Source organism: Spermophilus citellus, assembly GCF_964194105.1.
Source record: "Spermophilus citellus genome assembly, chromosome: 5".
Lineage (NCBI taxonomy): Eukaryota > Metazoa > Chordata > Mammalia > Rodentia > Sciuridae > Spermophilus > Spermophilus citellus.
In genome coordinates, this window is record NC_138186.1 from 65,277,201 (window position 1) to 65,349,289 (window position 72,089).

Below are 72,089 nucleotides of genomic sequence, written 5' to 3' on the forward strand. Positions count from 1 at the left end.
TCTAATAGCAACTGAAATCCAATAAGATGGAATTTTTAGAAGGTGGAAGGTATCAACTTAAAAATTATTTTTTAATAGCAGAGTTTTTCAAAATGAAAATAAAATAAGTGCCATTTACCCATCAGATATAAAAATAAACACCAGGCCTAATTAATAAAATTATTGAGGCATAGACAAGGGACAAGCTGAACAGAGCAGCGGGGCAGAAAAAAAAATGTTATGAATGATACAAGTGTATTTAGAGACTTGAGTTATGATAGAATTGGCAACACAAATCAACAAGGAAAGAGTTTATTTAGTAGACAGTATTTTGATAATATGATTTACTCTAAGTAAAATTACATTAAATTTTACTTTATCTAAGTATAAAAGAATTATTTTAAGAAGTTCATGATGTGGAAATATTTTATTGAAAACTTAGTATCAGTTGAGTCTAGTGGTCCTGAATTTCTTTCAGCCCATTATTGTAAGGAGTTTCAGGGAAGATTTTAAAAATTCTAACAAGTAGATGGTACCTGCTAATGGAGATGAAGATTATTATGCAACTAATGGTAGTAAATGGACATTTTTTTCACAATAGAAATATTCAAAATTATCTAAGTGTGGTCCTGTCAATGTGATTCAGTTATGATTACGTATTGTTTGTTATTCTATTTTTTATAGAAAATAATACCTTGGTGTTATTTTTAAGGAAGAAATCCCTTGTTGTTATGTGGTGTTGTGTCACTTTGTGCCTTATGTTTTCCAATTCTGTCTGTCTGTGTTTATGCTATGGGTACCATCAATGAAAATCTATTTAGCTTTGGTGTTTAGAATTTTTTCTAAAGTTACTACAAAGGGGAAAATAGATTAATTTATAAATGATCACATACTGTAAGAACTTCCTCTTAGAATATCTGCAATTTAGAATATCTGGAATATAACCTTCCATGCCAGATATATGCAAATATATTATGCAAGGTATTAATATTGTTTTAAAAAGTTAACAATCACAATAAATGAAAGTAGGTAAAACCAATAAAGTTTTCAGACAATTCATATTTTATTGTTCAGAAGAAAACAACTGCTTGCTAAAATTCTTTCCACTGGAAGATTTTATGCATATCACATGCCATCATGGTTTGTTCCTTCATAAACATGTTTAAATCATCTCCAAATATATAAGATGTATTATAACATGAAGGATATCACACACACCCAAAGAGAAGATATTCTCTACTTAAATATTCAGTCTTAATCAACTAATGAGATTTGGAGATTTTTTAAAAAATCATATAAACAGAAGATTAGCAAACATCTATCCTTTTTCGTGAGCAGATAAATGACCCATTTCCAGAGTGAATTCAGTCAAAAATCTCTATTCATGTCTACAGATAATTTTAAAAAAGTTGACTTATTTGCATAATAGTGAGCAAAGATGGGTCCATTTCTTCCAGGTTCTCTCTCTTAAAACAGAAAATGCCAAATATAACTCAAATACAATTACAGAAGACTCCTGAAGGTAGAAGGAGAGGTGCCTGTGAATACTGAAACTCAAGGAAGAACATAACAATTGAATCCTGTATCTGTCCACAACTGGCATAGCAGAAGCCTCCACCAATAGTGTAAAAAACAAACAAACAAACAAACAAACAAGCAAAATCACCAAGCATAGTACACTCTCTGAAGTAGAGTAGAAAAAGCATGGAATTATAGAATGAGAAACGTTTTGGTCAACACTTGCCCAAACCTAGTTCTACACAGAGAGAAAACCTCCCCACTTACTTATGGTTTCTCTGGGGTCCAATTGAGAGCCCCCAGCACATCAAAATTAAATTTCTAGAAAACAATGGCAAAGAGGAGCTTTGAAAGCATCAAAAGTGAGACATTAATTATATGGAAACATTAATTCAATGAAGGAGACTTACAAAGGCAAGGGAGAAGAAACAACCCAAATCATTATCCTATTCTATACGCAATGAAAATATCCTTCAGAAATAAGGATAAAAAAAGACATTCTCAGATGAAGGGAAACTACTATAGTATGCTGATAGCAAACCTGCCCTAAAATAATGGCTAAAGAAAGTTCTCTATAAAGAAAAAATAATTCTAACAGAAGGTGGCTTAGAATCCCACAAAAGAAAGAACAGCAAAAAAAAAAAAAAAGATTTTAAAATAAGGTAAAGTATACTAGAGTATACTTCTCATGAGTTTCTTAAATTTGGGTGGTTGAAAGAAAACTTGTAAGAATTTTTAGAGAGGTGTTTAGTGTCAATAGAGCAAATAATGATCCTTTTTAGAATTCCAAGAAAGGGAATTTTCTATACTACATTTAAGTATTAAAACCGCATTACCGCTAGATTGATGAATGATTTTCTATTTCATATATGTTACATGCCTATGTATAGAAAGAAGGGGAGAAACTACTAAGAAAATTACACCAGGGTATATATTCATAAACTTTAGAAAATAAATTAAAAAGAGATCATCAAAAATATTCAACTACTTCAGAGGAAAGCAAGGATAAAGAGCAGAGGAACATGAAACTGATGATACAAATAAAAAACAAATATAACAGCACACTTAGGTTTAAATATTAATAGTTTTAGAACGAGGAAGGGGAAGATTAATGCCATAGTTCAGTAAATTGAGTTTGAATTTTGGACAATATCACAGGGATACATTTTCAAGATATTTTCATTAAAAAAAAAAAAGAGTAGCATGGATCCTGGGACTCTGTGCACATACTGATAGTTTCTCTACTGAAACAGAAGCAGCACTAGAGACAAGTAACTACAAGCCAGTGGACAGCTCTGTGTGTTCACCATTTTTAAAAGTGCATAACAATAGCCTAGCCTAATCAGTAAGCACCATATAGACTATAAGATATCAATAAGATAAGGTAGAATTATAGGATAAGTAGTGTTAAGCTATTCTAGTTATAAGTTACTTAAGATAAGTTAAAAGTAGTTGTTAAGAACTTAGTCTCAGTGACTCCATCTTAAAAGAAACTATCTTAATTAGAATGAGCAGTTAACACAATTAAGAATCTTTAATTGTTACAACCTCTACCCAACCACAAACGTCAACACCACTGCCAACAAAAAATCCCCAGTGACTGCAGACAGACCCTTGCAACCTTGTAGCTGCCCGCATAACTGTTAACTTTAGCCTCTGTAACCAACTCTGCTTTGCAGATCCCTGCACAGGGGGGAAGTGTTTTTTATCTTTAAAAGGCTTATGTGCACTGAGTGGGGCACTGCACCCTGAACAGCATCTTGCTGAGGAGCAATGCCAGCTGGCTAATAAAGACTCCAATTTGGACAAAATATGGACTGAGAGTGTTTTCTGAGCGATCGGCCCACAACAAATCCTGCTTGTAGAATGATAAGGAGAAATGAAAAAGAAAATAACTACAGGCTAGTGTCAGAATATTTTAAACATGTAATTATTACTCCCTCTAGTGGCCCATTATTTCATTGCCACTGAATTTCAGAAGTAGAGGCGTTGGTGAAAAATCTATTTCATTCTGTGTGGCAATGAGGAAGTCATCTGAAATTGTTGGGTGTCAGTGTCCCCACCTCAGATACTGAAAATGTCTGAACACCTAAAGGCAGCAAGTATTTGAAACAGTAATTTTCACCATGCACAATTTCAAGCCAGAAACTTAAATATAGTTGATATTTGCTGGTGTTAAATAATTTTCATACCTTTCAGAGATTATTGGGCTTTATTTAAAGTATATACATTTTTAAAAGACATTCCCCACTGGATAATATCCAAGATTTTCGTTCATTTTGCATTTAGGGAAGCTTCAGTATTTGTAAAATTTTACAAATAAATGTAGAGTTATTAATACACAAAAGGCAATTATGTAAATGACTCATCAACGTTTCATGGGCTAAACCAGGCACAGTGGCTCATGCCAGTAATCCTAGTGTCTGGGGAGGAGCATTTCAACTTTGAGGCCAGTCTCAGATATTTAGAGAGATTTTCAGCAACTTGTGTCAAATCTGTCTCAATAAATAAAAAGGAGTGGGGATGTTACTCAGTGGTAAAGATACCTTAGGTTCAATCTCCTGTACAAAACAAAACAAAACAAAACAAATAAATCACCATACCGATTAAGTAAACCACCAAATAATTCTGTTGAGCCTTACTAAATGCAGTGTGTATATCCTGCCATCTTGTGGTCTAGTGGAGTCACTTTTCCAGAAGGTGTCTGTGTTTAAGGGGTAATGAATTCTGATTTTTAAATTCAAGAAAATACGAATGAAAATTTATCCCATTTCTATGTGAGACTGTTGGCTCCACAGTAGTAGAATTTCTATGCTGCTTTGTCACTTTCTTCCCATAAAAATAAGCAGATATAAATGTAGGAGAGACCCTTGGTGAAAACTCTATTTCATTTTGTGTGGCAATGAGGAAGCCAGTGTTTAGACCTCTGGGCTGATCTAAATGTAGGGGTTGCACCACATCCTCACTGTTTTTCAACACTCTGGCATGTATGAGCCCAGAAATGATCTGATACCTCCATTCCCTTGGCAATGAGGGGACAGTTGTGCCATTTTACATTAAGGGAAATAAAGTGCTTTCGATGATGCCCCAAATATTTAGGCTTTGAGTATATTTTGAAAATTCATTATTAACCCTACTATAGGCACTTGTCAGTGTGGACATCTTGGAAGATCCCATTATTTTGTCTCCGTATGAATCTACATAGATTATAAAATACCAATATATAGTAGTGTATCATAGGTTATAAAATATAGCACTATATGATAGTGCTCTTAGAACAGAGTTAAAAGTGTATTGTCTTCTCAGGGCATCATGTTGGCATTCATTCACCATTCTTTGTGATATAGGTCCATTTTCATGTCTTGCTGCTACCTACTGTGACCCAACAACCTAATCAATTTTTGATCCCAACTGCTGTTTTTTTCTATGTTTTCTCCACAGGTCTTGTTGACCTTGATTAATACATGTATACACATCACACACACACACACACACACACACACACACACACACACCAGTTTGGGGGCACCTGTCCCATGATCACATTATCTCCACCCAACAGTGACCCTGAGATATGTTATAGGCTTTTCCATGCTATGAATAAATGTGCTGCTGATCTATAAACACTCATGATAAGCTGTGGTCACAGGAGTGGTATTGGGGAATATTAAAATAATTGCATCATCTGTCTCATCTTTTCTTGAAGATCTTTAGTCAATAAAGCACATTTAAGGTCACTCAATTTTCATCTTTGAAGCAAACTGTAGTTTCTGTTTCATGTTATTTCCAAGGGAAGGACATTACAGAAACCTAAAGAACTTTCTTTTATATATACTTTCAGAAGGAAAGGGTGTATTTATCGAAGAAAAACAATCCCACTGACACAACAAAGATCATGAGATCATGTATTTGGCTTTATTGTACCCACACTAATTACAATGTTTCACTAATGTTCACATTCATAAATATTTATGTCCTCATTTGAAAAAGGCAAGAGTTTGGGCTTCTTGATCACTGAATATATTGATACTTTACAGCACTAAAAACTCATAATTTTAAATTTTTCTTCTACTGCCCTTTTTTCTCATATAAAGTTACAAAACTTGATATTATTAAATTGTATTTATGCAAGTTTTTTAAAAATTATAGGTCCACCAGTGGTGTATGCAAATGGTTGTTTCTCTGTACTTCTCTGATGGTGGGTCTTAACCATTTATTTAACTAATTACTAGCTGGACAAAAACAGCACCTTTTAAACACCAGATATTTTCTTAAGCACTATACATTTTAATTCACTTACCCATTACCATAAATCTATACAGTAGATTCTATAATTATATCTGGATTACAGATGAGAACAATGAAGAATTGTCTTGCTTATAGTCATGGGTAATTCTCAAGAGATGAACGGGTTCTTTGGTTCTTGTTTTGGGTGACAGTTTGGTGTGAGATGTCCCCTATGAGCTCCTGTGCTCTTTGTTCCCTTCCTCCCCTCTGCTTCTTGGCTGCCAAGAATTGAGCAGTTTTCTTCTTCTGGTCACTTTGGCCATGATGTACTGCACCTCCTTGGACCCTGAACAATGGAGTTGATCATCTATGGACTGATACCTGTAAAACTGTGAGACAAAATAAACTTTTCCTCCTATAAGTTGTTCTGGTCAGGTATTTTGGCCACAGGGATGCAAAGCTGACTGACACATCTTACCCTGAATATATTTCAGTCTGGAGACAACAAAAACATGAGGGGTTTATTTAGTGAAATATAAATGACACTATGAAGTGTGTGGAGTGGGCTGTGTCCAAGAAAGAATGAGGTTTCCAGCCAAGACTTACTGTACCTGCACCAATTTTGCCTTGTTGGAAATTTTCCCATTTAGAATTTGCCCATTTTTTTCCAGATTGACAGGGAGCTCTCTGGCCACAAGAAAGGTAGGATCTGAGCAGTGAAATGGCCAGTTGTGTGCTGCTCAGGAGCAGACCCTGAATTTTCTTTTCCTATCTCTCCTGCTCATGTCTACTTAGCTACCTCCTCTAACAGAAGTACATGCTGTCCCCTGATTTCACACCACTAGGTGACATTACTGCTCAGCCACGAACTTCTTCATTATAAACCTAGAATCAGTTTACTACTGTGAAATAACAGACTCCAACATTGTTCAAAGCAGTATTGTTTCTGCTTCAAAATCATTCATTAATACTTTTTTTTCTTGTCTTGTAACTAAATAGAATCTATGCATCTGGGATAGACACTATTGTATGATACAGAAGGAGTCACAGGCATGGCTTGCTTTCATAAAGTGCCTAAATTGTACTTTTTTTCCAAAATATTGAACTGAAATGGGTAAAGAAACCCAAAAATATAGTTTCATACTAATTTAAACTCAAATTATTAAAATTTTAGCAAATATATTTAGCTTTCACTTACCACATCAAACCTTAAAGGATAACACTAAAAGGAAAATACTAAATAATACTAAAAGGAATATTTATAGAATTAAGTACCTACATTTAAAAAAGAAAGATCCCAAATAATTTTTCTACTGCAATACCTCAAGTTCCTAGAAAAGGAAGGGTAAACTAATTCCCAAATAAGTAGAACGCAGAAAATAATTAACTTCAGAACCAAAATTAAGAAATAGAGAACAACAACAAAAAAAATACAAAAGATCAATGCAACAAAGACTCCTTACTTTGAAACCTTTGGACATGCTAAATAAAAGAAGAGAGAAGAACCAAACCAACAAAACAATAGATGGAAAAGGAGTTATCACCACAAAAACATTCATATATGAAATCAGAGGATCATTAGAAACTATTTTGAAAATTTATTTTTCAATGAATTAGAAATCTAGAAGACATTGACAAACATGTAGACACATATGAATTGTCCAAGTTGAAACAGGAAGATATAGAAAACCTAAACAGACCAATATTAAGCAATGAGATTGAAGAAGCAATTAAAATTCTTCCACCACCACCACCAACAACAACAAAATCCCAGTACCAGATAGATTCTCATCCAACTTCTACCAGACCTTTAAAGAAGAGTTAATGTCAGATTTTCTCAAATCATTTCATGAAATAGAAGGGGAGGAACACTTGCAGTAAATTTTATGAATGCAGTATAACCCTGATATCAAAAACAGACAAAGATGCCTCAAAGAAAGAAAATAACAGACAAATATCCCTGATGAACTTAGATTAAAAAAAAATTCTTAATAAAATAGTAGCAAACCACATTCAAAACACATTAAGAAGATAGTGCACTATGATCAAGGGGGCTCATCCAGGGAGGCAAATTTGGTCCAACAACTGCAAATCAATAAATATAATTCACCATGTAAGTAGAATAAAGCACAAAAATTATGATTTATCTCAATAGATGCAGAAAATGCCTTTGACAAAATCTAGTATAATTCATGTTTAAAATGCTGGAGAAACTAAGGAACTTACCTCAACATGTGAAGACTATATATGACAAACCCAAGGACAATGATATACTGAATGGAGATAAACTGAAAGCATTTCCTCTAGAAACAAGGACACCACAAGGATGCCCATTCTCACTACTCCTATTCAACATAGCCCCAGAAACTCTAGCATGAAATCAAAGGGATACAACACGGAAAATAAGAAGTCAAATTATCTTTTGGCAGATAACATGATCCTATCTATATCTAGAAAACTGATAAACCTCCACCAGAAGACTTCTAGAGCTAATAAACAAATTCAATAAAATAACAAAATATAATATCAATATACAAAGTCAACAACTTTCCTATATTTCAATAGTGAACCTGTTGAAAAGAAATCATGAAAACTATTTTCTTCACAATAGCCTCAACAAAACAAATACAAGCCAGATGCATTGGTTCATGCCTGTAATCCCAGAGGTTTGGAAGGCTGAGGCAGAAGGATTGCCAGTTCAAAGCCAGCCTCAGCAACTTAGCAAGGCCCTAAACAATGTAGCTTGCCTCTATCTCTAAATAAATAAATAAATAAATAAATAAATAAATAAATAAATAAATAAATAAATGGATATGGCTTGGTGGTCAAGCACCCCAGATTCAATCCCTTGTACAAAAAAAAAAAAAAAAAAAAAAAAGAAGAAGAAAGAAACAAACAAACAATAACTTGAGAATTAATATAATTAAGGAGGTGAAAGACTATGGAACAAGGAAAACTATAGAACACTGAAGAAAAAATGACAAAAACTTTGGAAAATGAAAAGACCATCTATATTCTTGAATAAGCAGAATTAATAGTGTCAAAATGGCCATCTTATCAAAAGTGCTATACAGACTCAGTGGTATCCACATCAAAACACCAGTGACATTTTTCACAAAACTAGGATAAAGAGTCTTAAATATGTATTTGGAAAAATGTAAGACCCAGAATAGCAAATGCAATCCTAAACAAGAAAAATTACACTGAAGATATCACAATATGTGAACTCAAAATGCACTACAGGTTATACTAACAAAAACAGCATCAAAATAGACATGAGGACCTAAAGAACAGAGTACAAGACACAGAGACAAACCCACATATTTATAATCATCTGACCCTTGACAGAGGTGACAAAGATATATGTTGGAGAAAAAATAATCTTTTTAACAACTGCGCTGTGAAAACTAGATATCCATACGTAGACTAACAAATCTTGATCCCAACTCTCACCCTGCACAAAAGTTAACTCAAAGTGGATTAGAGACCTAGGAATGAGACCAGAAATTTTTCAACTGCTAGAAGAAAATAGATCAAAACTCCAACATATTGATATAGGCACAAACTATCTTAACAATACCCTTAAAGCTCAAGAAATAAAGCAAGTATCAATAAGAGGAATGGCATCAAATAAAAAAGCTTCTGCCCAACAAAAGAAACAAAAGCATAATTTTTTTTTCCAGCTACTCCTGCTCTAGGGGATTAATATCCAGAATACATAAAGAACTCATAAAATTTAACAATAACAAAAAATATTTCAAACAATACATAGGTAAAATAATTTAGTTACTTCTCAAAAAAATATGTACAAATGACCAACAAATATATGAAAAAAATGTTCATTATCCCTGGGAATCAGGGAAATGCAAATCAAAACAGTACTGAGATTTCATTTCATTCTAGTCAGCATGGCAATTATCAAGAATACAAATAACAATAAATGTTGGAGAGGATGTTGGGAACAAGCTATACTCATACATTGTTGGTATGAGTTGGACTTAAAATCAGTACAACACTGGAAAGAAAGATGGAAATTCTCCAGGAGACTAGGAATTGACCTACCATATTACCCAGTTATCCCACTCCTTACTATTTGTCCAGAATAACTAAAATCAGCGTACTACAGTGATGCAGGCCCATCGATATTTATAGCAACACAATTCATAATAGCCAAGCTATAGAACCAGTCCATGTGCCTGTCAACAGATGAAGGGGATAAGAAAATGTGGGATATATACATAATGGAGTCTTACTTAACCATTAAGGGCATTTGCTAGTAAATGGATGAAACTGGAGAACATTGTGTTAAGTAAAACAAGCTAGACTCAGAAAGTCAAATGTCAAATGTTTTATATGAGGAAGCTAATACAAAGTAAAAAAAAAAAAGGAGAGGTGGATATCATGAAAATAGAAGGAATATCAATGAAACAAAGAAAGGATATTGAGGAAGGGGGGAAGGAATGAGAAAAGGGAAGAAATACAGGATGAATTTTATAAAATCATACTATGTACATATACAAATATACCAGCTGAATTTCACATTTAGATATATCCATAAAGTGCCAATTAAAAAATAAATAAATAGAAGAAACAGCAGTATAGTAGACAAAGGAGTAATATGGGGATTGGGGAGGGGAGGGAAAGTATAACATTGGAGATTGAAATGGGACAATTTAAATGCCAAACATTAGGTCAAAACGAATGCCCCCTATTATATGTAACTACAGGCAGTAATAAAAGCATTAAAAAAAAACAACTTTAAACCTTCAACATAGTTTTACAACTTTGTTTAGTCAACAATAATTCATCACTCTAACCCTAGTCTTCCCTAAATTTACAAATAGAAATTGCTCGGGTTCATCTGGCACTAACAATATATTATTCATGTTTCTTTAGGGACTTATTTATTTCTAGTACTTTTCTGGAGGGGTCATGCACATCTGAAGCAACCACAATGGTCCACAGTGATTGGTCCTTCTGATCTTACAGGAAGGCTTTGAAGTGAGTTGCACAGAGTAAGAGGCAGGGGTTTATTGGAAAAGGTGAAGGTGAGTTCCCACAGCATATGCACTGAGTAAATTGTCTCCGGGGAGAAGGGCATAGGTCTCACACAGTCTGGGTTTTTAAGCAGTTTGAGTCCCTTCCTAAGGGAAGTAAATTGTCTTACTTCTCATACACGCTTTTGATTAATTAGTGGCTTATTACCCTTTGTTTGAGTGTTTGTATAACCCTTAGCAAATTTTTTCTATATGGGTCATGAACACTGATCATATGATTTAGCTATGACTTGACATTTGAAACAAATATTTTCTTTAAAGGGATATAATAAACTATGGAAGAGATTTGACAAACCAATCTCCACTTTCCAGATGCTTGTCTTCATTGATAAAGTTCCTGTTATTCAGAGTTCCATAACATATAGATTCACTTTGATGTACATGTTTAATGTCCTCTCTGTAAATTACCTCTCTTCATTGTCCTCACTCTACACACCTGTTCATGGATGACTATCTACCTGAAAATACTACATAATGTTTTGCATATCTTTTCCAATTTTTTGAAATGTGGAAAATATTATCCCCTATATATGTAGTACACCTTGTAATTAATCATTGCCAAATACATATGTTGTTAAATTTATGGCCCATAAACCTTTATTCCCCCATGCTTCACAAATGTTTACCCAGGAATGGCAATGAAACATTTAATACACTTCCAGGTAAGCAATTGTTTTAGTCAGTTTTGCTTTGCTGTGACCCAAAGACCTGACCAGAACAGCATAGAGGAGGAAAAGTTTATTTTTGTTTCATGGTTTTAGAGTCCCAGCTCATGGTTCACTGACTGTATAGCTTGGGGACACAGGCTAGGCAAAATCATGATGGAAGGTAATGGAGGAAAAGAGGGAATCAGGCCAAGCACCAGGAAGCAGAGAAAAATTCTGATCACCTGGGACAAAATCTAAATCACAAAGCATGACCCCACTGATCTGTCTTCTCCAGACACATCCTATCTGCCTAGAACTACCACTCAATTAATGCATATTAGTGGATCAATCCATTGATAGTTTACAACTCGAATAATCTAATAATTTCCCTTCTGAACATGTTTGTTATTATCTCACACATGAATTTTCAGTGGACACCTCATATTTAAACCATAACAGTGATGTTTTCCCTGCAATTTGAGACTTAACTCTTTTTACTTTGTAGAATTTGTTTTAATGATTGATTTAAAATAGAGGTAAAATTTAAAAGTAAAGAATTAAGTTAATTCTGTAAGGAAGACAAGCATCAGGTTTGTTGATATCAGTTGAGAAAACAGAAGGATGCTCAAAAAGTAATTCACAACTTTAACACAGATAATTGTTAAGAGATGAAGTTATGTCATTAGTTGAATTATGTCAATGAAGAAATGTAAATCACATTTTAAAATTTGAGAAACATGTTATACCTGACCTTTCACTTAAGTAATAAGAAATTTTAAACTAGCTTTGTTTCCCCATGTATCAGAATAGGAGTGTGGCATTCATGAAAATATACTAATATCTATAAACAAATCTTAAAAATTAGGACCTTGAGTGCAATTAAAAACAAATTAAATTCAGCAGGCATCACTGGAGTAAATAGGGTAAAAATGTATGATGGTGCAACTTTGGAGGTTGAGGTATGACTATTACTTGACTCCAGGGATTTGAGGCTTTGAGATCAGCTCGGGCCACATATTAAGATATCTATCTCAAAAAGAAAAAGAGAGAGAGAGAGAGAGAGAGAGAGAGAGAGAGAGAGAGAGAGAGAGAGAGAGAGAGAGAAAGAGAAGAGAGGAGAGGAGAGAGAGAGATATGATCCAGAAGACATCTCATTTTCACAACACAGAATAGTTGCACATAACAAAGGGTTATTTTATCTCAGTCTTACACAGACAAGTAGCTTTGCAGAATAATTTAACAGATGGGTGTTTACATCCAAGGATTTTTACTTTTGTCTCGCAATTGTTGTATTCATCATAGTAGAGGCAGGGATTAGCTGAAAGAAAATAGTATTGTCTTTAAAAAATCACACTCACTGAAGAAAGAGATCATTCTTTTAAAGACGTAGATAAATTTTATTAATAGTAACTAATTAAATTTGATAAGCAAGAATAATTAATTCTGAATAGAAAACAAGCAATGACTTAAATGAGATCTCCATGAAGGAAAATATAAAATTCTTGTCTTAATCTAAATCGAGTTTTTTCCATGACAGATTTTTTGATACATTTACCTTTAAAGACATCAGAGATGAGTAATTTTCCAGTTACCTTGTCATTTTGAAAGTACCAATAGTATTAACAATATAAAATAAATGATAAAATTTTAATTCATCCTTATTAATTTACACTATATTTCTTAACGATTATGGATTTGCTTTGTATTATTAAAGATAACATACAATGTATCTAAAAACTGAATAAAGATCGATAAAGGAAGATGGCAACTTAGATAAATCCACAGTGCTGGAGCAGCTCGGCAAGTATGAATTTAATCAACAGTTCTGCAGTGGCAAACTTAGAAGCATTGGAAGTTAAAAATTTAATACTTGTACTATACTGAACCTATGCATTGAAACTAAGATATACTGAAAGAGGAAGAGGACTCTATCTAAACAGATATGCAAATCCCAAACCTCTGAAAACATGAGCAATCAGGCAAACAAGTCTTCCCAAATGTTTCAGTCCTCAAAGGACCCCACAGATGTGGAACTGGATGAAATTTCAGAGAAAGACTATAGAATATTAAAATGATTAATAAATTTAAAGAATATCTCAGAAATGAATTGAAGCAAACACAGAAGATGAAAGATGATTCCAATAAAGAGATAGGGATTCAAAAAACAAACCAATCAGAACTCCTGGAAATAAGTGAGATACAATAAATTAAATAAAAAGTTCACTTGGAAGTATCACTAACTGTTTAGTTAGATAAAAAAAAAAAAAAACAAAAACAGAACTTCAGGCTCTGAAGACAGGGTACAAGAATTTGAACACTCAGTGAAGAGTAAAGAGAAATAAAATACAATAAAAGACCATGATCAGAATATACAAAAATTCAGGGACAACAGTAATGGGTCAAACTTAAAAGTTAATTGGAATTGAAGAGAGCATGGAGATATAGGATAGTGTTTTTCAGAAACTTTTCAATAAAATAATAGCAGAAAAATTTCTAAGGTTTAAGAATTAGATGGGCATCCACATATAGGAAACGTATAAAACCTCAAGTAGAATCAGAAAAGAACTTCTCCAAGACACATATAATCAAAATATTTAATATAGATATGCTCTCTATATAGATATAATTATATATATTATATATATAATATTTTTATGCTCTGCATAAAAAATGGCGGAGCACATTTAAAGGTAAATATTTAAAGGCTCATTTCTGAATTCTCAACTCAGACTTTAAAATCCAGGAAGGCCTACAAAAAGATAGCCAAAGCTCTGAAAGAAAACAATTGCCAACCAAAATTTTTATATCCAGAAGAGCAGTCATTAAAAATTAAAGGACAACTGAAGATTTTCCAAGATAACTAATAGAGAGCATGACCACTGAGCTAACACTATAGAAAATACTGAAAGTATTTCTACCCAAAGAAGAACTTAAAAATAAACCTAAGATCTCTCAAATGAATGAAACCGCTAGAAGAGGTATCAAGAAAATAAAAATTAGGACTTAATTAAAAATACAAAACAAATTAAAATGGCAGAAAATAATAGACCTCTATCCATAGTATAAATATTACAAACCAAAATGAACATAAGACGTTTATAGAATATTTCACTTAACAAAATTTGAATTCATTTTTCTTTCAGTAGCACATAGAACCTTCTCCAAAATAGATAATATCTGAGCTGACAGTATAAATCTTAGAAAATTTAAAAAAATAGAATCATTCTTTGTATCTTACCAGAATATAATAAAATGAAATTAGCAATCAACAGCAAGAAATAATAGAAGCCATATAAACATATGAAAACTGAATAATAATCCTTTGAATGAGGGATTGATAATAGAAGAAATGAGAGGAGAAATTTTTTTAAAAATCCTAGAATCAAGTGACAATAGTGATACAACACACCAAAATTTCTGAGACACTCTGAAGGCAGATTTTAGGAGGAATGTTTATTGCATTAAGTGCCCACACTTAAAAAAAATAAAAAGCCAGATCTTCTCTGTTGAGTTTTTTATCTTTTTTTTTTTTTTTTTGAGCCAGAACACAATGGAGGACCACCCTGTGGCTAAAACAAAGAAAACAAAAAGATTTCCACTGTTTTCTAAAAAAATAAAAAATAAAAAGCCACCAAAAAAACCAATCTAATGATATATCCTAAATACCTAGAAAAGTAGAAACAAACTAATATCAAAACAAACAGAAGATAGGAAATCATTAAAATCAGAGCCAAAATTAAAGAAATAGAAAATCTTACAAATTACAAAAAAAAAAAAAATCAATGCAATAACCACTTGGTTCTTTTCAAAGATATACAGGATTGAAAAATCCATAGCCAAACTAACCAAAACTAAAAAAAAAAAAAAAAAAAAATAGATGAGTAAAATCAACAAAATTAGAGATGAAAAGAAGATACCACCACAGATATTTCTGAAATCCAGTGGATTATTAGGGAATATTTTGAAAAGTTATATTCCAATGAATTTGAAAATCTAGATGATATTGATAAATTTCAAGACACATATGACCTACCCATTTGATTTAATAGGATGTAGAAAACCTAAATATATCAATATTGAAGCACTAAAAAAGTCTACCAAAAATCTACCAATGCCCAGGATGAGATATATACTCAGCTGAGTTATACCAGACGTTTAAAGAACAAATGCCAGTCCTCTCCAAATTATTCAATGAAGTAGAAAGGGAGGAGACACTGCCAAATATATTCTATTAAGCCCATATCACCCTGCTACCAAAACCAAATAAAGACACATTAAGAAAAGAAAATCTCAGAACAATATCCCTGTTGAACAGAGATGCAAAAATCCCTCCGTAAAATACTAGTGATCTGCGTTCAAAAATATATTAAGAAGATTGTACAACATGATCAAATTGGTTTCATCCCAGGGCTACAACATTAGATCAACATACACAAATCAGTAAAGGTAATTCATTGCATAAATAGAACTAAGGAAAGAAATCACTTGATCATCTAAATAGATGCAGAAAATGCCTTCATCAAAATCCATCCCTCATTCTTGTTAAAAATACTGATTTTATGTCTCTTTCAAAGATGAGATTGTTGCATTAAGATTATAAAAATATTGTAAAATGTTTTGCTTACTTTTATGTGTCATATGCTTTCTCACATAAGTCACATAATTGATTCACCTTTCAGTGTCTTGGAGAAGGACTACAGTAGACTTATGGAAGTGCCACAGGGAGATGTAGATGTCATTTTATAGCCCAAACCATTGTGTATTTGGCAGTATATTTCTGCTTCTTTTTCTTACGGCCGACCAATAATTTGCCAAGATTATCACTAATTACCCTTTAAATTAGCTACTTTTCATTATTCTAGTGTGTTCTATATGTAATACACTTCAGAAAATATAGTATCAATGATTTTTTAAAAACTTATAAGTAACATGTTTCTATTAGGGTCTGTAAACAAGTCAAGATGGCGCCTGGCATTTTGCCAGAGGGAGTGGTTTGTGAAGTAACGACAGCGAGCTATTAAGTGTGGAGATTCCTTATTGGTTGACTGCTGTATCTAGTTTATGTTAGTTTATGTTAATTAAGATAAGTTGTGTGGAATATATATATATATATATATATATATATATATACCCCTCCTGTCCTACAATAAACGGCTCCCACTCGTGCTGTATCAATGTACACAAGTTGCTCATCACCCCCCGGTTATTTTGCTGTAGCTGGACTGCGTCAGTTTCTTGCTTAGTTTGTAAGGTGTTTTAATGCATCTTTTTCTTTAATTTTTAATTTATATAATCCTCCCAATTTAGTAAATAGAAACTTCTATTTTCATAAATTTTATTGGTAAAAAATTAAATAATATGTCTGCATATCCAGGTCTTAAATTCTTAGCATTGTTTTTGACAAATAATGCCTATTGGTATATGCATATATTTCTTTAATTTTATGCTTACTTTTATGTGTCATGTTTTTTTCTTTTCTAAGTCACTGTGGGAGACCAACCTCGCACATGACTGAGTTAACTCCCCTGCTGGGTGATGTGGCATCAGGCACCCATGCTGCTAGACTGCCCCGCTCTTCTAGGGTTTGAGTGACTGTGTCTTTGTGCCTGAGCCTGTCTTCCTACAGCCCCATGGGTAGAGCTATGCTCACCTGTTCCTTTGTAATATTACCCCTTGCCCTGTTTAGGATAGAATGTTCCATGGAAATACCTTGTGTGTCCCCTTCTCTTACTGTGCCCTTGGGTGTGGCTACCTAGATGTCAGTCAACCTGCTGACAATGGACATCATGAAGATAGACTCAGCCCCCTGAAACCTGACCCCTTGCCTCATTTGAATAGCTTCTCCTCAATAAAAGTCAGCATGTGCTCTTTCTCTCTCTCTTTCTGCGGACCCTTAAGGTCACAGGAGCCGCCACAGTGACCTCAAAGAAAAAGGTACTTGTGTCTCTTGCGTGGTTATTTTGCGCAGCTCAGATAGCCCAGTTCAACTGGAGTAACCCCTGAGCCTTTTAGTGGTGAGAACAAAAACCCGGCAAGTCACATAATTGATTCATCTTTCAGTGACTTGGAGAAGGACTATACTAGGCTTTTGTTTGAGAAAAGACAGGAAATATAGGAACCAAGTCATGACTCAGGAGCCTGTGGCCAGTGCCTCCATGATGAGGTCAAGTGACAAGCAGCCTCCCATGACACTTGAGGGCCAGTAACTGTGAAGTAGGCATCTGAGCCTACCTTAGACAGGGAGATGCCTGTGGGGACTGACTGCTTTTGTAGGTACTCCCCAGACTGGTTCAGAACAACACATAGATTTGGGACAAACCCTCTAGCACTGAAACAGTTATCATGTAGCAGTAGCAGAATCTTGGCAACCTGAATCTGTGTACTACCCAGTGCTGAAGTAACAGAAACTATAGCAAAAATGAACAGTTTGCTTAGACTTCCTGGAAGGACAAGCATAAAGTCAGATTAGAAAGATGGATAGATATCCACTCCTTCAATGTCAAAAATATGTCATATAGTAAGCATGAAGGACTTTTAGGAAACCAATCTTACCTAACAGTTAAAAATAAGGTACCAGAAACTGAACAGGCAGTAATCAGTATGGAAAACTTTTGGATAAAGAAGTTAAAACAGCTATTTTAAAGAAACTGAATGAATGTGAAGAAAATGCAGAAAAACTGTTTGATGCTCCAACAGCAAAAAGAGTGCTGATAAGGATGTGGAGAAAGGGGAAACTTTATGCACTGGAAAGAATGTAAATTAAGGTAACCATTAATCAAAAGAGTATGGAGGTTCCTCATTTCTTTTTATTTTTTAAAAGTACTTTATAATGCAGCAATTCCACTATTGGGTACATATCCAATAGAAATGAAACGAGTGAGTTGAAGAGACACTTGGACTTCCATGTTCATTGCAGTATTATTCACAATAGCCAAGAAAGGGAAACAATCTATGTGTCAATCAACTGATCAATGAATAAAGGAAATATCTACTTAGCCATAAAAGAGAGTGAAATCCTGTTCTTTGCAACATGATGTGGATGGAATTGAGTTCTCTATGCTAAGTGAAACATGCCAGGAACAGAAAGGCAAATCCTATATGATCTTCCTCATATATAGAATAAAAAGATTGTTCTTAAAGTAATTGAGAGTAGAGTGGTTTTACCAGAGACTAGGGAAAGAAAAAGGAGAGATAAGTGGGAAAAGTTCATCACTGCGAACAAAACAGATACTCTTAGATGTTTCAGAGCAGGTGCAGAACAAGAATTATTCAGTAAAACTCTGCCTGCCATAATAAGCAGTCAAGAAAATAAAAAAGTCAGAAAGCAGGTACCTTTTCTAGGATTTTGGTAAACTAAGAGCAATATGATAATTTATGGGCTTCAGGAAGGGAGCTCAGGAGCTTTTTAGAGAACTGGGAACATTCTACACTTAATGTTAATATTTTATGCACATTGGCTCTACTTAAGAATTTTAAACTTTTAATGAGGACTCAAATTATCATACTCAGACATTCTAATTTTCATAGGAATATATTAAATCAATGGTCTTTGGTCACTCTGAGCATGATGGAAGGGTAAGGAGAAATAATGCTGATGTATCCTGTCGTTAGGTTGAATCCAAAGTTGTACAAAAGTGGAGCACATGGTTCCTGAACCCATGGGTCAACTTTAAGCAATCAGCATTTGCAAAACTTACTGCAAAGTCTGTCTTCACAGTTATTTGGACAATCTTCACATGGGCTGCCCTTCTTATAAGGTACATTAATTGTGTTAGGATCGTTTCCCCTGAAAGAAGAGAAAGTAAATATTGTTTAGTAAAATACATCATTGTACAATGTACATAAAATTTTACTAAGTGAATACAACCAATTTTAGAAACAAATTTTGTAAACATTCTTTTAAGCAATGGGCAATAATTTTTAAGGTGGGTATGAGATTTCTAGACTTACAGATAGGAGTATGTTTTTAGCATATACGACTTAGCAATTCTGAGGATCACAAGAATATTTTTCAGGCAATGTGCATCTCTCTTTTGATATTCTAGTCCTAACAGTACTTGGGACCTGTGAATGGTTAAATCCTAACAAACAGTATGACTTTGGAGTTAATTACAATAAAATACTATTTTTTATTAATAACCATGAGAAAGTAGGAACTCATCATGGAAAAGGGCATGGTCCTTAATCCTATTAAGAAAAAAAAAGAAAGCTTACTTAATTTGAATGAGAGGTGTTTGAATTTTAGCTTGCACTATATTATTATAAATATGAAACATGTTAGTGACTTTGGTAGAAATGCCTGGGATATTAAAGGAGGAAAGTACACTAGCACATATTATATTGTTATATTCTGTGTATGTATGAATATGTAACAACAAACCCCATCATTATGTACAATTATAATGCACCAATAAAAATGTGTGTGGGTGTTAATAAAGTGTTTAGGTAAGGAAAGAAAAAGGAGACAAAATCCTCCAGTTCTGAGATATTTGAAATTTCAAAAAAACGCAACTCTTACCTGTAGATGTCTAAAAACTTAAAATGTAGATAATGTCTGGTTCTTAATTAATACAACTTTAAAAAAAATTTGTGTGCTCTGGTTTAAAAACCTTATTGAATTTATAATTATTTCTTTAATATCTTAACTATTAAACTTCCACTTTATTAAAGAAAGTTATTACTAAATTTAATAAAGGATTTAGTCAGCAATATGGACTAATGTTTTATAGAGAAAATTTCCCCATGATAGCTATTCACATATTATACTTTTCTCTTTTACATTGTTGGAAATTCATCATAGACCACTAACTCCTGCAAAGAAGTAGTGCAAATGATATGTTGTAGGTATAAATAGATCTTACGGTCTTCAGATCAAATTATTGGAAAAAAATCCCAATAAATTTTAACTAATGAAATCAAGACATGGAAGACACAGTAATTCATATAGGCCTATTATATGAGTATATTTTATCTTGTTATATATTACATTCTGGTGAATATACAATGATATTAGAGGTCCCATTTGAATTTAAGTATGGAACATGTTATCAGCCAACTCACATTCATTGATTCACATGGAACAATCCTTTGTTGTGGTCCACATGTGGGAGATAGTGATTAAAGGTTACGTTTGAGCTCACAGTATCAAGTGTGTTGACCCGGAAAATGCAAGTGGCTGAAGGAATCTTGCAGATTTGTTTTCAACTCCATCAACAGAAGTGATATAAAGTGTTATTTATGGTCAAGTATCAGAGGGCTATATGCTTCTGTGAGTAACGTCCCCTATTCTGATAGCTGTCCCTGGAGTCACTCAGGTGAGCCCCTACAGTCATTCTTTTCTTACCAGATTGAACTCCATAACCAAAGTTGATAAGGCAAAGAAGTACACCTGCCTCTCGCTGAAGCAATCAGATTAACTTTTCTAGGAATTGTGCTTAGTACCTGTGATTCTATGATATACAAACTTAATTTCTGAAGAGAAAACATACAGTATTACTCAATTAAGAACACAGAATAACACTCGGCTTTTTTCTTTGTTACTTTATTGAGATTCTACTGCCATTTCTGCCCTTGAATTCTAAAACTATCTGAGCTACTTCAAATCTGTTTCCCTAACATAATACTTACCCTATGTGTCACTGACACATAGGGAGACTACTGCTCAATTGTTTTTAATTTTTATATTCTCTTAATGAAATATAAACTTATTTAGTAAAATATGATGTAAAATATAGATATGTTTGTGAGTTTTTTGGCTGTGTCTGTGAAGGTCTAACTGGAAAAAAATAGGTTTTCTTTCATAATGTTTGAAAAACTCAGTTATATTTTGTAAAGAAAGATACATTTTTAAAAGTGGTGGGAAGCAGTAATACATACTCATGGCAATAATGACAAGTGTAGAGATACTGAGGTACACCTTGTTTTCGGCATAATGAGACAGCACAACCAATGACGTAAGAAGAGGCCCAAATTACCTGCAAAATTAGAGTATTTTATTACAAATTTGACATTCAGCTAAATGACTACAATAGCAGTGCTATTATCCATGGTTAAAAGTGAACAAGTGCTGGATGCCACAGCCCATGCCTATAATACCAGCCGTTGGGGAGGCTGAGGCAGGAGGATTACCATTTTGAGACCAGCCTCAGCAGTTTAGCAAAGCCCTAAATAACTTACTAAGATCCTGTCTCAAAATTAAAAAAAATAATAATAAAATAAAAAGGGCTGGGGATGTGGCTCAGTAGTAAATTGCTCTTGGGTTTAATCTTCAATATCATAAAACAAAAACAAATACAACAACAAACAAACAAACAAAAATCAACATGCTTGCTTTAGGTTTGCTCTGAGCATGGCTTATTCAGAAGCCATAGAAACGTGGTCCCTTGTTTCTATTAACACATACACAGGCACATGCATGGTTATAGACAATGGAAACCAGGCAGAGGAAATCACATCTGATAGGCAAGCAAGGGTAACTTGATTGTTGGTGTTTTCTCTCTTTTTTGGCAGTTTTCTTCAGAAGTATTCTGCACTTCTGAATATTCTTTCTAATTAAAAAAAAGCTCTTGATATTCATTTTCTCTGAGAAAAGAAATGGGTAGAGCAGGGGTATAGGTAAAAGGAGAAGTGATGTTACTCATTTTGCAGTGAATAGGTTGTTCTTCAAAAGGGACATAGATGTCATTGTGTGCATGGGCTGTATATGGCTGAGCATGACACTCATCATATTATCCAGTATATTCCAGTGCATGACTGACTCTAGGTCAGCCCTCCCTCATCTATTTTTGTTGAAACTGAAGAGTCCATGACTGGACTATCATCAACATGAGTGGCTACCATCAACTATGGTTCATTCTTCTTGGTGGTTATATAAATAATCATCAAGGGAAGGACATTTTCTTATTGGTCAGAGAGCAGGAATAATGTAGAATACTGACTTAGCTTTTTAAGGCAAAGTGACTAGGTTTAAATTCCATCCCTATCACTTCTTGGCTGGGTGATATTTGGCAGTTTGCTTTGTCTCAAAGTGTCTTCTCATAATTTTTTAAAAAGTGTATATTAATGCTATCCTTGGGGGGAAGGCAGCTCAGTGGTACAGCACTTCCTCTGCATGTGCAAGACCCTGCATTCAGTGCTCAGCACCACAAAAAAGAAACAAGACAAAACCAGAAACAAATGTTTAGGTTGTTGGAAGAGATGTTTTTAAAAATATGATTGCTTCCACTCCCTGTTGACTGTGTCCATGTGGGCCTGATTGGATTTCACTCAGCAAGTCCTGAACAATTTGCTCATGTTTCCTTTTTCCTGTTCTGGGTCAGAATGACTTTCTATGACATATTTTGATAAAATATTATTTTTTCTTCCCCTAAGAAAAAGCTTTTATGCTTGTCCATCTCTGTCCACCATATTGCTTTGAATCATCTACTGCTAGTGAGGACATGCCTTCACCCAAACTACTGCTCTACCTTAGATACAAAACTTTCATGATGCAGATTCAATGTGTGCAGCTTTCTCCTCTCATTCTAACACGTGTCTGTGTTTCTTAAGAAATTCTGAACTATGAATCTAATGGGTTAATTAGAGAAGTAATTTGATAATGAAAATAGAGTAGAATGTCTATTTTTCTCATGTTCTCATCACACATTAATTATCGGTAAGATCACTGAATTTAACTTATTCATTCCTTCCACCCATAGCTAAGAAAAAAGTGAAGATGTAACTTTTTTCATTAGGTTTTCATGTTCTTTGATTACATTAATACATTCTACAGGGCTGCATACAATTGAAAAATGTTACTGTTTTCTATTGTTTAAAATTTTAAGCAAATGAAGGCAAATTTCTTTCATTTGTTCTCTTAATTTCTTCAAAAAAAGCAATGAGAGAAATAATTTTAATAAAAATTATTTTTAAAGGGTGTTAAATAAGTTTGACAAAAGTAAAGCAAGACTATTTGGAGTTGATGAATTTAAGTTGCTCTATCAGAGCAGCAGGGATTACGTTTTCCTTACAGAATTAGTGGGTCAAGTTGACTGTCATAGGAAAGAATTGAAAGGTAAAAACTGATGTTTCAAATTTGTCAATTTTTAGCAATCCATTCTATTGGCATCTGCTAATCCTTCAATGACAAAAATTATATGACTAAATAGCCATATGTTAGGATACTCCTGAATTATTGAGATATATATTTTATGTCCAGGCTATCAATTTTCAAAGAGCAATCCATTAGCTAATGTTTTCTTTAGTATTGTAGATATTGATAGGAATGTAGATGTTGTAGGAATGTAGACATTGATATTCGTATGTGATTAAGTCTATTATTTTTAAATGTTTTAACTTTGTCAGTGTTCAACATTAATTTTAATTTGGGCTTATTTTAAACAGATTTTACTTCATATTTTATGAAACTTAGCAACGGATACATCTAAAGTTCCTTGCTTTTAGAATAATAATGCTTTTAGAATTTTATTTTTTCATTTTAATGTTTAAATCATCTCTTTTGGGATTATTTTGTTGATTTATATGTTATTGGAAAATTCAGATATTTAAAATTATTTCTAGACATGAACTTGTTTTCTACATGGCAGCCAAATGATCTTTTAAAAACATGAATCAGATTAATCCTTCCCCTCCATTGACCATCTAATTATTTGTCACTTCATTTAAAGTAAAATATAAACTGTGCAGTAGCTAAGTAACAGCCTCAGTTGTTATAGCCCCCCTTCCTTCATGTTCTGAGCTCCTTCCACTCTCCTGTTAATGCTGACCTAGCCTTCCATAACACTAAGGATAAATTTTATGAACAGGAAACTAAGAAAGTGATTTTGATTTTAAAAACATCAAAAGTCAGAAACATTTAGGAACCTTTAACCAAGGACATGAGGTGTGTGTACACTGAGAACTAGAATCCTTGACTGAACCTGAGGTGTTTGTATACTGAGAACTAGAATCCTTGACTGAAAGGAATAAAATAACTGTCATTTGAAAAAGAATAGCTTCTTCCAAGAGGCCCTGTGTTGAAGGCTTGGTGCCCTGGGTGGAGGTTGGGAGGTGCTGTGGAACTTTAAGTGCTGGGGCATATGACATGCCCCCGAGGAGATGTTGAGATCCCTGTCTCTCTCCCTCTCTCAGCTTCCTGGATTTTGTTGTGAGTACTTGCTCTGATATGAGCTCCCACCATAGGATGGTATAGTCATAGACATGCTTTATCCTTCAAGGGAGAGGAAGAATGATCCCCCAAAATGATTCCAAGATCACCAGGGCTGCCATCCCCACTACAGGTCAGGGAGACAAGGATGCTTCCTGCTTGGTTTTAAAGGGTGGGTCTCCTCAAGTGACTTCTGACAACAGCCACTTCAGCAGGACCTTCTACTGAGACCCATGCAGTGAGGCTGCCCTACTATAATGAAAGGTCCCAATAGGAGGTGCTGCCACCCAAGTGGGTCTGGAAGGCAGCTTGGTCTGGAATCCTTGCATAGTTTTAGATGTGCTAGGGATCCATCATCCATTCCTCTTTCTCCATTTCTCCCTTTTAAAATAGAAGTATCTCTTTTTTCTCCTGTTCTTTTATTATATATTTTGGTAGTAGATAATCTTATTTCATAGATTCATTGCTGGAGAGAAATTTTGCCTCAGGATGAATCTTGCCTTACTCTTATGAATATCTGATTTAGATAAGATTTAAATGAGACTCAATTTTAAACTTTCATATTGATTCTAGATGAGTTAACACTTTGGGGGCTGTTAGGATGGAACTTCACATTTGAGGAAGGCATGAATTATGAGAAGGGAAGTGATGCAATGTGATGAACTGCATGTTTGTGTCCCCTGGTCCCAAAATTCACATTATGAAGTCCTAATATCCAGCGTGATAGCTGTATTTGGGGATGTGGTTGCTAAGGAAGAACTTAAATGAAATCATAAGAGTTGGACCCTCTTGCAAAGACACTAGATTGATCTCTCTCTCTTTTCCCCTTGATCCTTCTCCCCTACCTTTTTGTTTCTCTCTCTTCATCACTGGGGAAAGACCATGTCAGGGTATAGTGATTGTTTATAATCCAGAAAGAGAGATTTCACCAGAGACTCTGCTTTTTAAGATCTCAGTCTTTAAGTGTCCACAGTGTGGGAAAATTAATTGCTATTTTTCAATCCATAATCCTGTGGTATTTTATTATAGCATTCCAAATAGGCTATTACAATAGTTGTGTAAAATGGTACAACTGCTATAGAAAATAGTATGCTCATTTCTCAAATAAGTGAACATACAGTTAGCATATAAACTACCAGTTTCTCTTATAAGCCGCAAAGAATTGACCCCAGGGAGTTGAACAGACATTTGCATACTAATGTTCATAACGGCATTGTTCACAATACCCTCAAAGTTGTAAATAAACCAAATAAACGAATGGGCAAACCAAATGTGATATATACATCATGAAAAAAAATCTGACACATGCTACAGCATGGATGAACATGGATTTAAGATATTATATTGAGTAATAGCCACAGAAGGACAAATATTGAATCATTCCAATACATGAACAATTTTGAGGAGTCAAATCCAGACAAACAGGAAGGAGAATGGTGGTTGCCAGAGGCTTGTGGGAGAGAGAAGAGGAGAGTTAATGAGTACAGAGTTCCAGTATGGAAGATGGAATATTCCAGTGATGGAAGCCCAGAAATTTGAATGTACTCCATGTTGCTGGGCATTAATGCTGCAGAGCATGAAGATGGTTGAAGTGGTGATATTTTAGTTATAAATATTTCACCACAAAGCTTAATGTTGGAAATAAGGGGATTCTCTTATTACAAGGTGCTATTATTTACACCTTTTAAATTACAAATAATTTACAAAGGAGATTCATATTTTAGGATGTTGCACTTCCTGAAAAATCAAATGAATGAAGATGGAAACCAAGAGGGTGAGCAACTTCTCTAAACAAGGTATGGAGCACATTGCAGTTCCTTCTGTTCTCAATTATAAAAGGAACTTGGGAGATTGAGTTAATAGTCTAGCAAGCAGGTATGATGATTTTCATTTGTTTCCTACCTGACTTTTATTCATACGTGTTTAAAGGCATTTAAACACTGTGTGTATCTTCCAGAACACAGATTACCTGAGTGTAATGATCAGTTCTTGATTCCTCATCTATTGGTGTCCATTCTCCATATACAAAATTTTTAGACTCATTGTACCAGATTTTAATTATGTGAGACCAGGAGATAGGATGAGATTCCCAATGTGTATTTTCTCCACAAAAGGTATCTGAAAAAAGGAAACAGGGCTGAGTTACACTCTTAAAGTTTGAGAATGTCATATAAGGAGATTTCCTTTATTTTTATTTGGTAATTGGTTCACTGATGATCTAGGCAGCATCTTATAAGAGAAGGTAAAGGCAATTGTATCCTTTCTGTCAATCTTCCTTCTCATAGATCACTGAGCATGTGGTGTCAGGTTTGGTGAGAAGTTGAGAATATGAGATAATGAGCTCTGAAACCAAATCCATCAACACTGCAGTCTCTGCTACTTCCAATCTGAGGGAAAAGGGTGAAACCAAAGAAAAGCCTGTAAGTTATAAAAGGGCCTTGGTTCCAAAGCAGCCACATACAGGATCTAGGTTGCGTAGGATCTCGACATGAATATTTGTTTATTTAGCCACCTACTTAAGGCATATCTATTGACTAGACATACTACTGAAGGATAATCTGTTTCTTTCAGGGAAAGAAAGACCCATGTTGCTATTTCACTGCTCAATAGAATTTGGACTAAAAATCCTAATAATCTGTAGATGTAAAGTTGCGCTCATATTTTTTTTACTATTTAGTATTAAAAAGATTCTCATGAATGTCTAGTTCTGTAGGAAGTACTAATAACTGTGTAGGAATCATCTAATTGATATGCCTAAACATAGGCTCCTTGTTGATCACCTAAAGGTGTTCTGTAGCTCAACAGAGTTCACAGAACTCATTTCTCAGCTGTGTTAGGATTCCATTGCTAAGGAAATTCCCAGGGTGATATTTGAGTAGCTGAGGTAACTCTTAAGGTACAAACCTTCTGGGTACCTAGCTGCACCTAGTCTTCTATAATAATGAGGACGTTGGTTCTTTTCTACTTGTGGATAGAACTCAACATTTGGAAATCAGAATATGCACATTTTTAAAAAATTAATAAAAATAAAACATTACACTAGGTCAGAGTTTACTTCCATTTATGGACAAGTACAGATACAAAGTAGATGATGTAACTTATTCTGTGTTTGTTTGTTTGTTTGCTGGGGCTGGGGGGTGTTGGGTGGGCACCAGGGATTGAACTCAAGTAAGGCTTAAGGCAGGAACTCTCAGTAGGTGTGACGCTATGACAACTGAGGTCCCTAACACATTCTTACTGATATACAGCCACCACTGAGCCACATCTCCAGCCCTATTTTTTATTTTACGTAGAGACAGGGTCTCACTGAGTTGCTTAATGCCTAACTTTTGCTGAGGCTGACTTTAAACTCACAATCTTCCTGCCTCAGCTTCCCGAGCTGCTGAAATGACAGGCGTGCACCACCGAGCCTGGATGATGTAAATTATTCTTGTCAAGTGACAGAAGAATCCACGTGCTTGGTGAGATTACTTTACGGTTTTTATAAGATGCTGGGTCATATATACGTACTTTTAATTCGCCTCTCAAGTGGGTTGCTGTCTGTCTTATCACAATACTTTGAAAAAATTCTAGCATTTCCTGCAGCTTCTTCACTCCATTTCTAAAGTGGCAAGAAAAAAAACCCAAGCACACAATGTCATTCATATTTCCATCATGAGGTGCTAATTTATTGTTTCTAAGAATTTAAGACTTGTGATATCTTTGTGTAAATTAAAGCTTAAATAATTACATTACACTTAAATATTCTAATAGGGAAAAGGGAAAAATTACAATTCAATATATTGGCCCTTGAATTCAAAAGTTCAAAATTAAGAATAACACTCAGCAGTAGCTTCTATCTCAGAAGCAATAAAAAATTAAGTGAATACTTTCAGGAAAACAGACAAGAATTAAAAATCTAGCCCAATAATTTATTGATAGTTTCACCTCAACATGTTATTTTACCTCTTTGCATCTCAGTTTCTGTATTTGTAAATGTGACCCATCATTCATGTCCTAAGACTTGTTTTAAAAGTTTAGTGTGATAATCTGTGCAATACAATTGTAATATTATAAATTTTATGCTATGTGTTCCATAAACAAATTATGATTAGAAACATATACAGTCATACATCTCTACCTGAAATTATAAGTAATCTCAGAACAGTAGATAACATCACATGCTAGAATCTCTTACCAATTCTGCATGTGTTTTCTCTCACTTTATCTTGATGCAACTTTACAAATGAGGTACAATTAATTTCCCTGTAAGTAAATAAAGTAATTGAGGCACAGAAATTTTGAATAACTCTTAAGGGTCACACTACCAGCAAGTGACAAGGAATTTGTATCAACTAGTCTGGTTCCAGTGTGCCCTCTGGGATATCAATGTAGGTCAGGTGTGTAGAATCAAGACATTTTGTTGGCTGAAGCTCAGGAACAGCTATTCTCCAAGTAAGGCTTAAGGCAGGAGCTGTCAGTAGGTGTGACACTATAACAACTGAGATCCTTAACACATCCTTACTGATATACATCCATTTAAGACTGTCCTTATATCACATGTAATACATTAACAACAAAAGGTGTAAGGTTCACCCCACCCCCACCCCCTAATGAACTTCTTTGTAATCATTCAATTATTCTTCAGATGACACTCTCATTTGCAACACTGTCCTGGGCATGGGAAGAAGTTTATTATTATATGAGTATATGCTGCCACCTCGTGGTACTTTTCTAGAATTACTCTTCAGGTTGAATTTACTACTTCATGGAGTAACTTTGGACTGGCACTGTGGGAAAACATGGTTTTGTTGGGTTTAATTATTTCATGCAAAGAGGGAGGGAGGAGGGAGGGAGAGAGAGACACACACAAGGAGGAGGAGGAGGAGGAGGAGGAGGAGGAGGAGGAGGAGGAGGAGGAGGAGGAGGAGGAGGAGGAGGAGGAGGAGGAGATATTGTCTCATTGAAGGAACAGAGGTGACCACAGATATGATCAGTACATAGCATAGTATCTTTAGGCACTGGGAATGCCATTTTACCGACTAGAAAAGAAAAAAAAACTTGTCTATTGGGATCATTTTGATAAATGCCTAGAAATGGACCTCATTTGACTAAGATCGTATGTAACTCTTTGTAGTGAATGCTATGATGCTCTACAGAGGTTCCTTTCCAACCTTAAGGAATCAAATGCTCAGCAGGTAGGAATCTTTCTGATAGGAGCTCTATTTTCTGATTCTGAAAATTGTCCTAATCTGTGAACATATTCCCATTCTGGGGCAGCACACTTCCAAAAGCTGGTAGATGCCAATACCAGGCCACCTTTCTCCAACTTGGGACAACTCAATGAAACCTCCTAGTGTTTCAGCTTCCCATGAAATAAGCTGAGGCTTATGTTGTAATGATATCACCAACAAAATCCTCCCTATGCAGAATCTCTCCCTACTGCCATAGGCAGGTGTAAATCTGGATATTGTTTCCATGAGCATCCTACATGATAGTACCCATCTCATAATCTCTTTATCTTATCTGGGAAAATTACCTCCAAAACTCATTGCCCATTCTTCAGTTCAGATCACTTTGAAGTTGTCTTGGACATTACCTCTGATTAATGATGGTGTCACAAATAAGTTCCCATGGTTGTTGTCCAAAGCTATGAATGCTAAAATCTTATGTTTAAACATAAGATTAAATTGAACAACTTTTATTTTCTTTTTGGAAAATGTCTTCCTGGCATTTATTTGACTCTTTATGTTTCTTTCATTCCTTAATTTTGCTGCTGCTAATTCTATTCATTTTCTCCTATGTATGTCCTATTCATGGTTTCAGGCACATCTCAACCCCCATATTTCCTTTAAAACATGAATCAGTTTTACTAATACATTTAATTTACTACCTTTTGAATAACTGAACCTTAATACTTAAATATGTGTGTTCTTACCTACTTTTCTAAAGTTTCTTTTGTATTCACCTTTTATTTTCAGTAGTAAGGTCTCTGTAATATGAGATTATAACTTCCATTTATTCCTTAATGTGTTTTGGATCTCATAGTTATTTGCTCATCTGACTGCTAAGGAGTTTGGATCCTGTTTCTCTTAAGACAGGGAAGTGATAAAGAGCAGAGTCCTTGGAGATAGCCCCCTGGCAACAAAATCTGAGCTCCAGCATTTTGGATTTTGGATAAGCTACTTAATTTTCCTGGGGCTCTGTATTATAATTTTTTTAAATGGAGATGATTTTATTGTGAGAATTAAATAAGTTAATGTAATAAAGTACTAAAAAATGCTTATTAACAACATCATACTCCTAGTAGCTGCAATATGAGTCAAGTATACCTATAAAAGCTAAGGATTTGTTTTCTTCAAATGACACTTTCAATATTATGATGTCCAAGAAATAAATTGCAAAATCCTTTCAGTATTATTCTGCTTCTTCCTCTTTTTCATTTTCAAGAGAAAGTTGTCTGTTAGACTCACCCTCCACAGTCTGCACTGCAAGGGAGCAGGCTGAGGTTTCCACAAACCTGAGGATACTTCTGGATAGTAAAATTGAGAATACTCACTGTATATCCCCAAGACTTCCCTAAGTTTGTCTTGTTGCAGAAGACACCAGGTTTATAGTGGAAGCACAATTCATCTAAGTAACCCTTATGGAATACAATAAAACTGAAAATAGATTTGCCAGTACTTCACTGGCAGCCTCAACTGGCACTGAATCTGGACATCTTAATCCTCAAATAAGTGTCCAATAGCCTCCAGGCATCTTCCAGATGAAGAAAGCTATGCAATGCCTGAATAATTATTTAATCCAAGTTATTATGTACTATCAGCATCAGTTCAGCTGAGGGCTTGAAATAGTTCCATGTCAGACATCCTGAATCAGAACATCAGATAGGTAGGACCCTGTGTGTTACCAAGTTCTTTAGGTGACACTTTACTGAGTTTTTTTGGTGATTCTCAAACGCACTAATATTTGAGGAACACTGTCCAAAGGTACATAGGAACTGAATCTCAACTGAGTCAAAATTGCTGCTCTATCATTTCTAACTATACAATCTGTTATAAGGTTACTTACCTCCTTCTTTTGCTAAGTGCTAGATTTGTTGTGACAAATGTATATTTAGTATATTGAAAGTTCAAGAACCTAACAAGATCCTGGTCAACACCATGAGTATTAATCCCTCACTGGGGACATTACTGCTGGATCTTACCATCTTCAGCATGTTCCTGGCTGGTGGAACCACTCTTCTCCTGATGGCATTATGTATATTGACGATTTCTTCTTGGACAGCTGTTAATTCTGTGTTGAGTTTAGTGTAGAGGTTTTTGGATACTTTTGTCTGTTATCAGAAAATAATTTATTAATGTTACTTCTTTCAACCGGAACTTATTACACATGGCACATTATTTGCACAGCTGTTCACAGAGTAAATTTAGAATTTATATTGAATAAACAGTGATCCAGGGCATTTTGGAATCTACAGTGCCTCAGTATGTTAGTTTATGTTATATTTAGTTAGTATGTTCTATTTCTCCAGTGTGAGTTTTAAGGAATTCTAAATGTCAGGCTGAGGTTTCACTAGTCTTCAGAATAGTGCATGATTTTTCTGTGATTTAAAATTTTTCTACTATGTGACTCATATATTGGGACATGTTGAAGTACATTTTTTATTGGGCAACAGGGAACACAATGGAACTCATCTTGAAATTATCCCATTTACAACTTATTTCCCTTCCTAGGCTTACTCTCTATGCGTCTAGTCCACCACCCTTCACCCCACTATTTTATTTGCTTTCCAAATAAACTACTTGCACTTATTGTCTAATGGTACATATCTGGGAGAACTCAAAGGTATACATTCATTATTGAGTGTGAAGCCTTAAGTGCTATCCTTTCACATTCTGTATTTTTTCTCTTTTATGTGAGAAAATAACAATGTCTGCCTGCACACATGTAAGAAAGTATAAAATAGAATTCAATGAGTCACATGACTGTTCTTTGAGTTTGCTTACCTTTTATTCTGCAACTCACTAAGAAAAAAAATACACGGCCAAAATATTCTAGGCTAGTATTAATTGTTATAAAGAGTATTTGGGGGGTGGTGGCATATATCACTATGTACTTCGTAATCTTAAAAAATGGGGAATATGGTCATTATTTTATATTACCAGGTTTGTGGAAAGGGAGAGGGCATAAATGTGGAAGCCAGAATGCCCCTCTAGAGACTGTCCCTGTAGACACCATTTTCATTGAAAGCAGACTCATGTGGTGCCATTTTCTTCTCTTATCACATGAAGCTCTGGTCTAAACTAGGGGAGACATTGGGGAGTCATAAGAATCCACATACTACATTAAGGTTAGAAGACACCTTGCTCTTCTGGAAACTCTAGTTCTACTAAAATACATGACACTTTTGCTTCCATGTCATCCTTGAATACTTGTAACTTCCTATTGTGGTTTTTCTGTCATTTCCTCTCATTTGCAGAGATTGTGCCTCCTAAAACAAATTCTGAGTTACCTGAATGGACTCTAATATCCACATGTAATTCTTCAAATCTCTACGGTCTTAGGCACTTGAACTCTTCTGCTGTTAAACCTCTCCTTCAATCCTTTTCATCTCCCCACTTTGATGGTCATAGAACATATTTCATATTGTCCTCAAATACCATACCTTCCAACTTACTTGATCAAGTGTATTTCCCTGCCTGGTCAGGATTTCTAGTTCCAAGTTGTTATGGTTGACCACCCTGTTCTTCAATGTCATCTAGCCTTTTCAGCATACACATGTCTCTGCTAGTCAAATTTTGTCTTTTCCTCTTTTTCTATCCATATCCTTTCATTTCAATAACTGACTTTCTAGAATATGAAATCCTTCATCTATCACCCACACCTACAAATATCCCACCTAGGAACACCACAGATTTGGAGAAGAGTAACAATTCCTCTGATGGCACTGTCAGTTGAGTATTGACAGGAAAAAAAATTCTATGAAATAACAAATAATGGTGTCCCTTCAAATCAATATAAATGATTTCAAATTATCCCTTATTTGTTCTCATTGATTCTACTTAATTACCTGGTTAACTCACTTGGTCTCTCTCTACAATATTATTGAAGAACTTTTGCATTTTCTTCTATTCACACCAATCTTTTCTCAATGGATTGTGAAATATTGTACTTCCCCAGTAAAGAGAAGCGATGAGAGAGCTGCTTCCACTTCTCTTGCCTAGTCTACCAACCCACCCTCTGTATCTGTACCACACTTTCCTTTTTTGGTGACATCTCTCTTGTGGATAGAGGCCAGGGATGCTGCTACTAAACTTACCACAAGGCCCAGGATAGCCCTCCACAGCTAGTATTATTATTCCATAATAATATGTCAGTACTGCTGAAGCTGAGAAACCTTACATAGAATCAATTCCTGTTAAGGTTCCATAGAAGTTCAACTTGTGTAGCCAATATTGTTTAAGAACTTGATCTTACTTAGTCTATTGCCCACTGGCTCCTTTGATTAAGCTTTCAGTGTGGGAATATTCTTTCTTTTGGTATAAGACACATCCAGCACCTTTTATTCTTCTACCACCTCTCAGGTTTCTCTTCTTCCTTCTGGACTGACTGTCACTATAAGTTGGCATTCTCTTGGTTCCCCAGAGCCCCCCAGTACTGTATTGCTTTTATTTTCTTTCTCCACTCCCCTTGCTATTCTTTTACCTACCGACCCAAATAAAAAGCACAGGCACCATGGAGACACTTTCCTGTTATAGTCATGAACACTTTACAATTCTCAGAAAGATGAAATCTTTAACAAGGTATTGCTTCCATTTAGGTTATGCACCCTGACTTTTCTCTACCTCAGTCACAGTGATGTCTCTTTAGTGATCCTACTGTGCCATTTCCCATCCTGCCTTAGAATATGGGTCTGTGCCTGTTCGTTTGATAGCTTGCAAGACCAACTTCACCTTCAGATCTCAGGTCTACCAGGTCCTCAGAGAAGATACCAAATTCCTCAGACAATATTGAATTTTCCTAATAACTGACCACAACTCCCTATACTTTTCCTTCAAAGGTCTTTTTATGTGTTGTCTTCCAGATACTCTTGGAAAACTCTTTATCTCTATAGTCAAGCAATTTCTGTCCCATTAGATGACTAATACCCCAGGAAACTGATACTAGGATAATTTAAAAATAAAATTCAGGCCTGACATTTAGTCTATTGCCTTTCTACATAAAATCTAAAAAAAAAAAAAGAAAAAGAAAGAAAGCATAAGATGCTTTGTTTACAAGTTGGCACATCTTATAATTTATTTTAACTGAGATTCATGTTTAAAGCTTATATAGTACATTTATGTTTGTGTTCAATTTGTCTAATCTTCCTGTTTCAATTTAAAATTCTGAAGTCTTAATTTTATGAGCAAACTGTCTATAAAATTATATGCAAGTGTTCCAATGAGACTCTGCCTATGGAATGTATACAGTTCATTTTATCGTTGCCTTCTGCTCTTATCTATGTCTTTGTGGATTCTTGGTCAGTAAGTAGATCAGGTTCTGGTTACCTTGAATGGAAGGATATCTTCCTATCTACATTTTGCTCTAGGCTTGTAAATAGTGGCACTGATTCCTTCTCTCCTGTGGCAGCCTGGGCCAGCCCATCTCCCGGGGTTTGGGTTAAGTGGCTTGAATAGCCTAATATTAGGTCTTCAAGGGAGATTTCTGACTCACTGCCATTCATCTTTTTCTTTGGTGTTGTGACTCAGCTTCAAGTTAGCTTTTCCTCATTGCAAAGTGTGAAGTATGCCCTTCCCGTTCGGGGAACTAAAAAGGGTTAAGAATCAAAGGAATAGTCTGAGAAGTGCGATAGCTGGGTCAAATGGTGGATCCATTCCCAGCTTTCCCAGGAATCTCCATACTGCTTTACAAATTGGCCTCACCATTTTGCAGTCCCACCAGAAGTGTACAAGTGTACCCTTTTCCCCACATCCCCGCCAACACTTATTGTTGTTTGACTTCATAATGGCTGCCAATCTTACTGGAGTGAGATGGTATCTTAGGGTGGTTTTGATTTGCATTTCTCTGATTGTTAGAGATGGTGAGCATTTTTTCATGTAGTGGTTGATTGATTGTATATCCTCTTCTGAGAAGTGTCTGTTCAGGTCCTTGGCCCATTTGTTGATTGGGTTATTTGTTATCTTATTGTTTAATTTTTTGAGTTCTTTGTACATTCTGGATATTAGGGCTCTATCTGAGGTGTGAGGGGTAAAAATTTGTTCCCAGGATGTAGGTTCTCTATTTACCACTTTTATTGTTTCTCTTGCTGAGAAAAAAACTTTTTAGTTTAAGTAAGTCCCATTTGTTTATTCTTGTTATTAACTCTTGGGCTATGTGTGTCCTATTAAGGAATTTGGAGCCCGACCCCACTATATGTAGATCAGAGCCAACTTTTTCTTCTATCAGACGCAGCGTCTCTGATTTGATATCTAGCTCCTTGATCCATTTTGAGTTGTGGAACCAACCTAGATGCCCTTCAATAGATGAATGGATAAAAAAATGTGGCATCTATACACAATGGAGTATTATGCAGCACTAAGAAATGACAAAATCATAGAATTTGCAGGGAAATGGGTGGCATTAGAGCAGATTATGCTAAGTGAAGCTAGCCAAGCCCTAAAAAACAAATGCCAAATGTCTTCTTTGATATAAAGAGAGCAACTAAGAACAGAACAGGAAGGAAGAGCATGAGGAAAAGACTAACAGTAAACAAAGACGAATGGGGGGAGAGAAAGGGAGAGAGAAGGGAAAGCATATGGAAATTGTAGGAGACCTTCAATGATACACAAAATTATAAGAGGTTATGAGGGGCAAGGGGGAGGGTGAAAAAGGGGAGAGAATTGAACAACAGCAGAGGAGGTAGAGAGGGAAGATGGGAGGGGAGGGGAGGGGAGGAGGGATAGTAGGGGATAGGAAAGGTAGCAGAATACAACAGTCACTAATATGCCATTATGCAATAATGTGAGTATGTAACAGATGTGATTCTGCAATCTGTATTTGGGGTAAAAATGGGAGTTCAAAACCCAATTGAGTCTAATGTATGAAAGATGGTATATCATGAGCTCTGTAATGTTTTGAATAATCAATAAAAAAAAAGAATCAAAGGAAGATTGGGTATGGTGTCGCATGCCTGTAATCCCAGTGGCTCAGGAGGCTGAGACAACAGGGTGATGAGTTCAAAGCCAGCTTCAGAAAAAGCAAGGCACTAAGCAACTCAGTGAGATCATATCTCAAAATAGAATACAACAGAGGGCTGGAGATGTGGCTCAGTGGTCAAGTGCCCCTGAGTTCAATCCCTGGTATAAAAAAAAAAAAGAAAGAAAGAAAGAAAGAAAGAAAGAAAGAAAGAAAGAAAGAAAGAAAGAAAGAAAGAATCAAAGGAAGAAGAAAAACATCTTCAACACTCTACTTCCAGCTTATTACTAGAGGACTGTTGGGTAGTAGACACTTGGTCTGTCTTTGTAGAGCAGGGTGAGTAATAGGATCCCAGCACCAAACTATACCCAACAGCCTAAAGCATACAGATTTTCTTTAATCAAATACCTTCTACTTGTGACTTCTCTTACCTGGCCTGTGGAAACACACACACACACACACACACACACACACACACACACACACAAACATTGTCTTTAACAAAGCTATTTATTTTGAAAGGATTTTGATAAATTAAAATATTTTTATAGCATTGGAGTTATTTAAAGATGAATATTATTGACAGATCATAAATTATTGGGGACATGTTCTTTACCATATCACTGAGTGTTCTGCTTCTGTTTTGTGATTGTTGAAGTTCTTTTCTAAAATTTATTTATTTATATAGTAATTAATTTATTTATTTGTGTGGGACTGAACATCAAACTCAGGGCCTCCCACATGATAGGCAAGTGTTCTACCACTGAGCTACATCCCTAGTCCAAAGTTCTTATTTTTAACATGTAAAGAGCTAGTCCTCTGATATTGATAACATGGTTAGCAGTCCCTCATACCTCTCTTTGTCCTTGGTACTTTCCAGTTTCATATTTGATTTAATGGCTTAAATTTTTACTATAATAATAAATCATATAGCTCAATTGGTATATTGAGTAATAACTTGTCTGGGAATATAAACAAAAACAGTGTTGTCTGTTTTTGTTTTTCATTTAGTCATGGAAAATGGATATATTTTAAAGAAATAGTTCCTTTTGCATATTCTCAATTGTTTTTGTTTGTTTTGTATAACTGCAAAAAAAATGAAATAGGCTTGGGCTCACAGAGATGAATAGAACAAGGTTAATTTTAGCTCCACCCCCTTCTTAGCCATGAAAATTTACCATGTACTTAATCTCATTGTTCTTTGAATCTCTAATCAGTAATAGGGTATGAAAAACTGTACTTGTCTAATAGAATTACTGTGAGAAGTAAGCAGGTAATTGTTGACATCTCCTCATAACAGAGACTGTAACACTGTTATATTAAAGGGTTAGTGCTTATCCTCATCTAAAAAGTAACTTTGTAACTCACCATCCTCACATACTCTTACCTCCAAAACAGGCAGGAAGCCAGCAGCAACTGCCAAAATTAAGAAGTATTTTGTTGCCATTCCTGAAAAGAAAAGATTATTCTCAACTCATGCAACAATGTTTTTAATAAGCATTTCTGAACCACTTTTACATGTGTTTGCATTTTCCGAAGAACAAAGTACGTGTTTGTTACTAGGACCCCAGAAAGAAATATAGAATTGTGGTTGAAAAGATAATGAACTTCTCAAAATTGTAAATGTCTCAATCTCCTGAACCTTTGAATATGCTCTATTGGGTGGCAAAATCGAATTAAGGTAGCAGATGGAATTCAAATTGCTGACCCACAGACTGACTAAGAGTGGGGAGACCTGTGCTGTTTTACCCAGGTGGGTCCAAGGTGATGGCAATGTTACTTACATGTGGGAGGGGAAACCAGGAGAGTCTTTGTTAGTGACAAAGTATATGAGAGACTCATCCGGTCATTGCTGGCTTTGAAAGTGAAGGGGAGATGGCATTCAAGGAATTTGTCTTGCCTAGAAGCAGGGAAAGTCCAGGGAACAGATGCCCACTACAGGTTTCCTACTGATACCTTGATTTTAGTCCAGTGAGACCCATTTGGACTTCTGACTTTCAAAATGATAAGATAATAATTTTGTTTTAAATTTTTGAAACCCTAAGTCTCTGATAATTAGTCACAGTGGCAAGGGGAAACTAATACCAGAAAGCAGCAAGATTAGATTTGAATTCAGCATTGTTTACAGAGATGTGATCTTTCTTCTTCTTTTTTTTTTTAAATTAGAGAGAGAGAGAGAGAGAGAGAGAGAGAGAGAGAGAGAGAGAGAGAGAATTTTTTAATATTTATTTTTAGTTTTTTCGGTGGACACAACAACTTGATTTTATTTTTATGTGGTGCTGAGGATGGAACTCAGCGCCCTGCGCATGCCAGGTGAGCGTGCTACCCCTAGAGCCACATCCCTAGCCCAAGAGATGTGACCTTGATGCTAGCAATTTGGGTATGTGATTTAGAGATGTTTCATATATCTGACACTCTCCTAAGAATGGTTGGTTGTCTTTGTGAGTCAGAAAAATCAGTACACTGTCCTTTATTTTTACATGATATAGTTAGCAAACTCTAGTAGTATAGGCACTTTCTTTTTAAAATACATCAAATTTACTTCTGAATCCATCCATCCTGCTGAATGGGAAGCAGAAAAGCCTAACAGTTTGGTTCTCATTTTATGGGGTACACATTTTTAATGACCAAGTTCAATAATTTATGTGGAATAATATAGTGAAGAGAGCTCATGTTTATTCATCTAATGATGTGGTTGGCCACTTTTTTCAAACTTCCCCTGCCCACTGAAGAGCACATTTAATAAGAGGGATACTCTTTAAATCTGTTCTTTCAGGGAACGCACAGATGCAAACAATCTCATCTTTGTCACTCATTTTCATCTACTTTTCCCCCTTCTTTTTTTTCTCCAAAGTTTCACTACCCTCACACCGTGAGATTTAAAATCATGTAAAAATTTATAAATTAGTTGAATTTACATATGAAAATATAATCCATATGAAATATAATCCATATGAAATTTTCACCTTACTTTCCTAGAATTTCTACTATTATTACATATTCATTATGAGCATTATTTTGAAAAAAAAAGAACAACTTGTAATTTACTTCAATTTTTCGATAAAGTGATTTTTTCTAATATAATTAATGCCATTATCAAATTTTTTGCACACAGGCCCCTGCCATTTTTAGGATTTTTTTTTCATAAGTTGCCATGGAGTTCGAGCCCAGAACTGAAAATTTATTGAAGTCTGTGAGTTTTTTTTTTTCTGGAATAATATAAATAATGTAAATCTAATTTTACTTCTAAGTACACCCTAAATTTATTTCTAATATTTAACATTCTTTGTAAATATGTGATAGATGACTTTGTATTTCAAATGTTAGAATTCCCTGACACACATGCTCCTCCACCACAATCTGTTAATTTAAAACTGTGTGATAAAATAAAAAGCATACTGATTCTGAAGTCGAAGTATTAGTGTTTTGTGCTAGGTTCTATTCTCCATGACACTTTAAATCCACAGTTTCCTGAAAATCAGCTATTTTTTGTTTAAAATGAAATCCAACATGCTGGAGATACAGATGTCATTCAAGTTCATTGGACTTCAAGAAGAAAATAAAAAACCTCTTTATCATTAACTAATATTATTATGAATTACATTAATATCCTTAATGCAATTCATAACTGCAAATTGAAAGCATACTATGCTTTATAAAAGGACTCTAATTCTGAAGGCATTGGAAAACACATAATATCACTTAGATTATTGGAAATATATATATATATATATATATATATATATATATATATATATATGATAAAGAGGTTTTTTATTTTCTTCTTGAAGTCCAATGAACTTGAATATATATACATATATATATATATCAGAGATTCTTTAGATATGAATATAAAATCTTTTGTTACAAATGGATAAAAAATATTATTTTATAATACATGCATAAGAAATTTGATACAATACTACATAGAGATGATTTAATGCCACAATTTATGACCTCTGCAAGCATTGAAAGAAACTACAAGAAAACACTCTGATCTCTTGAAAGTGATTATGAGAAAGTTGGCATCAACTGGGATTATGATTACCTAGAATTTTTTATTCATCCAAAGAACTTGGGTGGATCAAAGATGAGGACACCGGGCTGGGGTTGTGGCTCAAGCAGTGGCGCGCTCGCCTGGCATGCGTGAGGCCCTGGTTTGATCCTCAGCACCACATACCAACAAGGATGTTGTGTCCACCGAGAACTAAAAAATAAATATTAAAAATTCTCTCTCTCTCTCTCTCTCTCTCTCTCTCTCTCTCTCTCTCTCTCCTCTCTCACTCTCTCTTTCCTCTCTCACTCTCTCTTAAAAAAGAAAAAGATGAGGACACCTATGCAGAAGGGAAATTGATAAGAAAGCATCCTCATATCTTTTAGCTCAAGTTTTGGCTTGGGTAGAATGTGTGTACTCAACCTAAAGCTCTTCAGAAAACAAAATCAAAAGGAAAATAGAAGGACCCCCTTGGTTTGCAAAAGTTTCAAATAGCCACTTGGAGCAACTAAGTCAAAACAAGAAAGAAAAAAAAAATAAATTCATACTCAGACATCAGAAGTATATTAAGCATTCAAGAACAAGGATTGAATCCAGGTGATCATGAGGTTATCCATGTTGGCCCCACATTATGAGAGTACAGACGTTGGTCTTTTGGATAGGAGATATCAGCTCAAAAAATTGGGAGTCAGAGCATGGGACAGGAGGTATAACAAAGAGCAGACCATAGGCAGAGGTAACAAAGATCCATATATGTAAATTAGAATTGGAGAATAGGACTCATGTTGAACAAAGATTGTGGGTGTAAGTAATGTAACTGGTCCTAGGTAAGAGACCCTGTGGAAGAAGATTGGGGTTTATTTATGAGAACATTGGAACAGGATATGTCCAGAGTCTGGCCAGGGCTAAACCTATAGCATTTGCTAAATGATTCTCTATTGCCTGGAGACTGAAAACCTGAAAACTAATTAGACATTTTGACCAATGAATCATGTAGTTGCTTGAATTTAGGTAAAATCAGTTCTTGTGAACAGAAGTATTACAGATGAAGCAGAAGCATCAGCCTATTGGCTTTATTAGCATTATTTCCTTCTTAGCACAATTATTTCAAATGCATGCCCTGGGAATGAATTCTACTGTGTTAAACTGTTCGACCATGACCTTCTCCAAAAGCACTTGCATGAAGAACAGTCTTTTTCTTTCCTTGATCAAAGAATTGATAAGAATGAATTATACAAAGAATTTTTTTTTCTATTTTTAAATCTTTGATTTAGTGAATCTGCTAACCTCCATTATCTATTACACAAAAGTGCAGAGGTTGATAAATTCGTAAGTATGTTTATAGTTGTGCAAAAACTACCAAAATCAAGGTACAGACATAGAATATGTTTAATACCTAAGAAGGTCATTGTGCTCTCTCCAGTGTGTAGCCCCCAAGAGTAAAAGCTATCCTGATTTTTATAACCATGGATTAGTTTTATCAGTTTTTAAACTTTGTATAAGTAGAATATATATATATATATATATATATATATATATATATATATATATATATGTGTGTGAGAAATCTCTTTTACTTAATATTGTGGCTAGGAGTTGGTTACATATTGCTTATAAGGAAGTTCCTGTGTGTTAATAGCTATGCAATATTGATAGGTAGTAGACACACATGAGTAGTGGGAACATGAGGCTAAGGGGATAATTCTATAGTCTACACCTACTGTACTGCTTTTAAAAAGCAATTTGCCTGAGACCACTCTGGACCTTCCATGTCTTAAGTCAATAGGATATGCTATGTTCTTCAGCAGCAACCTATTATCCACAGCTGGCCCACAGAGTTCTCTCAGCCAATTAAAAAAATCCACAAGTTACCCTGAGAGAGTACTTTATGACCTTAATACAAACTAGATTTCAGGACGGACTCAGGAAGACAATTATTAGAAGCAAAGCCCACCAACCATAAAATCTGTTAAGAACAAGTTACAATTAGAACCAATCAGTGTAGGCTAAGGTGACCCGAGTTGCCTTTGGATCTTTAGTGTGTCATTAAAATAGAAAAGCTTCCCCTCTATGGGGTAGGATCATAAGCAGTGGGGACTTAGAAGTCTGAGACAATCCTGCTATCAGTCAAAAGTTGAGAGGTAGATCTGAGTGGAAGATCTCTGGACAATTCCCTCAGACCCCTGATAAAACTGAAGCAAGAGAGGGGTGCACCATCTCTCTCCTCTCTGAGAAGACCCACTAACTTCCTTTCTCCCTTAAAAGGTCCCATTTTATCCCTTTTGCCTTTCCCTTCTCATAAACTCCTGCCTACTACTATGTCCAAGTAGATTGATATTCTTGCTGTGAGGTCCCAAAGAATCGGTTGCAGACCCCTGTTTTTTCTTCAGCCCTGTGGGTCATTCTTACTCTGCAATAATAATCCAATGGATATATACCATATAATTTTTTGGCCCATTATCTTTTATACGTATTGTGATTGTTTTTAGTTTGGAGATATGAAAAATTTCTATAAACATTTTCTCTGCAGACACTGTTGTGACTGTTTTTTGATATCTGCTATATACTCCAGAGTATCATTAACCAGTCATATTGTATACATGTTTTCTTTAAAAAGGTATTATAAAATGTTTTTCCAAAGTTGTTTTATCAATTCATATTTCTACCAGTTTTATGTCCTCACCAACTCTTTGTATTTTTAGTCTTCTTTACTTTCACTATTATCCATCATGTTTGTGTACTATTATTTATATTTATCTAATGACTAATGATATTGGATACATTTTAATATATCTATTAGTCACTTAATACCATTATTTTTGCAGTTTCTATTCAATTTTTGTGTCCATTTTTGTGATTATGTTGACTATCTTTTTCTTATTGCTAAATGTTCTTTATATGAGATATTAGCCAGATGGGTTGCAAATACCTTTCTTAGTCTGTGTCTTATATTTGAAGTGTATTAATTGTACCTTTTGTTTAAATAAAAGTTAGTAATTTCCATATGTGGGACCATGCCTGGATTCTAGCTGGCTGGACTCAGCTGCCTACTTTCATAAGAAATAGGCAAAAGATGAAAAATGAATAATGAACTTTATGCAGTTTGATCAGACTGGAGAGAAGCAATTCAAAAATTTGCTTCTCCTGCCTCTCTCGCTGAAGCAGTTACATTTCACAAAGACAAAAAAACAGGTGACATGCACATCTAGGTTTATTTGGTAGGATGAGGGGGGCAAAAAGAACAAAAAAGCAGGAAATACTCATATGCAGATTTATATTGCTAGTCCTACATAGGCCTGAGAAGGAGTCAATGTCCATTTTCAACTGCTTTTGTGCCTGTCAGTTTGGGAAGTTCAGCCGTTTAGTTTCCATTCTCACAGGAAGAATTTGCTCTGAATTTAGGGAGGGGATTCCTCAAATTCAGTCTGTTTCAGTTTGTCTTTTTCCTTTATGCTTAACTTATGTACATATGTGATGTATACATGTGTGTGTTCTATTTCAGAAATTCTGGTTATTCTAAATTAATGTTTCATGAAGGAATTTTCTTCCAGAAGACAATTCAACATTGACAAAATTTTGGAGAATCACAGGGCTGGGGGGACTTAAGTTACCAGGTATCAAGACCTACTATAATGCTTCCATAACAAAGACAGTGCTAGTTACATATGTGTATAAAACAAAGGATCAATGGAATGTTATGGCATACAGAAACAGATTCACTTATATAATTATCTGATTTATGACAAAGGTTCAAATGCAATTGAATGGGAAAGGTCAGTGAGATATTTAATAGGGAAAAGATGAATTTTGATTTCCATATCCAACTATAAGTAAAAATTATTTTGATATAAGCCGTAGACTTAAAAGCAACTTCTTCCTTATTTACTAAAGATCTGAATGTGAAAATTGCGTTATATTTTAAGTCAAGAATTTCAGTTCTATGATGATCTACTATTTGATGTGTGCAGTCACATCTCTTCTAAAGAAATTATTGTGTTGGCTATTCCTCTTGAATTTATTCCACTGCATTACATATTAAAGGTCCCTGTAAACAGGAGAGGGAGGCAGCTATTGATAGCCTTGTTATATACATTCAGAGTAAGATTTTATAAGGGCAGAGCCCAGAAGAATACTTAATAAAATATTAATGGACTAGGGATGGTAATGGAAAGGGAATTAGGTGGAAGGAAATGTCCAAAGAGAAGATGTTATTGAAAAAGTCTAAGATCAAATGTGTACAATGATCTGTGCTTTGTGGAATCCTAGTCCTAGCATGAAGACACTGGAGACTTGAAGAAGGATTGGAGACTGAAGATAAAAGGGCTGCAGAACAAATATAGATAGCTCAAAATGTCCTCTCCCCTATGAATTCTCAGTTTTTCCAGAACATGCAACCTTACAGTCTTTGTAAAGGAAAAAATTTTCTTCCTCTTTTCCATGAAATGCCTATGGATTGTCCACGGTAACATTTCTAACCAGTTTTGCCTTCAGTTGTAAAAAGAGATACAGAATACTTCCTATTTGAATATTGTCCCCTTCAGCTGGCTGGTTGTTTTGAAAGAAGCTCCAAACAGTTCATGAAAGACGTCAGCCTAGCACTACAGAATTATATAACAACATGGTAATTGGTTTCACATGAAAAATGTTTCTCTGAAGCCCTGCCACAAGAAGCTGAATTCAACAAGTTGTATTACTCTGGATTTGTATAGTATGTTATATATATAAATCCATTTATTAAAACTGGAAACTGTGGAATTTGCTTTTAGATTACATTGGTGTTAGGATAAGACTTTGAATATAATCTTCCATTTAACATCACGATGATGCTATTAGTTAGCCACTTATTAATGTCTATTTCCATTAAAGAAACTTAAGAAGACACAATATAACTTACCCAATCCACACAGCTTGCAAATCTGTGTCCTACTAGGAATCAGGTCTTTAGCTATTAATGTTCTCTTGCCATTAAATGATACTTCACTGGGAAGCTTTGTTCAATGAAGCAGTCAGGACAAGGGAAATGCTTATAATAGATCAAGGGATTCACAGGAGACAAAGAGTGTGCATACAAGGTATTTCAAACCAATCTAGAGTCTGACGATTGTGAATCATGATTTTTTGTGGATATATTTCTAGTTTATAACCTATTCAACATCTTCAAGGGACCTTGACAATATTAAACTTTTACAGTGAGAATAAGTTGCAAAGATTAGCTGCATGATTCAGTGAAGCTTCAGTCAGCAAGGAAACTGAAAGGGAAAATGACTTTATGAACAAGGAAAGGGGAGCACTTTATTGGCTTCATTTCATTTATTTATTGATTCATTTATTCATTCAATAACTATTGAGATATTAATATGTACCACACCTTCTTGTAGATACTATAGCTACAAAAAATAACCAAACATAATCTGCATAATCTCACAGAGTTTGAAGTCTAGTGCTTGGCATTTGGTACATGCAGTGCATTTATGGGAAATGGTTCATTTATGGGAAATATGTCATATCCTTTGAAAGGTTATGGGACTAATAAAGAAAATAGTTCATTTTCCTAAGGAACTTTGGGTTTTATCAGGAAAACTGTCTGCGGCAGGCAACATTCTAACAGAAACTTATGCAAAAATAAACAAACAAAAAAAAACAAAAAACAAATAAACAAACAAAAATATAGAAACAACTACCATGAGAAGTATTATACTAAATATGAAATAGTAAAATTGAGTTAGAAGGAGAAAAATGAATAGAAATTTTCAAGAAAAGGACATATCACATATATAAGGGGAATCATATATGAGAGTAGAAAAATCACTGGTTGAATCAGATGTTTATTTTTTTTATTATTCTGAAAACTTGGGAAATATCTGTCTTTGTGTGTGTGTGTGTGTGTGTGTGTGTGTATGTGTGTGAGTGTACTTATATTGAAATGTCTCTCTACATGGTTTGCTGGTGTTATCCCCTCCCCTCCCTCCCCCCCCCTCCCCCCGTGTGGATTGGCATTTTGCTTTGGGGAAGAAGGAAGACATTATTTAATAAAAAATACTTTACTCATATCTTTTCTGAGAGAGATCAACTGATTATCTATAAGGGAAGAATACGAGGTAAGAAGTAGGTAGTCATGAGTTGTTTAGTGTTAGTGCTGTGGTAGGAGTTAGCAAATAAAAATTAACTTAATGATTGAGGCTCTTAAGACAGAATAAGTGTTAAACACACCAAATCTTCTCTGTAAATTCTTTAACATTAAGAAGACAGGGAATTTTACAGGATTTCTGAAGGAAAAGTCACAAATTACTGAGTGACTTTTTTCCCTACATTGTAAGAAGAAAGTTGGAAAAGAATAATGTTTCTTCACTAGACCAGCATGGTTTTTATATTGGAAATGTATGATTGTCATTTATTTCTTGCTACACTGCTGTTTATAAGGAAGAATGTTGATTCAACACCAAGTCAAGTGTTTGTGGAAACTTAATTGCTTTGGTTTTATCTGTTGGTCCTGTCAATTCCTGGCATTGCTCTAACCAACACAATGCTGTCTGTATTTATATCACTGATGACTTCATATAGAGTCGCTATCCAGCTTTAAATATGGTTTTAAAAGAATTTGGGAAGTGTTGCAAAGCAGAGAACAACTTGATTTGCATGTGAGCCCCAAACATGGGTGCCAGTTGGCTGCTTCAGTTCATCTATTTTCTATTTTCATAGATTGTTCTCTTTCTGCTTGAGCTTTTTAGCATAGTAGGAAATGATCTGCAATGACTTTTTTCCCCCTAAAACAAAAAAAATGAGACACATTGGTCTAACATATGATATAACAACATGATAGAGTATTTTAATTTGGAACTATCCCAGAAAACCCTTGGGAGATAAATGAAGACTAATGTGTTTATAAGCACATAATGTTCGTTAAAATACATGCATTATAAAACTTTAAAAATCAATCATTCACTCGGGGATCAGCTACCAAAAGTTTTAGAAAACACAGACATACAAGACAGTGAAAAAGAAATCAGTATCCACATGTTAAATATGACTTGAAAATGTTACGTGTATAAGAATAGTTTCATATATTCTGGCTGCAACCTCCAGAGAGCAAGATTCAATCTAGTAACAGCCCTGTGATCCACTCATGCTGATATATCTGTATAGAATTTTTCTATTGTCTTTTCATTTTAGTGGCTTCACACTTATGTTCCATGGCCCCAGACATCCTCTCTCTTCTCCTTTTCTACGGCTGAACTCTTAACTGTGAGAGTCCCATTTGTGGGTAGTTGCTTCTTCACATTATTTAGCAAAATTGTGCTTATGTTTCAAAGTCCTCCAGGTAGCAAAGACTCAAGAAGTGTAGACTTGCTTAGAAACTTGGGCCAGCACATCTTAGAATCCTTTAGATCCCTTCAAATCCAAATGCATCTCACATATGAAAGAGAACTAAAGCCATATTTTTAAAGTTTAATTTTAAGAAAGTGTGGGATTTATGGCATGTTGAACTTTTTTCCCCTTCTGTGCTAAACTTTATAGCTTTTATAATTAGTAATGAAAATCAATACAATCCTTCTATTCAACTTTGTTTTACTTCTCTACTTCTTGTAATAAATAGTCCTAAAGTTTAATAGTTTAAAACAACGATGAATTTTAAAAAGATCATTTGGAAAGGTGTGGATAAGGTGTAAGGAAACCAGTATGGACAAAGCTGTTACCAGTAATAAAGTAAAATAAGTAAATTTGTCACTCTTTGTCTGAGTGGATGAGAGGAAGGAGGAATTACTAAAATCTGGAAAGCAGGAGAGCTATGTGGGAAGGGATGCCTTGTAGGGAAATAGGACCTTAAGTGTCTAAACACAGCCAGTTTATGAGAGTCCTTCAGAGAGAATAAATGAAAAAAAAAAAAATACCTGGGACTTTGACCAAACTCATCCCAAAGCCAAGGTGCAAAGATCATGTTGATACAATTATGTAAATATATATGTGCTAAAATCATGGCATTTGCAGGTAAATGGATGAAGTTGGAGAATGTAATGCTAAGCGAAGCAAGCCAATCCCCCAAAACCAAAGGCTGAATGTTTTCTTTGACATGAGGATGCTGACTCATAATGGTGATGGGGGAGGGGGCATAGGAGAAAAGGGGCATAGGGCAAAGGGGAGGAAGAGGAAAGGAGGGGCAAAGGGGTAAGTATGACGGTGGAATGAGTTAGACATCATTACCCTAAGTATATATATGAAGACACGAATGGTGTAAAAATATATTGTGTACGATCAGTGACTTGAAAAATTGTGCTCTATATGTGTAATATGAAATAATTTACATTCTGCCATCATGTGTAACAAATTAGAATAAATAAATTAATAAAAAAATGTGTGCTAATTTCTCAACTTCAGTTGCTTTGAGAGAGAGCTATATTTTCTGCCCACAAATTATGAAAGAGGTTGTTTTCTGCTTGAAATCAATTTCCAAATGTTGCTTAAGATGGTTTGTGTAGGGCTTAGAAGACTTTTAAGGGGGCTGGGGATGTGGCTCAAGCAGTAGCACGCTCGCCTGGCATGCGTGTGGCCTGGGTTCGATCCTCAGCACCACATACCAACAAAGATGTTGTGTCCGCCAAAAACTAAGAAATAAATATTTTAAAAAAATCATTTTCTCTCTCTCTCTCTCTTTCTCTCTCTCAAAAACAAAGAAGAAGAAGAAGAAGAAGACTTCTAGGGTCCATTTTGAAAACAGCCTAATTCTGCCAAAGCCCAGGAGTTTGAGGAAAAAGAGTGAAAAACTGTAGCACAAGTATTTTAGTCAGCTTTTTCTCTGCTGTAACTAAAATATCTGACAAGAACAATTTTAGAGAAGAAAAAGTTTATTTGGGGGCTTGCAATTTCAGAAGTCTCAGTCAATTTCACAGCTGCATTCCTTGGGACTCAAGGTGAGAGAGAACAACATGGCAGGGTGATGACAGAGGGAAGTGACTCACATAATGATCAGAAAGCGGAGAGAGAAGCTCCACCCACCAGTCACAAAATATATACCCCAAAGCCATACTCACAATGCTTACCTCCTTCAATGCACCCTGCCTGCCTTCAGTTACCATTCAGTTAATCCCATAAGGAGAATAATTCACTTATCAGGTTAAGGTTTTCATAAACCAATCATTCCACCTCTGAATGTCTATGCCTTATCTCAAACATGAGCTGTTGGGTGACATTTCACATCCAAACCATAAGAAGAAGCTTGGATTAAAAGGTCATCTTAAGTAGTTATAACTGCTGAGAAGAGTGGCTTAAAGTGTAGGCTCCAGAATCAGAACACTGGGTCCGAATCCTGGGGCTGTTGTTTACAGGATGACTGACGCTTCACATCTCTGTTTTTTGTGTTCCCATATGAAGAATGGATCACAACAATTCCAACTCTCAGCATTGCAGTAATTATTACATGATTTTTATGTATTTGAAGCTTGTAGATTGTTCCAAGCATGAAGCATGAGTTATTTTTATCATCATTATTATAAGTCTGATATCTGTTAGAGGGATTTAAAATTCAAAAAAAGACCTCAAAACAGTGCAGAAAAGTTTAATTTAAAACAATGATCAACTACCATCCATCAGAAAACATGCTATATATATATATATATATATATATATATATATATATATATAGAGAGAGAGAGAGAGAGAGAGAGAGAGAGAGAGAGAGAGAAGGGCTTAAGGAAATAGGTATAACAATGAGGACAAAGAGATGGCTGCTCCCAAAATGTCAATAAACAGGGTGATCACCCATGTTGAACAACACAAACTGGAATTAGGTTACCAAGAAATCTTGCAAGTATGAATGGAAAGAAGGCGGCAGTTTGTGACAAAATGGAGAGGTTTACACAAGACATAAGCAGAAAGTAACAGCATTTGATTTTGAATATAACAAAAATTCAGCCAAAATCAAAGCCTGATTATTCAGGGCTGTACACACCATATATTTGAAGAATGTATAGAAATTGACCAGAAATCTATAAAACGTTGCCTATTAAAAGAAGGAATCAATCAGAAAAATGTGATTATTTATTCAAGAATATATCACAACTTACCTCATTTTTTGCCCAAAACGGGAGGTTGAAGATTTAAATATTTTAATGCTTAAGAGACACACTTGGAAAACTTTAATAAATTTTCTGTCTCCCATTACTATGATTTCATTAACACCACCAACATAAGTGAGATATAATCTTAGAGATAAAGAGTAGTGGTCTTTTAAATTTAATGTACCTTGTTGTACAGTGTCTTCTTTATTTTGTTGGAAAATAATATATGCCTTATTCTGAATAATCAAGTCTGGACCTGCACTTGGAGGAATACTTTCAAGGGTTGTGTTCCCTACACAGCCTAATAAGAGAACATGGAAAGCACTTTTAATTTGATTGCCTTCTAGCAGGGTTTGACTACCAAAATGAAAACTCAGAATTTTATAAAGACCAAGTTTAACATTATTCACAGTAGTGAACTTTCAATACAGTGAATGGTTCCTAGTTTAAAAAATAAGCATTATCTCCAGACATGTCTGTGCTGTCACATTTATCATTGCTTCTTTGTTTAAGTCTTTCCAGACACATATTTTCAAAATTAAAAAATAAAATAAAAGTTGTGCTATGTTCTTGGATGAATACTCACATTTTTCTGGGCTTACTCCTTCTTTTAATACATAGTTGCTTTCAGTTTTCTGATACATTTCCATGTCTTGTTAGGAAAAGAAAAATAAATAAATGAAGGGGAACAACTTTAATCAATGATAGAACTTCAGCATATTTGAAACTGATGTAGCTTTTAATTGCCAGTGACAGATTATCTTTAAGTAGTTATTGAAAAATAGCTAGAGTGATCTTGAATAATATTAGAGTTAAAATTTATACAGTTTCTAGGAATGGGTATAGTGGCTCACATCTGTAATCCCAGTTACAAGGAAGACCAAGGCAGGAGGATCAGTAGCAAATTTGAGGCCAGCCTAGGTAACTTAGGAAAACCCTGTCTCAAAACAAAACAAGAAAACAGCTGGGGATGTAACTTGGTGGTAGAGTACCCCTCTATTTAATCCTCAGAAACTCTATCTATCAAACAGTCAATAATTTATCTATAATCTATCTATACAATTTCTTCAGGTTAGTACTAATGCCCAATGCTATGTTTCTTTAATGGACCAGTTAATTTCAGGTAATTTGAAAGTCTTAGAAAATCTGATATTTTTTCTGTCTCCTGCAAGAGAAACTCAAATCATAACTGTTAACCAGCAGAGTAACAACATTTAATTCTGAATATAAATGTTAGGAAAAAAATCAGGTTTATATATTTTAACTAAATCTGAGCCCCCTTTAAACTAATTTCTTGCCTTTTGATCTTCAAAGATTAACTTAAAACAAAATTTGTATAACTTGACTTTCATGTTATAATAGAAGGTGTCCTATGACAGTTAACATGTCCACTAGTTTTTCCTAATTCAGAAATTTCAAGCAGTTCAAAAGCCAAGATGGCACATGGGCAAATGTGAATCATTTGATACTGGACTTATAGTAGCCTCAGAAATTACCATCTCCAAAATAGGTGTTTATCAACAATATTTATGAAGAATCATGCCTTGGATAAAATTTGCGGCCATTTTAATTCAGATCAAAGCAGGAGGACACGGTTCTGAATGACATAACTCTAAAAATAAATTCCATTATAAAAACCTCAATAATCTGTCAACAGTCAAAAAGCATAGATCCTAGTAATTTGATTACACAAATAATTAAGATCAGGCATAAATTTGTCAAGGTATGACATATTACTTAAGCCAGTTAGAGGGGTATGTGCCTGTATGCAGTTGTAGCTATTCATGAGGTTGAGGCAGGATTGCTTGACCCAGAGGTCAAACCAAGCCTAAGAAATTAATATAACCCTATCTCAAACACAGACAGGCAAACAAAACTCTCTAAGGGCTGGGAAAGTAGCTCAGCGGTAGAGCATCTGCTTAGCATGTGCAAAGCCCTGTGTTCAAACCAGAGTACTGCAAAAAAAAAAAAAAAAAAAAAAAAAAAAGCAAGCAAGCCAACTTATATTTTATATTTAAGGAGAAAAACAAGAAAAGCATATCAGCCTTTTTAACCTATTTACAATGGCAATATTCCTAGGTAATAGGGACTATCATAATCTCCTTTTTACAGATAAATTGATTATAGTTTTAAGAATAACCTAAAGTCTCAGAATAGTAATGGCAGAACTGAAATGTAGGCCCTTTAGCTTCAGAGTCTAAATTGTTGAACATTAATCATTAAGAAATTTTTGTCATTGTGCAAACATTATAAATAATACTTTATCTGCCACATTAGGGTTGTCTCCACCACTGTCTGGCCCTATAACCTCTGACCCTGCTCAGGCACTAGCCATAGACCTGTGTCCTGATGGAGCAGATTCATCTCTTAATCTGCATCGTTGTCAGCTTTGGTATGAGCCCAGGTGTAACCCTGAGACTGTGCAGGTCCTTACAGCTATAAGACTAAATGTGGCCCAGCTTAGAGTCAGCCTTAGTGAACAAGGGATTACCCTCACCAACCCTACCCCAATGTTGATCAGCATACCATGGTGTGAGACTCTCTTGCCTGGGACTATGACAGAGTAATAAGCATGAAGTTTTTCCTTGAAACCCTGTAAGGCTGGTGAAATCTAACACTACAGATCCTACAAACCTCCATTCCCAGGTCATTGCCTATGAACAGAATCCACCATTCTAATTGTTCACTTGAACATAGCTGAGTGAAAATTTTTCTTGGAATTTGACAGATCTGAGCAAAAGTTTTAATTTTTAATGTTTAATTCATACTGCTATTCAAAATGTGCATTCTTTTATGAGAGAACATTTTGCTTATCAAACAAATCTCTAATGTTTTGTTTAGTAAATAAACGCTAAAGAAAGAAAAAAATAGCTAGGCATGGTGGTGCTTGCCTTGTAATCCCAGCAGCTCAGGGAGCTGAGGCAGGAGGATCAAAAGTTCAAAGCCAGCCTCAGTAACTTAGGGATGCCCTAAGCAATTTAGTGAGACTGTGTCTCAGAATAAAAGATTAAAAAGTTTTGGGGATATGGCTCAGTGGTTTAGTGCCCTGGATTCAAACTCAAACTTCAGTACCAAAAATGAAGGAAGAAAAGAAGGAAGGATGGAAGGAAGGGAGGGAGGGAGGGGAGGAGGGGGAGAAAGGGAAGGAAAAATTGGTGCATACTTCCTTTGTTATAACACACTGATCATAGGATTTTAACATAATTTGATTTTGTTTTACACATGTTGTGGACTCTTGGTATATAAAATTAAATTCATTTTACCTAGAGTACTCACCAAGCTACTAACCAAGACTGCCTTAACATTTCTCTCAGTTTTTCTAAACTTTAGACAGATTTCTTTCTGACTAGAGGCTCCTTACCTCACTTTTCTTAGAGTATTTATTTTATAGACCTTGCAATTGTGAATTCTTTTTCTGCTTCTTTGAAATGTAGAAGGTCGTGAAATCATCACTTTGAAATATCATCATAAAAAAAAAGGCCCTGTCTTATAGACTCTCTGGGAAGAAAGAAGCCTAACTTCAATGAAAAAGGAGTAAACACAGATGGTCTAGTCACATTGACCAACCTACCTGGTGAAGTCCTCCAATGCTTTTCCTGGAGCTGGCCCAAGTATTTAAAAATCCTCCTATCTTCTGTCTCAATGTAGTTAAGTTTAATCTCTCTTTTCTGTAGCAATAGAATTTTAAACCTATATTACAATAATTTTGAATGAAATTTTTCTTACCATCTTTAACAAGTGGTGTATGCAGATTTTTCTTTATAGTCTCTCTTTTACTGTTTCCTTACCAATTTCTCATCATCTTGTATACTCCAGGTCGATGTTATGAAGTCTCTATTTCAAAGAGACGACAGAGAAGAAATGCTCTGGCCTTCATTTTATAGTATAAAATATTTTCCATCCTTCAGAACTTATTAATACATTATTATGACTCTAGAAATTGTGTTATGTGAAACATAAAATTTGTCAGATTATTAAGAGTATCATTTTATTCAGTTGATTGTGAAAGAAAGAATGTTCATAAATGAGAAACATCTTAAAGGAAAGGAGGAGTGTGTGTTTTTTCTAAGGGCAAGTTAACAAAGGAGCCAGACACACAAGCATGAGAATGGCAAGCTAGGAGAGAGAAGTCTCTGACCTAAGACTGTGTGAGGGCAGGTTGGCCTCTGCACTGGTGCACATCCCCACAGGGAAGGGTTTCTCAATTGTTGCTTTCCATGAGCATACGGCTCAGATAAAATTCAACATTTTCAGTTATGTGCATTTGGTTAAACTTTCAAAATATTTGTATGGTACAGTCATTCTCATTTTTTTACTGTTCATTTTTTTTTCTGTATAGTATGCTAGAGAATTGTGGTTAAGAGTTAATAGTTAATATTGATAGTGAAGTCTATATATGGAAAAATAGTGACAGAAATGAAGGTGCTTATGTCCTTTATTTTCAATGAGCAAATTCATTTCTCTCAAAGTAGGAGTTTGTTTTAGAATGTGAAAGAATATAGAACAGTTATTATATAAATTCTTTCAATTTTAGGTGACTCTATAAATAAACCAAGACATATATTAATGCTTTTGCAAATTTTTTTTCAGTTTCAATTGGCTTATTCCTTTGTTTTATTAATTAATGCTTTCCCCTACAACATGAAAGATTATACTTAACCTTCCATGTAAGTGCTCAGAGGGCAAAGATTGCCTGTCATACCAGAATTATTTTTAATTATTTCAACAGATGCATCCCTATGTTCTAGTTTCTCTGTAAGAAAAGCAGTCTCTGGTAGGAATCTTGCTCCAAACTGTAGAACTGCCCCTTGTCAGAAAGACATGAGGATTTTATTTTTCCTTTGGAGAAAGCTACCAAGCAAATACAAATGTCCTATGACCATCCCATAATGTCTTCTACACTCTGACACTATTTCACCCTAGCTTTCAAAGACGCCATTACCCTTTGCTACAGGATAATTGGCTCAGACTTAATTCTGGTCTCCATTCCCTATTGCAAGAGCCCTTTTATTTCCCTTGTAATAATACTTTCAAATAAATGTCTGTCTTCACTAAATGTGGATATGTTTTTTATTTGACATATATGTCACAAGTTCATTTTATATTTATTTTAGAATTGTGATTTTAAAAAAGAATTATCTCAAATGGCAAAATGTGGAGATTCCCCCACCCTAATTCCCCAGATCTGAGAAAAATATTCTAATTTAAAAGATATAGGAAAGTTAACAGTTTTAGCAGCTGATTTTCTACAAGCAGAGAATTTTGATTCATCATGTAAAGATCAACATGTAACTACCTCTCTCTTCTTTTTATTTCTTAATTTTCATTGTGCCAGGCTTCACTTTGGGTTGCTAAATCCAAAGGTCTTCTGGTTTAACTTCTACAATATGTGAGCCTCCTAACTGTTGCAGGGAAGGAGTCTTTAGCCTGGATAAGTAAAGGAGGGCATTAAGGGAAAGTGGAGGAGAGTTTAAATGGAATTTTTAATCCATCATTCTTGGTCTCACATTTCTATCATTCATATGTATTTCTCTTTTTTAATGTTTTTTTTTTTTTTTAGTTATAGATGGACACAATGTCTTTATTTATTTATTTTTATGTGGTGGTGAGGATCGAATCCAGTGTCTCACGTAGGTGAGGCAAGTGCTCTAACACTGAGCTATAACCTCAGCTCTCATATGAATTTCTGTTCCCCAAATTGGACCATAAACTCATATCTTTTAAATTTTGCATTTTCCCCTGTGAGTATCATAATACTTTCCTTATATTTTCTAACCAAATATATGATAAACTAATAGTCACCAGATTTGTTTATAATCCAAATTGCCAAAATCTCTTAGGAGTTCGTTCTATATTTTATATGCAGTAAAATTTCTTAAAGGAAAAGCTTTATCTGAACTCCAAGTATCATCATAATTGCCCTTATGAAGCTCTGTATTTCTACTACAGCAATCAAGACAGTTTCCTCCAATTTTTAAAAAATAACTATTTATAGTTTGAAATTTTTTAAGTGTGAGAAGAAAAGGGATTTTTAAAATAAGTCTTATAGATTTTCTACAAAGGGCTTCCCTAAATCTAAAAGAAGAAATGACTCAGGAATTCCTCAGTTTAGGAGTAGTGGGTAAAATGTGTTGTAATTTTAGAAGAGCCTGTAAGTAGTACAGATGGGATGCAGAGATAGCCAGGCAGATGGTGCCAAGGCAAGAATAGCAGCTGCTGATGAGTGAGAGCTGAGCAGATGGTGCAATGGCATAGGCCACGGCTGCCTTCAGCTGTGAGGAGTATAATAAGTTCATGTTCGAAGATTCTGGAACAGCTGTCCTGAAGCTAGTACAATATGAGGTCATTAATTTCAGTGATCATTTGGTAGTGTGCACTTGTGTTCAGGGTTAGGAAAAGACAACCAATGATTATTGAACAGAAGAATGTCACTAGAAGAATATAGCCATTGATTTCATATTTTCAGCAATCTGGTGGAGTAAACAAACATTATTTAATTTTGCATACTGGCAGGTATAAGAAGGAGACCTAATATTTGCATCAGGCATTATTGTGGAGATTTTTCAGGCTTACCAAGACATATTATGTCTTAATCCTTCTTGCCAGTTTTTCTTATCATATGAAAACTTTCACATGCATGAGAATCAAATGGGATATTTTCTAGAAAAATACAAAATTCTAGGTTCATCCCTTAAACTATTAAGCCAGAAATTCTAGAAGTGAAATCATAAATGTTATTAACAAGCTTGTCCAGGAAATCTCATGGACACTAAATTTAGAGTTCCTAACTAAAGATATTTTGGGGGGAATTTAACATAAAATCTTTATGAATAGTTAATTATAAGAAAAAGAAATTGTATTTAGGACTTATGCATATGGGAAGGCAGACGGTATGAATTTGACTTATCCATCTCTCAGGTCTTCTTGTCTTTTATGGACCTCTCTCTAGAGACCAGGAAAGTTTACCTTCCAAACAACTCTTCTCCTCAGTTCTGGAACATAACTCTATGCCTAACTGGTCTATATTGTCACTCCAGGATACAATAATCCCCAGGTCTGCTTTGGAGACTGTTATTATAGATCAGCAAATATAATGACTAAAGAGTAAGTGAATATGTATAATTAAGAAATTGAATACAGCTAGAACTGGTAAGGGTAGACATGAAAAATAGGAGGGCAGAGAAAATATTTATATGTTAAAAGATTTAAACTTTCTTCTTGAGAAAATTTTTTAAAATTGAAATATTTATTCAGGTAGTTTGTAGCTTTATACTATCATTATAGAAAGATCATCTTTATTATCCCTCTGATAATTAGGCATGAATACCTTTCAAAATATCCCTGAAATTTAAGGACTCTTAGCAATAGAACTCCTCTCAAATCTCCACTTTTCTGCATCAAAATATGCCCCTTTTAAAATTGTTAAAGGAATTAAAAATTATATGATTTATTATAGGACCTAAAATTTATAATTCTGAAATACTTCATTTTTAGAAAAAGAGTGCTGAAGGGTATTGTCCATATTAAAAAGGAAAAAATAAGCCATGGGTAAAATGTTATTCATGCAAGAAACTTATATCTTTGTGTCATGCTGGCAAATGTATTTATAACTGCTAGTACTCTGAAGATGTCCCAACTTACAAGTGACTTTCTATATCTCTTGACCTAACTATTCAAAAAGTGTTAAAGATGAAAATATATTGTCCTTTTGGACTTGTGATAATATAATAAAAATAGCTTTTTGGTATTACAGGCTTACAATATGCTAAGTGTTCAACGTATGTTTGTTACTTTATTCTCATAATAATACTGTTCAGATGTAATTTAATAATTCTGATTTTATAAGTGTAAAAAATGATCCTTGAAGACATTAAATAATCTGGCCAAGATTGCTTAACAAATGTGTTAAGAAATGTAGAGTGCTGGGGATGTGTCTTAATGGTACAGCATTTGTGATCTAACTTTATCCTTATCTTCCTCTTTTATACAATGGATGTGAGGACAGTACCCCCATAGCATACCTAAGAGTATTAAATAAAATATACATATAAAGTGAATAAGGTGATAATTTAGGCTCATATTTGGATCATGTGGGATCTAGAATCACCACAGCACTGGAATAAAGGGCTGTAGCATTGCTTATCAGTCTGTTTTTATTTGTAAGCCTAGAAGTAACTCATTTCACATTTGCATACTGTCTGATATTCAATGGTCCCACTAACCTCAGAGTACTAAGAGGGATGAGTAACTGGTGGAATATTTGGTGAGCACCAGTGTCACTCAATCTTATATGAACCAACACAATTGAGTTCAATATTATTTCAATAAATGAACTCCATGCAATGAACTTTCCTCTTAAACCTCCTTTCATAGTGTTCCAGAGATTTCAATGTGTTGTATCTGTGTTTTCATTCCCCTCTAAAAACTTTTTAATCTCTTCTTTGATGTCTTCTGTAACCCATTTTCATTCAATAGCATCATTACTATCTATAGTACATGTATGAAGACACAAATTTGTGTGAATATGTTATGTGTACAACCAGAGATATGAAAAATTGTGCTCTCTATATATGTAATAAGATTGTAATGCATTCTGATGTCATATATACATAAAAAATTTACATTAAAAATTATTTCAAGAAAGAATTGCCATAGAACAAATCTTAATTTTGTCTTAGATATAAATGAAATGGATTTAAATTGGTGGAGGGTCTCAATCCAACTTTTCAGATATTTTAGACTATGTAATCCAAGCCTTCACAATCTATTTTAATTTTTGTAAAAATTCTCGTCTGCTAAATAGTCCTTATTTACAGACTTTTTGGAAGAAATTCTGACACTTACCCATCCATGTTTATATAGGTATCTGTAATTACTCTGCCTTTTCACATAATATAGTGAGATTTTTATATTCCTGAATTTTAAAGCCTGAACAATCGAACCCTCAAACCAGAGGGTAAAAGTTTATGCCTCCTTTTTTCTTTAAGAACCAGTTTTAAGGCACAACATAACTCCATAAACAGCAAAATGTTACCAGAAACCCCCCACTTTTAAAATATAAGGCCTAAATAAAGCATAACAAAGCAGTCATGTTTATTTACAATATTAATTAAAAACTTTCTCCATAACACACAGTCATGCATGGTAATTTTTCCCTTGTCTCTTATTAATGTGATAATTCTTTTGAGCTTTTCTTGTCTGATGATTTCAAGAGTATATTATGAAATTATGGTTAACATTTTACAAATATTCAATTAATAAGAGCTTATTATGCCTGCAAATTTTCCTACTTCATTACCTTCTGTCACTACATAATAACCATAACGAAGGAAATAATTACTTTCCATTCTAAGAATTCCTATAGGAACAAATGATATTTTTCTGGCAGTGTTCATGAAAACTTGAAAGTATGCCAAAAATAAATCATGAGAAAGTGCTGTTTGTCAGGATGCTTAGCCCCAAAATGGGTTATTGTCAGCATTCAGCAGATGTGAGGTGATGACACAGTGGCAGGTCATATTTCCAACTAGACTTGGCAGTCCTTTAAGTAATAGAAGCCAATGTGTGTTAGCCTTGACTTGGGCTAGAACACCCCTTGAAAAATCACTTTTCCTCATTAACACATAAGCAGCCCTATTCTTGACTAATGAGCATATCTTTTCTTAAAAGTAAATACCCAAAAGAGTAGGTTTTATTTCACACCCACGTTATGTATAAACTGCCTCTTCAGAGGAATTATAGTCAGAGGACCAGTGGACTTGGTGAAGGTGAACTTTATTTCGCACAGAAGGATACTTCAGTTAGGATGCCTTTTAGGATGCTAATCATGCCTATGGGGATCTAAGTGATTATTATGACCAGTTAACATAAGCCTTGTTTCTAATTTTTTTCTGATTATAGATACATATGCATGGTTATAGAAAGTCCACTTATTTTAGGGGAAATAATCCCAAAAAATACCTTTCCTAGAAGATGCAGTTTTTTTTTCATGAACACAAAATTAATTCATTATTTTAAAACAGTCAAATGTATGAAAGATGATATATCATGAGCTTTGTAATGTTTTGAACAACCAATAAAAAATATTTTAAAAAAATGAAATTCAGCCATCTAATAATAAAAAGTATACCAAAGAGAAAAAAGAAACCCACTCAGTTACTTGATCTTTATAGATAGCAGTTTCAAAGACTATCAAGAAATTAAAGCTAATTTACTCTTATGTAATGAGAATACAACCCCAAAATGATATTGCAGATTTACTTTTTCTTTTTTATTTGTTATTTTTAGATATAAATGACAGTAGAAGATATTTTGACAAATTATACATACATGGATATAACTTCCCATTCTTGTGGTTGTACAAGGTGTGCAGTTACACTGATAATGTACTCATATAGAATATAGGAAAGTTATTTTTAAGAAGACTATAGGGACAGGAGAAAGGAAGGACAGCAGAATAAAATAGACATTATTATTGCTGTATGTATATACGTGACTGCATGACTAATGTGATTCTGCAATTTGTAGACTCAGAAAAACTGAGAAATTATACCCCATCTGATTCAAATGTATGACACGTCAAGATCATTGTTCTGTCATATGTAACTAATTAAAACAAATTAAAAAAGTAAAAAAGAAGACTATAGGGAAATATATATTAAATAAATTAGATATAAATAATCTATTATATATATAACCTTCACTCTTGTTTTCAGGAACCAAGCTTTTCTCAACAGGGATTTTTGTAGTCACCAAGTTTCTAATGTGCTTTGCACTCTTCATTTTAGGTAATTTATAAAGTTATGCTTACTATACCTAAACTTAGGTGCTAAGAGGAAGACTTACTATTTTATAAGGAATGCTAAGGACCTATCTTCATGAGTATTCTTATAGTGTAAATGTTTTGTTTTTGGTCTTAAATATGATATAGCTTGGCAAAAAGTTTTTTGAGCAAAGTATATATTCAGAATGCATTAGTGGCTGTCCTTTGGTTGAAGGAATAGTTTCAAGACAGTAATAATGAATGTGACATAAGCTATCATGGCATATATTTTGGTGCTAAATATTCAATCACTTTAACTCTCACAACAACACTGCATTGAATTCACAGACACCAAGAAGTTAAATACCCACCTAAAGTCAAGTAGCTGTGAACTTCTTGAGATAGGATTTGAAGCCAACATTTCTTACTTTTTGTTCATGATGCATCCATGATTCTCAACACTCATCACATCTTATGAACTTCTTTCCTCAATATTAAACTTTTTCAATCTAGTCTCCAACATTTTGATGGAGGTCAAATACTTGTAATTTTAGTCAGTGTTTTAGGGATTCAATTATAAACCAAAATACATAAAATTAGAGATTCATGGTTAATTGTGTTTACTGCAGCATGTTGAATTTCTTTCATCTCATGAGATTTACCCTTTTGTTTAATAGAAAATTTATAAAGCACTTTAATACTTAAGCTCTTTCACCTCTCATAGTAACATTGGTTATTAAGAGTGGCCAGAGTGACTATGAGAACATTGACATGCATATCATTTTGTACATCTGATTTTTACCAGAAGATCTTGCTGCTCTTTGATTTGAGCTTTGACTAACGGAGCACTTATCAACTCATATTATTTCCCAACAAAGTATTTGAATTTTGGTTCATGTAGTGACATATTTGCATGTAATTTTATATCCTTTTTTTTCAACAGAGTAACTAAAAGGGAATGAAATGCCAGAATAATTAATTAGTAAGGATTTGAGTATAGAAAGTACTTATCACAGTGTTGTTTGTGAAAGATTAGTAACTATAAGAAGATAAAATATTATAATACAACTAAAAATGGATTCAATTTACCTTTTGAGTCCTCCTTTTGCTCCTTTAAGATAACACCTGAAGCAGAGTAGTCTTCAGTGCAGTAACCAACAAAATTCACTACTGTGGACTCAATTATCTCTTTCATTCTTACCATCCCAACTTTACCCTTCAAGTAAAAATTCAGACTTGTTGATAAATTAATGTTGATGATAACTAAAACAAGGAGGTTAAAACTTATTCTGGGTATGTAAGCCTTGGTATTGAACTTAAAAAAGATGTTTAGAAAACTCAACACAATGCCTATAAAATATCTTTTAACCTTAAATACGGATATAAAGGAAATTGGGAGTATATCAGAAATTGGATAGAATTGGGATCAAAGAAATATCAACACATAAAAATCTCTATGATGCTTTCTGTCAGAGTCAATCTTGGAAGGACAATACACACATGGAATGATAGCAGATGCCATATGATCAAAGAGAAAGAACAAAGCAAGCATCTCTAAGTTACCACACATTCCCATGCCATTATTAAGGATAGAAGACAGGAATTGAAGGTAAAAAAAGCAAGAGAAGTGAGAGCCTGGTGCCTGAGAGCACTACAATAAAATGCCAAGGGTTCCCAAAATGGAGTAACTCAGAATGATGTGGGTTTCCTCTAGTAAACTAATCCAAGTTTTTATTGGATGACAATTTTCACTGCCGGCTTCCATATACAGAAATAACTTGTTTCATTGAAGCATATCCTGACTCTCATTGAAAGTTGATATACAGGTGTTACTGTGAAATAGAAAAAAGAACGCTGCATAATCAAAATAACAAAGGCCACTGAAGGAAATAGCAGGAGATACTTTGAGTGCCACTTAAAACTTGGCTAATCTCTGTACAGATGCCTGAAAATTTATCTTGGCTAAATAAAGGTCTATATCACATTAGAAAAATAGCATGGAAAGTTTTAAGAATTTGGGATTATATGATATTATCAGCATTAATAAGATTAACACATAAATACTCAAAAGAAATGGAATTTTCCAGTGGAGGACATAAATTATTCTACATATTACTGAAGGCATGTTTATTTTCTCGTTTGATTTTTGAAATTAATTAATTTAGTTATATTTTTTTAGTGTTATAGATCAAACTCAGGATCTCATGTATGGTAAACAAGCACTATACCAATGAGCTACACCTCTAATCCAACTTCTGCAATTTTAAATTGAATAAACCAGCAACCATTATGATTCATTCTGCTGCTTGTTCTGAATGTTGACATTACTAATTTAGGCTTATTTTTTACTGATTCAATAAAGTGATTAAATGTGATATTATAATCTTTTTTAGGGCTTCAATTTTTGTGTGTCAAATACTGGTTGGTGAAGTTTGAAATATTTTTGTGAAATATTGTGAAAAATATAGAATGGAGTAAGCAATTTTATGTAGTAAAATAGTTTGCAAGATAAAGTCATTGATAGCACTCCAAGTATGTGTCTTTTGTTGACAAATTGTACACTGGATAGTCAAATCTCAAATTTTCTTAAACTACTCTATTTCTCTCTCTCTCTCTCTCTCTCTCTCTCTCTCTCTCTCTCTCTCTCTTATATCCTCACCCTTTTAGGTCCTGATGTATGTATTTTGACTTTCTAATTTTATATCCATGTTAAAAATATACAAATTGTAAAATATTCTGTACCCCAATATTAATAATTCTCTGCCTAGTCTTTCGTATTTGAATCCAGAAACCTTATGATCAGATAAATATCTTGTTAATTTTTCAACATAGTATAGTCTATTCCCTGTGATCTTTGGACTTTGTAGAAGACATAGCAAATTGTGAAACTGTCCAAGGTTAAATATAAATAGATTAAAAACGATTTTGGAAGGTCCTATGTTAGAGTTATTCACATTGCATTTCCATTCTCAAACCACATAATGATAGGCAAAACACTATTAGTGCGTATTTAAAAAGATATTCTTATACTGAGAAGCAGATTAAATACATCTGAGTAGCACAAAGGGAATGAAAAAAAATAGTCACTTGAAGAGGCAAGACTCGTGGGCTTCAGTACTGAAAGTATTTAGTGGTATGTGTAAGTTTAATTACCAGGGAAAGCAGCTGTAGCTGTGCCTCACCCATTGTGAGGGAGCAAAGCACTGGGTACAAACCATGTTTTCAAATGGAAGGTCAGAATAGTTTGGACTGTAGTTACTCTGTAGTCTAATGAGCAATATATCAGGATTATCAGAGAAGGGCAGGGACAATCAAACAGATTTGAGGCCAAACCATATACTGAACCCATGTTACTGTGTATTTTTTTTAAGACAAAATACAGAGCCAGAAATGAACATACTCATCCTCACCTGAGAAACAGGGGGAGTCCTAGAAAAGCAATCATAGGCCCAACAATCATGAAGAAGCATGTAACAAGAGAAAACAATCAGCCAGCCCAGAAATTTCAAAATATGGCACCATAAGAGACATTAATTTTATGGAAGGATCTTGACAGGATACCTGTGTTCTGAGATAATAGTAATAAAAAAATAATCTAAAAGGGAATTAGAGTAAAACTGAATGAACTTCTCAGAAAATTTGATAGCCTTCCAAAAATAAATAGAAGGCTATGAAACAAAATCAGTTGACTCTATATCAAGATCTGTTGTATATAGAGAAAGAGCACATTATTATTCTCAGAAACAAACAAAAAGTTCTCCCAATATATTATCCTTCACTCTGAGAGACAATCTACAGCTCCTTCAAGCTTGAGTGAATAAAGCTGATTCTGTTAAGTGTAACAGCCTGGGATCTCACAGTTAAAAAGAAGCAAAAATTAAGATCAGATGTCCAGGCTTACTTAAGCAATGAAGAAACTCTCTTCTAATGTGACCCATACTAATTCCTTTAACCTATCAACAATCTGAGGAGCCTTCATTGTTAAGAGCTGCCTTGTGAAGATAAAAGGTAGGAGGGGGAAAAAAGCATCTTGTCTCAAACATTTATCTCAAAGTCAATAAACCTGCCATGTTTTTAGGTTTCTACTTTCAAAGACACCAATTGTCATATCTTTGAGATTGACATTAATCTTAGCCTAACACATGATTTGCCTACCTCTAATCATTTACAATTACCTGTGGCATTCTTCATCACTGCTACTTGATTTAGGCAGAATTTCCAGGAAAAAAAAAAAGGAGTCACCTGTTAGATCACCATTGGGATACTGTCTTTACCTTAAAGAGTGTATTCATCATAGATAAAGAATTGTAGGGTATTTGTTAAATCATTTTATGCATCCCTGACTGTACTTAATACTAAATCAGAAGAAAATGTAGTTGCAGCCCATTTAGGCCCCCGGGGTCTGGACTGTATGGCGAGTGCTGAAAGTGCTCAGTGAGCCAAGAAGCTGTCAGCACCATGATCACTGGTGCCAAGAGTGGCCCAGGCAGACTGCTTACTGCTGGCACTCTTCTTTCCATGACAGTGACGCTGATGATGAGAAGGACACCCCTGCTGCTGTTCTGGTCCTTGTCAGAACAAGAAATCACAGGCAGATCTACAAATAGCCACTTCAGTGTCTTCTAGGAACTAAATGCAAAATATTCCTAGTGTATGTAAGGCAGAGGGATCAGAGTCAGGTGGGTATCTACAGCTATGAATAATAGCTACAAAGCTTTATCTACCTCAACCATGTTTCTATCTAGTAGCAAATATAATTAATGGAAAGTTGAGAAGAGATTAACTCTTCTCCTCAATTCCTAAAATTGTATTTTGAATTCCACTGCTAATTTATTTCCATAGCTACTCAGAGCAAATGCAATCTCAGATAACTTTTGGAATTTATATGAATATTTGGTTTTTATATAAGAAAGAAAGAATCCCAAAATATAAGAATAAAATACCAATCAAATATGACAAGTTATAGTTTGATTTATAATATCCTGTTCAGAGCAATAAGAACAATTAAAGAATTACTCAATAATCAGTCAGTTTTAAGAATGACTGCTTTTTCTAATTGTCATTCTTAATTTTAATTAAGATATCATTTACCTAGCACTTAATGGAAACATTTTGAAATTGGTTTCATCCATATATGTATAATATGTCAAAATACACTCTATTGTCATATATCTAAAAAGAACAAATAAAATATGCAAAAAAACCCATGTAGTTTAAATAATATTTTCCACTGCTTGTGTTACCATGTTATCAAAATCTTTTAGAGGGCAAAAAGAGTTTAAATCTACACAAAATAGCAGCTGTGCAAGCTGGGAAAGGTAGAAATCATGAATGTACCAGCCTTGTACAAGGTGATTACCAAGGTGAGTGTTTTATCAACCAAGAGGAATAACTGAAAATACATCACATTTACAGTTCTGTATAGATTCCACTATTACAGCTAGTTTTTTTAAAAAAAAAATTCAGGAATATTAAAACTGTTGAATTAAAAAAGGATTCAATGGATGGAATTTTTTTATTACTATGTCATTCTTATACATTTAATATCTATTACTGATTTGCTGAAAATTTACTGGGTGGTGGAGGTATTTTGAAGAACGTGAAGCAAATATCTCCATTACTGAGAATTACACAATCTAACTAAATCAACCAATTTTTCATGAAACACTATGGATGTTAATGGTTTCCTTATTTCTCTCTTGGAAATAATGATTTTCAATACTCTCACCCCACACCTATTCTCAAATATTCTTTTTCTAGTTACTGCCTGTCTCAGACTGATGTCATTGTATCTCTTTATAGAACTCTATATTAGTGTTTTCTAAATATCAACTCTTTGACATAGACTGTCTATGTTTACTATATAGATATTTTTATCTCCTGTCTTTGTGCTCCATTAAGTCTTGAAGTTGCTGCATTTGTTTAGTGAGTGCTTGATTTTTAATTAGATTTGTACCTATTCTGGAAATCTAAGTATCTGTATCTCATGGCAGAATGTATCCACAGATATAAGTTCACCTGACATAATCAAGTAAAAAATAAGGGGTCAGAGGCATGTAGGACATAGAAAATGAGATCAGGTTTTAGGGTTCTGACCATGGCCCTCTCCACAGTATGAGCTGGTTGCCTGTTAGCAGTATCCTCAGTCACTCTCTGCATCAGTCTCTTCATTTGCAAATTGGGCAGAATGATCAATCTCATTGGTAGTTGTGAAGCTTAATAAGAAAATGTACATGAAATCCTTAGGAAGGGCTCTGATACATTAAAATACTCAAGTATTTTCACATATAATTTGTGACCCTACTTCATATACATTGTAGGGCATCACTAAAGTGTTCTGATAATGAAATGAGGTAACTAATAGAAATTAATTGCTATGTATTTAAATTTAATATATCTATATTTAATTATATTAAATTTACTGTAATTAATATGTTAAATATATCATTGATTACACACTAATGATATTGATTGTATTAATGGATTAAATTCTATTTAATTAACATAAACTGAACACTTTTACTACTGTGTTTGACTCAAGTATTTTCCTCTATGAAATATTTAATTGTCAATATGTAGCTCAACACTGAAGACTGATTTTGTTAGTAGATGTGAAGTATAACTGTCAGGGCTGTGACATAAAAGCTAACTTTCATTGCAGCAAGTAATAATTAAAGTCCCAGCCCAAATACACATATATAAAGCAAGGAAAAAAATTAAGCATTGACATATAAAGAAGTGTCTAATAGTGGATTATTTTATCAAGAAACTGTACTTCTCACAGTGGGATATCATTTGAAATGAGGATGATTGTCTTCCATCTAGGTGAGAGATTCTTTACAAAGACACAAGTGGAAAATATTTAAAGCAATTTGAATTTTTTTCAATACAAAAATGTTTGGTTTTAGCTTTTTGACTAAACAAATAAAGACAATGACTATGCATTATCATCCTATTTATCTTTACACAGCTAAATGAATTACTTCTGGAAAACATTTAAGAACATACACAAAGAATTGGAGAAACAATTGAAATGAAGATAAAGCTGTAATGTATGGCCTGGTGGTCAGGAGATACACTATAAAGTACATGAGGAAAGAAGGAAAGGTGGGCCAGTCCTAGAGGGAGTCTTGTATACCTCACTGTCATATGTAATTGATAGTGCTGAGTGTCCTATTGCATTGCTGTTGAAAGGGTGGTTCGTGGGTCACTCACAAAAGCATTGCTTGACACAAGAGCTCAGCTTTTTACATATTCAACGTTTAGATGATCCAGAGACTCTTTTCTTTTATTAGGGAAAAGTGAGCTCTCTTTCTTGGATTTTGTGGGAATTTTAGAGGTGAAAAAACAGAAGAAACATATACAGACCTATCCTCCTGTATCTCTAGATGACTCAGGTTCTGTATAAAGCAGTGAGAGTCTAAATGTCATCAGTTATCATTATCCACTGGGTGAATAAACCTAAAAGACATTATTTTTCTAGATCTCACCAACTAGTGTTATGATACTTAGTTAACCAAAATTCATAAAATAAAGCAGAGAGTGCAGAGAAATGATTACAGTTTCCAACAACTTGTGTTTACATTTATTTACCTTTAAACAAACTTGCCTGAGGAATTGACAGCTTGATGCCTCTATCTTATGTAGATCACATAAGCCCTGAAGAGAGAAGAGAATCATTTTAGGAGGACCTTAAATGAATTAATCAAGAATGATTGATTAAACTTAAACTTGATCTTGCCAAATGGACATTGAAGGAGAGTGGCAAGTAAATTTATCAGAGCTTATATAAAAAACAAAAAACCAAAAAAACCTTTCAGAATGAAAATTCCAGTTTCAACTATAACCAGTATCTGGCAATACCTAACACTCTATTATGATAGGAACCTCTCACTTACCCTGGATTCTGATGGTTTTGAAGCATCTATGCAAGATGTGTGTGTGTGTGTGTGTGTGTGTGTGTGTGTGTGTGTGTGTGATGTGAATGCGTGCTTTTGTGTGAGAGCACCTAATACCTTGTCCTGCATACTCCGGTTGGTAGCTACTCAGTCATGAATGGGTGGGCAAGGAAAAGACAAGGAAGGGCAAATGAAAGCCACATCAGCCTTATCTGACAGATAAGCCCCTGGAAGATGGGGAATTTCTGTGTTAAAACCTCCCCAGTCTTAATTAATAAAAATATCATTTCTGGACTTCTCCTTATTATTTCCTGTAACTGAAACTCCAATATCACAGCCTCCAATCACTCTGGTAGCCAAAACCTCAAGAACCTCACAAAACTTGATGGGGGATATTCAAAGGGTAATGAACCAATTAAGGGGGCAGGAAATTGAGGCAAAAACAGGGCAACTCAATAACAAACTCAGTTTAAGAGGATGAGGAATTGAAACAAAATAGAGGGACTCAATTTCCTGCAAAACTTCAACTTTGAGCACCTGATCCTCTCTTGTAGGTTGTCCATGTAGGTCCTATGCCTTCAGTCAAAAGTTAAGAGGTGGACTTGGGTGGAACTCTGGAAATTTTCAAGACTTCCAATAGAACTGGAGGGCAGGGGGGATGTGTTGTTCCTCTCTTTTATGAGAGGATTCACTCTCTCCCTTGAGAGTATCTCTTTTCCGCTTTCCTCTGTCCTTTCTAATAAACTCATTCCTGTAACTTTGAGCAACACATCTGAAACCACTCTAACCTGATCCCAAGAACCCTGGGTGAACTGGAGGCCTTTGTGCTGCCTTAATTTCCAAGAAGGCCCACACTCTGCAACACTCCCACTGAAAATGAGCATTCCATGCAGATTTTGATTGTATATTTCTTCTCCAGGATCTCTTATTTTTAGATAATCATACATCTTTTATTTTCAACAAGCCAAAAGGATTCTGAATTTACAATGAAGATTCAAGTTCAAATCCCAGGTTTGACATTTACCATGTTTTTAATCTTGGTTGAGTATCACCTTTCTCTGAACCTTATTTTCTCATTGATAAAATGATGTCACTGATCAAACCACCTTCTTGTGTGGATGTCTGTGATTTCATAATTCTTGAACTCCAAGTTCTCTTTTTCTGACCGTGTTTCTTTCTACATCAGCAGGCACTTCACAATGTCTGTATAAAAAACTACATGATTCTTTGAAAATTGGTTAATCTCCACAAATTTACTGAGCCTGGGCATTTGTTTATACTATGGTTTTTAGTAATTTGTGGATATGTGTGTGGTCAAATGTTAGCCAGGATTTATCTTCTAAGTCAAGAATCTTTACATAAGGTAAAGACACATGAAAATCTGATTAAAATGTGAAAGTAATTCTTTTGAAGTTCACAGAAAATCTGAGATTACTTCCTTCACACACATACTTTTTTTTTTTTCATACTAGGGATTGAACACAGGGGTGCACTGTACCACTGAGATATATCCCTAGTCCTTTTGATGTTTTAATTTGAGACAGGGTCTTGCCATGTGGCTGGGACTGCCCTCAAATTTACAATCTTCCTGCCTTAGTCTCTTGAGTCAATGGGATTACATGCATGTATCACTGCTTTGAGATTACATTTATAAAGGGTAGTTGGGAGCTGGAGGAGAATCAGAATCTACTTCATGTTGTAGATATAAAAGTGTAGTAAAAAATTGGAGGAAAGTATATTTTAGCACAGTAAAATATTTGCAGAATAGCAATTTGCAAATGAGGGCATTTGAGGAAGAAAGTTTGGTTTTTCTATAATTTGTGCATCTTAATTGCTGAGATAGGTAAAGAAAACTTTCTCTAAATATGAAAAGAGTAACCATTTTAAGAATACATTTTTCTGTTTTAGAAGAATAGGTTTGAGGAGAGAGAAAAACAGGTCAAATATACAGGTCATAATCTTCATTTATTATTATGTGACTCAAATTATTATTTCAACAAAATAGTGGATAGGCTTATCCCCTATATAGTACACTTTTTATTAGTGTTCCTGTGTGTTGTTACTTCTCTACTGAAGAGAAGATGTACAGGTTTGAAATTTGTATTTCTTGGGAAAGAGATAATTTGGAAGTTGTTGGGTTTGTAAAGTTTCTATTCTCCCCAACTCCTATTCTCTCTCTCTCTGAATGATATCCTAAATTGTTTCACAAATCTCATCTTTTGGGGACGCTCCGTATTGCGTCTCTGGAGCTTTAATAATTTATCACTTTTGTATTATTTACACAAATCAACCACAACATAAACTCTTTCTCTGAGTTACCTTTGCAATTGCAAATAATACCATTGCTTTAGTGACTTGCACAAGCCATTAATCAGAGATGTTTTTAATTAAATGTAAAGTGATAATTGCCTTTCATAGGCAAATTTAGTGTGTGAGACATAGAGACAAATTGAAAGAGAATAGTGTGGATTTTCCTTATTTAGTTGGATTTTGGTAATACTGATTGCTCAGATCTTCCTGCTTCCAGAGTAGCTAGGAAGACTGAAGAAAGGCAATATTGTTGAAGCACAGTGTTTTAAAAATTGCCTACCTGAACAGTATTATTAGGAAAGAGCAAACCCCATGCTGGTGAAAGGTGACAAATTGGCAATCTCA

At 34.5% G+C, this 72,089-nt stretch overlaps 1 protein-coding gene across 1 annotated transcript; it reads right to left on the reverse strand.

Moving 5' to 3' along the window:
• Positions 1-12,618: 12,618 nt before the first annotated feature.
• Positions 12,619-38,175, reverse strand: CRISP1 (cysteine rich secretory protein 1; the record flags this gene model as incomplete). The annotated part of the gene is made up of 7 exons (XM_081296431.1): positions 12,619-12,746; positions 19,126-19,214; positions 21,305-21,402; positions 26,542-26,690; positions 28,083-28,173; positions 31,759-31,887; positions 38,116-38,175. The coding sequence occupies 7 exons, from the start codon at positions 38,173-38,175 to the stop codon at positions 12,619-12,621; spliced, it is 744 nt and encodes a 247-aa protein (XP_081152557.1).
• Positions 38,176-72,089: the final 33,914 nt, after the last annotated feature.